This window comes from Corapipo altera, unplaced genomic scaffold (genome assembly GCF_003945725.1).
Source record: "Corapipo altera isolate COAL_440 unplaced genomic scaffold, ASM394572v1 49, whole genome shotgun sequence".
In the NCBI taxonomy this organism is placed as follows: domain Eukaryota; kingdom Metazoa; phylum Chordata; class Aves; order Passeriformes; family Pipridae; genus Corapipo; species Corapipo altera.
Genome location: NW_020884879.1, coordinates 8,547,358 through 8,614,164, shown reverse-complemented (window position 1 = coordinate 8,614,164; position 66,807 = coordinate 8,547,358). Strand labels below are relative to the sequence as shown.

The following is a 66,807-nucleotide window of genomic DNA, read 5'->3' as shown; positions in this document are numbered from 1 at the left end:
ACTGTCAGCTACATCTAAAGACAAATCAACATATTTCCATGGAGAATGTCTCGTGCTTGCAGTTTACAATCGATGAGGAGGACAGAAGTGATAATATATGACACTTTGTACTTACATATTAATTTTGTACCCTAATATACATCTGAGAGAATTTACAAATGGTCAAAAGCAAAAATACTGAAGGAAGACATTTCTTTTCCCATCACAGGCCATGGAGAAAAAAAAGAAGTACCAAATACTAAACAATTTAATATTTGATTGTGTGACTAGATTTTATAGTATGTCAAACATTATATAGATGTGCTCAGTTTGTTATATTTACAAACAACATTTGGTTATAAACTCAGCAGTGACTACAGGCCACTAGAATCTTTCTGTTGCTACAACCTCAGGCTTGTTCCTAACAGAAGAAAAAAACATGAAAGTGCACGCAGGAAATTGGAAAAGTAATCAGAAGGCCAAACAGCTGATCATGAGAGACACATCCTTAGGATCAGTGTCTATGGCCACAGATGGCATTTAATTTCATTGTTCATTTCTTTCACTTATTTGCATCTTTAAGTTAAAATCTGGGTTTCTTTGGTTTTGTTTTTGTTTTTTTCCTAGTATGTGCTTTTAGTGTTTTAAAAACTGAACTGAGGACAGCTTATGTTCTGACAACTAAAATACTAGCTTTGTGCCATGCTTTGTCCACAGGAGCACTCCCAACAACTGATCCAGGGGTGCTGAGAGTTCTAACACCACCCTAGCAGAGGATTTTATGGCAAGAGGAAAAAGCCTCATGCACTCTCCTAACCAGATGTATGCAGGCATATCAGCTTTGGTGATTACAACTTCTATTCCTGCTTACTTGGGGCATCAAAAGATGGTTTTGCTACTATTGTATCACATTTCTTTTAATAAAATTGATAAAAGTCGTGACCGGTTAAATGGGGCATGAGAGGTGGGATGCACAGATTGATTACAGGAATCCCAAATAAATGTATGTAATTCAAACCCTAACAAATTTTATTTGGAGCTGATTTGATGTGCTTCAGAGGAGCACACTGTGACTGCGATATGCACACCTTGTGTAACACTGTTCAGTTACTTAATAAATTCATGTTTGCAAAGACTGTCTTTCAAAATCTACAGCAATGAAAATCTCTAGTCCTAAAAACTCCAAATGCCTTAGTGAGGTTACAGTAACTAACTGCCTCTCTGAAGGGGACTACAGTGGGCTGATCTAAAAGAAAAAGTGGCAAGTAAGTCTTAAAGACCAGCAAGAATACTCCATGAAGTAATCTGGCATATAGACAAAGCCTGTACTAAATGATGATTTACTCCTTTTAAAGATGCTTTTTTCAATCAACTAGCTCTGGAGCTTTTGGAAACATCATTCGGATTCAAAGCTTGATTAGTGTACTACCACTTTTATCTAAGACATCTATGCTGGGTTTGTTTATCCAAATCGCAGATTAACAAGGTTGAAGATGCAGAAACATTATAGCTTGCATATGTAGATCTTACCAGTCTCACAGGTGAAATCCTTCAAGTCTCACCTGTCAAAGCCAATTTTGCACCATGCAAATGTGGCTAAATTACTTCAGCCAGCCCACAAGAGAAAGAAGTGCAGCTGCAGAGCTGCGTAGCCAGTTTCAGAGGTCCACATCAACAGCCTACAGAGCCAGGCTGATGTTTCACTACCCACTGGGACTGGAGGTTACAATCCAACATGTGACTGTGCTGTCAGACTAGTCCTTTACAGCTTAACTACAAGTGGATTCATTCTGTATGTGCAACTGAAAGGACTCAGCTTGGGTTTGGAACTCTGTGAGGCATAATCCAGTTCCCTTCTTACATAAAGCTTTGGAAATGGCATGATGACTGCTGGATACAGACGAGAGCCACAGAAGGCACACTCAAATATCTGGGAGTAAAGAATGTAAAAATAAAACATTTTAAAAATGACAGATATGCCAAACATTAAGGACAAAACAGAAATTTTACCTTAGCTTTATGGATCTGGTTATCTATTTATATTTCCATGGCTTTTTGATTATAACATATTCCACATTTGTTCACCTCTCTTTCAGTGCTTTCTGGACTACATGCAGACACAACCTTACATCCTGCTTTTTTTTTTATTTGATTTCCTGGCCTTCAGAAAGCATCAGTTTAAAAACTCAGGCAGAAGTAACTTCCAGGAAAGAAGATTCTGATTCTTTAGCTCTCAGGGCCACCATCTTCTTATTTTTTCTCAAGCTGACTGAATCTCTATATAAATAGATACTAGTATGACAAATGTGGTTGAAGAAGTCAAGTGACATTCAAAACACGTCTTCAGATGTTTATCAGCAAGGAAAATGAATGGCAAGTAACCCACAGAACAGTAAATATCCATAATTAAAACAGCTACATTAGAATTTGTTTCTGTGCCTTTGCACACAGCGTCTTTTCATTCACCTAAAAAATAAAAGTCAAAGCAAAAAGGGAAAGACAGAATGAAAAACTGCCAGAAAAATCTGGTTTCATTTGCTACAGAAGAAAAGCAGAATCAGAAAATGGTCACTGCTTCAAAATGACAGTGAGTTATGAGATTTAAGCTTTATTAAATTAAGAAAATGGCATATATCTCTAAAAATAAATGTTAAAGAAAAATACTTGTTTCGTACATTTTCTGTAGCATTTGAAAATATTTGAAAATGGTTACTCAATACTATAGAAACTAAAGTTGAAACTGACTCAAATCAAAGCACCCTAAATGCAATAATCTGTAAATGGTTTTCATTAACTAAGGAGATGTGCAAAAAATATAAGCAGTGCAAATGACACATTAGTTGTTAGCTTTATGCTAACAGGATTGCATTCAAGGAATGTAACTTGCGCCACTCTGCTCTTAAGCTACTGCCATTATTAGGAAGGCCAATATGCTGTTTTAGTCTAAAGAGCAATTTTTTGTACATAAATAAGAAATTAAATATACATAACTACTCAATATATATGACATGATCTTTATTTGAAATAGTTTTCATTATAAATTGTTATGCATATCTAATTTTCTGCTCATTAGGGTAACAGGTAAGTCCAAATACTTAACCTTAATGACCTCAATAGCATATTTCAAATTTATCTAAAAATGGCAGTCTTGAGTGCTTTTCTTACTAGACATTTGAATGTTACAACCTTCCCTAGGAGCAGAGAGTGAAGACACACTGGAGTCAGTTCAGACTTTCCTTATTTGAACTATGATGAAAAAATAATAAAGTGTCAGGACAAAATACTGAAAAAGTAAATTATGCTTAAATTTGCAGAGACAATAAAACAACCCAAACTTGCAGAGAGTGATTAAGATTTGGGGGCACTTTAGCCTACATAGCCCATTGTTTTAAGAGGATGAAGGAATGTTCCCTGCGCTTCACTTAAGAGACAGGTTCCATTATTTCATTTCATTCAGTTAAGAAGTGAGAAACATGGGTTTTGAACTTAGTTTATACAGACCTTAGATGGGCCTGTCACATAATACTTAAACTTTTTTTGAGAATATTAACTTATATTCAAATGAAAACAAAGGTTTCCCAAATGATGCACATCTCGAATTTAAAATAATGTGACAATAAGTATTTTTCACATCAAGATGCAGAAGTTACATACTGCATCAGAAAATACATACCTTACTTTTGTTTTGACAATGGATGACAGGAGTTAGAGTAGATTTGGAGAACTGTACATGCTTGAATAGAGTTTTCTGCTACACCTGGATGATGAAGCTTCTTCTCAGTTCTGAAGGGAGATGGCAGAATGATCTGCCTAACTGGATATCCATGTCTACTGTAAATAGAAAAAAAAAAGGTATCAGTTCAAGCATAACATGGTAATTTACAGAGAGAAAAAAAGCTATCTGAAAAATTCTCCTAAAATTGAATGAGGAAAATATGGCCATAAAGTCTGTCCTGAGTAAATATTGATTAAGCACAAATCTTGTCTGACAGGTAATGAGTATGTGTTGGTCAGGCACAAGAATATTTAGGATGTGATGGAAAGAGAAGGAATGAAAAACAGGAAACCCTCATACATACAATACACAGGAAATTATTCACACTTATTATATCTAACTAAGAATTCTTAATAGAAAAAAATTCAATACTCAAGTCAGCAAAAGTTATTCAAGTTTACTATCTGAGGGCAAGGCATATTTCAATGTAGAAATGGAATTTGTTTATTCTTCCCCTACTCCTCTTATTCAAGGGGCCATCAGTAAGAGTGGCAATTTGAAGAACTATTTGATTTCCTTAGTCCAACTAACAAAAGACAATGCTTTCTCAGCCATATCCTTAGAGAAACTCCCCCTTATGTTGCCAGTTATCTCCACCTCTGTTGTTGCCATCTACAACCATTGTGTGCTGCAGGTATTAACTAATTCCCTCCCCAAAAGACAGTAATACTCACTCCTGGTCTCTTACCAGCTATGCTTTAGTGTCCTTCATTCTCAGGACTTTTATTTAGAAATCCTGTTCCAACAGTACTTAAACTTTGGCTAAAGCTCAAAACTTTATGCCTCTCAACTGTATTTCTCAAGACACTCAATGCTTACACCATTCCAGAGTAAATTATTATTATAAATGTCACCAAGTTATCTAAATTACTGTATTAGTTTAACATCCACTCTAGATCTTCAAGTTTTCACATCCAGTAGTCCGAAATCCTTAAACACTACACCTTTTGCCTGATCATTCATTGAATACAAACTTACTGCTCCACAAGTGTGAATATCATCCCCTTTTTGATACTGACCACAGGTGTTTCTCATTCCTTTCCTCCATGAAAACAGATTAGCCAAGCTGCTACAAGTCCTGACACCTGTGCAATTTCTAATTCTTCCAAACATCAGCACAGCCTACTTTCCACCCTGACTCCCCAAATCTCTCATCATTCCTCCAGGCCAAAATCATGAGATGATACCTGAGAAACCTCAGCTGAGACCAGGGCTCAGAATGACCCCAACACTCTTCATCACTTTGGGCTTCTCTAGCCTGTACTAGGGCCCCACACTGCCTCGACTTCCACTTACTCCCCGTCTATTCCACTCCACAGTATTTCTTCCTTTCCCAAATTCATAGAATATCCCAAGTCGGAAGGGACCCACAAGGATCATCAAAGTCCCACCTCCTAGGCCTTCACAGGACCACCTCAAGAATCACACTTTGGCCTTGAGAGCATTATCCAAACACTTCTTGAACTCTGTCAGGCTTGGTGCCGTAATCACTCCCCTGCGGAGCCTGTTCCAGTTCCCAACAAACCTCTAAGTGAAAATCTTTTCCCAAATATCCAACTTAAGCCTTCCGGTGACACAGCTTCATGACATTCCCTTGGGTCCTTGTCAAATACCTCCAAAACCATCGGGAATAACAGAACCCTCTAACACCGTCTTTTCACTGTTAGAAAACAAGACGTTATTTATTTGCACCACTGGGTGTGCATGTGGCCAAGACAAATTTGTGTCCATACAGATACTAACACATTACTCTTTCACCTATTTATACATTCTTAACAAAGAAAGAAGTTACTGTTTATTGTTTCCAAATTACATTAATTAGTATTCTATCCACTACTGGTTATCAATCTCCCGTTGCTTATGCTATTTAGTTAATACTTTTAGTCTTTTTAGTATCTTTTTCCTCCAGTAGAAATTTTCTGCCACAAATACTGAGCCTTTGTTAGTCTTGTTATCTACTGCTTTCTGCGAATGGTCCTTGTTTCCAGATGTCCATCTTCAACAATACATCTTTCTCTCGTGGGCTTTGTTCATTGAAGCATATCAAGGTTAACATTAAGAAAATGTACAATTTTAGTACTTTTCCCAAGCTACGTCTCACAAAAGTTGCTTACGACAATCTTTTGCTATAGGCTGGCTAAAAGTAATTTAAGACCTAACACGCAACCTATGATTAATTAAAACAACTAATTAAAATGTTTAATTGAAAGCATTACAAAATATTAGAAAACTTGTATCATTTCCAACAGAGAGATCAGTGCCTGCCCCTCCACTTCCCATGGGAAGTCGCAGACTGCTGTGAGGTGTCCCCTCGGTCTCCACTTCTGCCAGCTGAACAAACCAAGTGACCTCAGCTAGTCATGTGGCTTCCCGTCTAGACCCTTCACCACCTTTGTAGCGCTCCTTTGGACATTTTCTAACATTCCTAGCAATTCCTCTGAGCTTTTCCTGTGATCTCTTCTGACTTCATGTAGTTTTTCAAACTACCTTTCAGAGCATCGGCAACAACAAAGCCCAAGGCCCTCCCTCTCGGCACGGGGGAGGGAACTTTCCGCCGCCCCCTGCGAGCGGCCCTACAAACTGGACCCTGCAGAGACACCGCATCAGGTCACCCGAGAAAGGCGAGAGCGGAGCTGTTTCGGGCGGGCACTGGGGGCACCTTGCGCACGTTTTTCAATCCGGGCCTCCGGCGCAGCCGCGCGTCCCCTGCCGCCGCTCCGCCCCCCGCGGCTCGGCCCTCCCGCGCGACAGCGCGGTGTTTTCCATCCTGAGCCTCCCATGGGAGATAAGTGGGCGGCGGCGACACGGGATTCGGCGGGGATTTCCAGGGACTTCCAGGGCTGCCCAGCCCGGCGGGGGGTGTCGGGAGGCAGCGCCCGTGCCAGGCCCCGCCGCGCGCGCACGAGGCTCCCCCGCGCCCCCGGGGCGGCCGGTGACGAGCTCCGCGAGCCCTGGCCTCCCATTGGCTGTGGCCGTGGCGCGAACCGGCCAATCAGGGCCCGGGACGGAGCGGCGCAGCTCGCTCTCCCCCGCCTCGCGCGGCGGCCGCGAGCGCGGGGGGCGGGGTCACGTGACGCTCTGTTTACATCCTCTCAGCTGTCGGGCCCCGCCTCCTGTCCCGTCCCTCGCACCGACACCGCGACGGGACCGCGGAGCCCCCGAGCCCCCGGCCCGCGCCCTCCGCTATCCGCCCCCGAGCCGCCGCAGCCCTCTGCCGCCTGCAATCCCCTCCCCAGGCGGGTCCGGCGCTGCCGCCCCGCGCAGGGCCCGCGGCCCGCTGCGGAACGGGTGAGTGTCCCGCAGCGGGGGTGGGCAGAGCTGCGCTCTGCGGCGCCCAGCCCCCCTGGGACGGCCGGGACGGTGGGTTGCGGCGAGGGGGTGGGACCGCGGCCCGCCGGCCCCCTCCGCTCAGCTGGGGTCGGCTCCCCGGGTTCCCCGGGTCCCATTGTCCGCGGGCCCCGCACGCAGGCGCGGGGGAAGGCGGGGGGGGTGGGGGTGTTTGTTTTCGCGCAGCCGGGACAGGGCGAGGGCTCGCCCTGGGGAGGCACGGGACAGGGGCTGTGCGCGTCCGCCCTCAGCAGCCCGTTTCTTCTCGTCCTCCTCCTTTGCCCGACCCCCGCCACCCCCCGCGCCATCCCGCCGCCTCCGTAATAAATAATCCCTGGCCCAAAAAAGGGTTGGGAGGAGGGGAGGTGGTTGATGTAGCTGTCGCGGGCCCAGGGCACCGGTGAGGGGACGAGGACAAGAGAGAAGGTTCCAGCCCTGAGATCCAGGCGGAGTGGGGGGTGGAGGCAAGGTAAGGACATTGCTCGTCTCCCACTGCGGCTCAGCGCCCTGCCTCTTCCCCCATGACGGCAGTGGGTTTGCTTTTTGCCTTTGAGGAAATGCAGTGAGAACAGGAGCTTGCGTTTTGGAGGGTTTTTGTTTGTTTGAGTTTTTTTTGTTGGTTCGTTTTTGTTGTTTGGTTTTTTTTTACCTCTGCCGAGCTTCTATAACCTCAGGGGCTTGTGGGGGCTGGCTGCGTCTTCCAGGCCGAGGCATCTTTAAGGGGTGCGTGAGACAACGCTTTGTTTCCCGCGGGCTGGGGAAAGATATTTCTCCTTTCGGGAGAGGAGTTGGTGTAGCGGCAGTGAGGGGAAAATACTTTATTTACATAAATAAAGTGTGTGAAATGTGCGATAAGTTCGCTTTTCGCCGGTAAGCCGGAGTGAGTCGGTCGGTGAGCCTTCCTGGCAGCCGCCAGGGGAAAGGGAGAGGGGCTGCTCTGCCCCCCGCTTTGCCATAAGCGCACATTTTGCCTCTGTTTACATTGTGGTCTCTGTTTTGGCTGGGAGCAGCGTAAGGGGAGGAGCAGGAACTGGCTCCGGGGCAGCCACCTCCGCCCCTCTGTTTTCTTTGTTGTTATCTGTTCTGGGAGGCGTCCTGGGGTCACGTCTGCCGGTAGCTGAGCCGCGGTCTGCGGTTAATGGGATTCCTCTTGGGCCCGAAACCTGGGCCGCCTTCTGCCGTGCGTGTGCCGATCTTGTCTGTCCCCCGCCGTCGCCCTCCTCCCTCTGCCTCCGCAGTTGTCAGCGGCTCGCAGTGGAGTTGGAGGAAGGGGAAGGGAGGGCAGAGGGGGAAGGAATCTTGGCATTTATTTGATACTCAGTCAGCAGCCTGGGCCAGCTTTGTAGAGCTCTGTCGTGAAAAAAAAACCAAACAAAAAGCACCTCAAACACCACCTATGGTCGAAGGGTGAGGGGTTCGTTCAAAAACATCTTCAGGGTCTGCAGGAAAGAAGAGATGGAAGTACTGAACTGCTACGGTGTGTAGAGAATACATGTGTGTCCTTGCAGTACTTGCCAGGGCCCACATAATTACTGTTGTAGCAGGTATTTTTTCACTCCAGTCAAGTAAAAGTCAAATACAGTTGAATTACACACTTTAGTGAGGAAGTGGGGTTTCTTCTGATAATGAGGAACAAATTTTGATACATACATAAAAAAAAGACACGGTAAGGCTAGTCAGCAATTGAGTGAATTAATGAAGATACCCAATTCCTCTTGACCATGTGACCTTTCTGTTACAGAGAAGGCTTGTTAAGATGCAAGATGCAAAAAATCTAATGCCTAAAATTAATATATTACAAGCGTGTATTGTCTTTGTAACCTTAATCCATTATGCTTGCAAATGAATCATAATGTGTGATACATTTTTTTCCCCAACAGGACCATTACCTTACTCTGGGCAGACCATCTCTGGGAAGAGTCAGGCTTGGATAAATGGAGCTGTCTTCTGCAGAACTCCTGCCTGATTTGTTGGGAAAGTTTGAAAAATGCTTTGGATTTGTAGGTGGAAAAATATGTGAAAGATCTATTGGTATTTTAACTGACTTTGGGTGAATAAATATAATGATAGGAATGTAAGAAGTACATGAGTGAGGTCAGAGAGCCACAATGAGGGCTTTGGAGATGGACACTTAGCCAGATGTTCTTTACAGCAGTCAGTGTCCCTCAGAAAAGCTAGCAAAAACAATTGGATGTTGTTGGGAGGTCTGCAGTGAGGAGAATGTGATGAAATCACAGAAACAGAAAAAAGTATGTAATACTGAACAGTCCTGGGTGGCCAAATCTTATCACTGTGTGTTGTGCAGGATTAGGTTTCTTCCCTGCATAATCTCTGATCTTCCTTCCAGAATTCTTGTAGAAAATTTCCTGCCTCTCTAGTTGGCCTTCTCTCTGGATTTTCTTCATCTAATCTGCCTGCGTCGTGAGTTGCTTTAGATGTTTGACTAGCCAGTTTCAATTTTGCAGTGTTTATAAATTTATGAAGTCTTGCCATTTTTATAATCACAATCTTGGCAGATTGGTGATTTTTATTGTTTAGTCTTCTGTTTGCCTGTCAGTGACTGCCCCAAGCTGCAGCATCTCCTTCTGAAGAGGATTCTACCTAATAGGAGAATAAGAATAGGATCTGACTGCCAGACATGTATTGTAGTTTTCCATGCCTGTGCTGGACCACAGCAGAGCAGTTACTTGTCTGTGTTTCTGTAGTCTTAAAGTGCTTTTGAGATAGTGTATATTCTGAAGCTAAAGGTAGGTTTAGGCATGATACTACTGAAGGTGGAAGTCTTAAAAGAGCATGTTGCCTGTGATTTCTTTTCTTTAATCAAATTTAAAAGACATTAGCACAAAGGTAAAATTTGAAATTCCTACAGCAAGATACAGTTAGTAGTGTAGGGTTTTTTTCCCCCCAAAGCTACTCCCAAAACTAGGCAAGATAATTTTTCCATGAAGTGTTCCAGAAAGATTTATATGAGGAGTTTTAAAACTTCCCCAGAACAAATACTTAAAAAGCAGTTCTGAAATAGTTAGGCATATGGGAATGTTCATCCCAGTCTCAGGTGCATGGTGAGAAACACCTGAGAATACAGTCATTGTTTCTCAGTGAGAGATGTCTTTACGTGTGTCCATTTCCTGCTTTGTTCCCATTTTCAGCAGGAATGTCACAGAGATGTGCTGTTCTACCCTGCTGAACTGAAAGTGATGTTCTGTAGCTGATGATTAATTAGCTCTCTGTATGAGAAAAGTACCTTGAAGTCTACAGCAGTTGGCACTCTTGAATGCAAACATTGTTTAATATTATCTCATTTATTTTACCTACTTAGAATGTAAATTCCTCAAAGCAGAAGTGGGTAGATTATATGTGCAATCATGTTTTGCAAATGAATAATCAGGTATATGACTGCCCTAAGGCACTCCATGAGTCTTCTGGTAGGGTCAGAAGTTGATCTACATGCTTCATCTTCTACAACCAACAAGCGTGAATTTTTTAGATGGAGAATTCTTTTAAAGTATCTGGTTTGGAGAAGTGTGATCACACTGTTTTACTTCATTATTTGTGGAGTTCTAGGGACTACTGTAGTAGTTACGATGAAATATTATGGTTATAATTATATGAAAGCATCAGGAAATAACTACTGTGCTTCAGTTCCTTTGGGACTTATTTGTGTGCACTGGATGTTAATGAGAGCCTTCAGGCCTGCTTCATGCAAGCTCTTAGAGCAGTTGCTGCTGCTGTGTTATTTAAGAAATTTGGACTGGACTTCTGGTCCTTGAAGAAAGGCTAGAATGTGTAGCAGCTTAGGATGATGAAGATAATTTTTGCAGAACTAAAAGATAGTTGGCTAACATTCAGAACAGTGGTCTTGGTTCTCTGTCCTTTTGTCCTGGTACATCATGCCAACTTGATGTTTCAGAGTTAGTGTTGCAACTCCAAAGTTGACAGTGATGTTAACTAATCTCGAGGAGCTTGGAATCCTGATGGAATGTATGTGTGTGAATTATTGCTAAATCTATGTCTGATCAGAAGCTTATTGGAAATGTTGAAAGGAAGAAGTAAAAGTAAACTGAAAACAAAGATGCATTTAAAAATGGCAGTTAGTCCAAAGAAACTTATTCCTGGAAGGAAAAAAGGATTGGAAATGGTATCTGGAAACAACTGTAGGGTCTTTATGACTTGTTTGTTGTGACTACAATTGGTATGTGACTTATTTCTCAGTGAATTTTATCAGTGCTTTAAATTGAAGCACAAAAATATAAATTGCCCTGTATCGTGAGGAGAAAACACTGGTTTAGAGGTCATCACACAGAACAAACAAACAAAAAAAGACAAACCCTCAAACTCCACAGCCCTAAAGTAGTTTAGATGTGACATCAGGAGTCTCTCTGGTTACTCGCAGGCTGCAGATTCTGGTGTATTCTCATGTGGCGAAGTTCTAGAGTGGGGAAGTGACTGTGGAGCAGGATTAAACTGTCTTGTGGCAGAAAAATACTTGGAGCCTTCTGCTTGGAAAATGTGTTTAATGAAGGCTAATTTTGGACTTCTGGCTTTGTTTTGTATAATATTTAGCAAAGAAAGGATATAAAGATCTTGTTTGTTAGAAGTGAAGAATATTGCATTCTACGAGTTGCACACAGGTAGAGATTTCAGATTCTGTGTGTATTGTTAAGGTGACATAAAAGGTGATCTTTGGAATGTCTCTCAAGTAGCGCATTTCACTCATAGTAGTATTTGCTCAGCGCACAGTTGGAAAACAAATGCTGAATTTGGACTTGCAGTGTTCCAAGGGTGTAAAAGACGACAAGTCGAATTAATATTTAAAAACTTGGTTGAGGAAACAATGCAGAATTTGCCAACAGAACTTTAAAATTAGGTTTAAAAGCTAATAGGCTTAGAGCAAGTGGTGTGATAGCGACATGGGACGTTTTGAATCCTGAATGAAAGACATTTATATGGAGATGCTGTGGGGCATCTGAGTTGTAAGCGTGGAGCTGTTGGATATGAGATGGGATTTACTGAAAGCCTACATTCTTTGAAGTTAAGATTTATCCTGTCTGCCATTTTTTTTTTTAAGTAGAGGTAGCTGAGCAGTTAGGGAAGGGAGAGCCTTTGTCTTGGTTGCTGACATACATACTTTACTGGAGATGCTCTGTGTTTGTAGACACAAATGCACAAGGAACACGTGGAGAACCAACCAGTTCTGTGGCAGCGTACAGAGTGAACAGGTCAATGATGCCTTTTATCTAGTTGGTTTTGCAGCCCCAACTGAGTAGTCTTAAATCACACAACAAGAGCAACTTTTCTTCCTTATTTGCAGAGAAGCAAAGACAGGATGTGGGCAGAAGAGTTTTTTGTTTTGTTACTTAGTGCTGTTGCCTAAGTAGTTGGTATGAGCACTTAATATAGCACTGGAGGTCTGGGTTTGAGCACCTGAGTCACATGGCAAGTATCAGAAGCTTGCTGTTATTACAAAAACTTTTCTTTGTGTGATTTCTAAATAGATGCAGCTTATTAAGGCTGTCAGTAATCATAATTATTTCTTCCTTTTTTAACAGTTGGCTTATTGAAGCCTTAAGTGAGGGGTGTGTATTTCTAATGGCAAATTAAACAGTCTTGAAAACTATTTTCAGGAAGAGTAGCGAAAACTTTGTTGTACTGGATAGTGTTCCACCAGGAGGCACCTGTCAATGAGAAGACTTTTTTTTTTTTTCCCCAGCTGATGTCCACAAATGTTTTTATAGAAGTAGCAGTAGTCAAATCAGAGTTTTTCTAGTATAGTAGTTTAAGATGTAATGAAAGGCAGTATGCAGTAGTATAGTGGACACAAAATACATGCACCCCTGAATGTAACCATTGAAAGTATTTGTATTGATATTATCCTTCAAGCAAAACAAATAGAACTTGCTATGAGTTGCATTCCGGGGTGAAAGGGAACGAAATTTCAAAGAGAAGATCTCAGAGATGATACATCTTAATTATTTGTTCATATTTAAAAAGAAAAAAAAGCTGCTTATCCAGAAAGAGATTCCTGCATCAATGCATGGTTTCCATAAGTGAAGTGATAGTGATTAGAATTGGTTATAGTAATAGTCAGCTAGTTAATCATATCCAGCAATTGATATGTCTGTGGCATCTCTGTCCCAAATAAAAGGCTTGGTTCCTATAAATGGTTGTTTTAACATTGAAAGAGGAATTAGGACCATGTGGTTGGGAGAAAATGAGAAGTGTTTACTATTTTGAGAATTTATTATTTCTGTAGCAAATCTTTCTAGCAGATATTCGGGAGTTACTGTGTGGTTTTCTTGAAACATATGAAAAAAAATTATGAAAGAAAGAACCAAGTAATACTTCTCAACCCAGTCAGGATGACTATGCTCTGTAATGGTCTATATATCAAAGTTAAGAGACAGATGATTGTAGGGGCCTCTATCCTCTAATCACTTTCAGCACAAATTTTTTTGCTTGATAGATATGGCTGAACTCTACACAAGTTTTGCTGAAAGAATGAACTGCAAAGTTCTCCAAATGAGATGCTTAATTTTGACAAATGTTTAATATTTCTACAGTACTCATAACTTCAAGTAGTCAAGAATGCTGTGAATATTTCTACTGGGACATCAGTTTGCTATCAGTGGATTTTATTTTGATTTGAAAGTCTTTGCAATGAGACTCATAAAGTTCTTGTTTACTCTTGTACTTCATGTTGGATTCTGGTAGATTGAGTTTTGCTGGCTCTTCTTCTGCTGGGGCATGTGACCCTGCTGTCTATTGCAAAACTGTCCCCTTTACCCTTTTCAGAATGAACTGTGGCTTTCTTTCCATTCAGTGTAGACCAGTTTGTTAAGCTTTGCTGTGTTCTTCTGTCAAGAAACTAAATTTGGCATTATTGAGGTCAGAAGGTCAGTGAAACTGGAAGGACACAGAAAAGTTGAGTTGCTGAGTTTCTTTGACTTCTGCTGAGCTGACAGTTGCAATGTTATAAAATCCCATAGGCCTTAGTCTCTGCTTATTTGCTTCAGTTAATTATGCATTCATTATGACTAAGACTCATTGCTGCCAAGTTTCCTGAGATTCTGTGATGTTTTCTGAAGTAATTCACTTGTCAGAAAACGTCAGTGTACAATTTGCCATTCTGGCATGCTCTGGATAAACTGGAGATGTCTGTGATATAACTACATCAGCTTATGTGATTGTAGCAGCCTCTTGTGTTATATCTGTAAACTACACTTTTGTCAGGTGAAAACCATGCACTTTGTGTGACTACAAAAAACCTGATTGTGAGGCTGACGATTAAGTTAAGCTGTTCAAGTGCACTGCTGCTATATAAACAATGATAGAAGTTTTTCAATCTCTGTGTCTTGCTGAAATATTTTTATGAATGTCTTGAAATGGTCACTGAAGCTTTCACAAATGCTCCAGATCCTCTCCAGACAACATCTACTGCTGTTTGTACTGTAAGTGAATCATAACTTTGGAGCCAGATTTACAGTAGTACTTGATTCATACCTGGAGACAAAGAAAAACAATAATTCAGAAACATTTTCAAGGTAAGAATGTGCTTATGTATGATGGTTTTGGCTTTTAAGGAGGGCCTATAAGGGGTTTTGTTCAAGTCTTTCTAGTTTTTAGTTTAGGTGTACATGGCCCCAGGTCCAGTGAGTAGTGAAGCTAAGCACATATTCTCAGTACCACACAAATACATGTATTCAGCATGTACATACATAAATACATAGTTGGCCACCACACCAGCACAGAAGGCAGCACTGATACAAACACAGACAGCACCAGTGGCCTTATCCTGTTGCCTTTTCTGGATGGCCAAGCTGAATGTCTGCAAACACATGTGCGTATATATGATGACTCTTTCCAGTTACTGGGTTGAGGCACTAGTTCTACCCTGGATTTGGCCTTTTGGTCCATGTATGTCCCATTGCCTCTTACAGACATACACGGACTCAGCTGCCAATCCCAAACCCCACAATTCTCAAGCAGCTCACTTGGACTCCCCCTTGTTCCTTTATCAGCCAACCCCTTCAGTTGCCTCACTCAGTCAGTCTGTCCTATCCCAGGTTCTAAGGCCACTGCCAGTTTGCTGGCTAGCCCAGCTTCATACTCCCTGTGATCACACTCTGACCCACAGAAGTTCACCCTCACCTTTCCTGGCACCAGAGACCCACTAGCACCCCTGTGACCTATGATCTGACTCCACGTCATGCACCTGGGGCACTGAACAGAGATCCAAGAAAAAGAGTTACAAAAAGAAATTAATGGTCAGACAGGACAGGCAGAGCACAACTGGACACACATTCAGACCTGCAGACTGCTCACAGGTGACCTGTCCCTCTTGTTACCATAGCCCTGGCTTTCCATGCTTGTTTCTCCTCTGGACACTGGGATCCCTCCCATTTCCCACCCTTGGTTCCTCCTCTAAACATCCTCTCACAGGACTTCTGCAATCCCCAAGTCCCTTTCCCCTGTACCCCATGGTAACTCTTCTAGTCTTGTAGGAATCACACCTTTCAATCTGAGAAGTGCCTTGGAGAGGCCCAGTGGTGATGGGAGTGTGGGGAGAGCCGATGGATCTTCTGTGATTGCCTGGGTCAGGGTATTCATGTGGGTTTCCCTCAGCCATAGGCTTACCTCTCCTCTCCTTTGTCTGCAGAACAGTTTTCTGTCGCATAACCCAACAGGGTTAACTTTGGTAGGTGCAGGCAAATAATCTGTTTAATCATTTGCAAGCCCTGTGAAAAATTTAAGGTAGAAGTTGCTGGCTGGTCACAGGTGTAAATTAAAGTGATACTGTTGTGAAAGCGGTAGTTTGAAACATTACCTCAAGTAGGGAGAATGATAGAATGTTTGCATGCAGCTTTGTGGAAAAGGCTTTGATAACAGTATTAATGCTGTATCCTTTTTACATTGTAAACTAAAATGTTGATTCCCCCCTCCCCCCGGATGACTAGAGAGGTTTAAAAGATTTTTAAAGTAGACTTAGTTAATACTTGATTTGTATGTTTTGAGTCTTGATAAAACATCACTCTCTTTTGGTAAGAACCATGAAGGGATAGTTGATCTCTGTTTTATATAAAGTAGGCATTGGACATCTTAATAAATATTTTTGGACAAAGTCATTTTAGGTTGTGCTGTTTATGGGTTTATGGAAAGTAAGACAGATAATGATATGGATCCTTAAAGTGTAAAGCTTTTGGAGATATGCAGGATTTGGAGATTAAAAAGAAGAAAGGTTCAATTAGATATCCATTGCATTCTTAGACAAGGTAAAAGTAACTCTTGGTGTGCATGTGTTAGTAAACAAGTTACATTTGAAAAAAATGATGAGTCCAGTGTGATGCTTCTGGAAGATTGCATCAGTGAAAGAATTTTGTGTCATGGTTCTGAGGAAGAGAAGCAGGAAACAGGAGTGGGCCATACTTATTTTTCCCTCTTGAGAATTACAGGCCTAAGTAATAAAGTAACTTCTCAAAACATATTATTGTATTGCACTGGACTATTTTAAGAATCAAACAAAAAGGATTAGGACTTATTTTTTCTTAAGTTGTATTTATTTAGCATCTTGTAAGAAGAGGGTATATAATAAATCAAAGTTGAGATTCTTAGGCTGTGAAAGTAAACAACAAAATACAGTATTTAGAATTGTTTGTGCTGTGATTATTGTATGCTATTTAGATGCTTTTAGATGTATTTCTAAGGATTAGAAACCTAAAAGTTTTCGTGTACTTGGAGCTTGGTAAAGTTGATTGATAATTTTGTTTTTTTAATTGGGCCTGTGGTGTTTTTTTTTTTAGAGACTGAATTAAATGCATAACTCTGTGATGAGGTTTCAAGTGTCAGGAATGCAACTATCTTCTATTTTTACACTTGACCTCATTTCTATTTTCTTTTGCTAAAGGCAACAGGCGTATGTTGTTCTGTTGCTGCTGGAAGTGAGTTATTTAAATAACTTGAAATGTTTATGTGCAATAAGTTTTTGAACTTTAGCAATAGCTGAAATAGTGAATATTTTGTCATGGGCCACATTTCGCCTACTCAAAGTAGTAGTGACTTGATGTGCTTAAGAACTATAACTTTTATGGTAAAAGCTTAGGAAAATATGTTTCAGTTCTTGTACAAAACATGCTTTGTATTTTATTATAAAAGAGTATTCTCCTTCCCCAGTTCCCTGTTGTTACTGGTTACTTTCATCAGATGATATTGAAAGTAAAGGAGCATCATTTTCCTGTGGTTTGTTACGTTCTGGTCACCACAAACTAAATTATTAAGCATTTTCTTTCATGAAGAAAAATGACTTTCATTTTAAAATTGAGTGTTTGGCTTGTTCTTGATATCTATCTATCTGTGTATCTCAAGGTGTCTTAGTTGGCAAGTGTTCACAATAATATTAGAATTTGCAGAAAAGTTTGTGTCACTGTTATGCCTTTTTCCATTTTCAGACTAAACAAGATTAGATATACTAGAACTAGTTCTTTTCACACCTTACTCTACAGCTCTTCTAATTCCTAATGTTTGACAGATAGGGCTTATATGAACCTGCTTGAAATGAATATTCTGTTAAATACCCTTCTACAAAGCTGCGTGTAGTGGCAATGAGTTTTGCAGGCTAGTCACTGTGGCTCACTAATTCCTGTGAAATATGTGCATGGACAGCAGTTTCTCATCTGAAAAACAGGTGCATGATACAGACTTGGTGAATATCAGACACCTGCATGTATTAATCATCATAGATTCATGTCTGTCATATGAAGTCCTGACATTTTAGTCTTGCCAGTGAGCAAACTGCTATTACCTGGTACCTCCTCTTTTTGTGGGTCTGTTAGGCCCTCTCGAGAAGCTTCTCATCTTTCTACTTTCTCCCAACCAGTCCGTGATAAAGCAGTACTTTTCAGCTGGACAGACTAAAAATAGCAGTATCTGGGGAATAGGCAGAGCTGTAGGCACACCTCTCAGGGCCTGAGACCTTTACAACGTGTACTATAAGAGGACTGCCAGGTTCTGTCATGGACACCAGTATCAGAGGAAGGATAGGGGATCTTCTACGTGTTAGACATTGGGTTAAACTGATATCCTTTGCTTATGAGATGTTCTGGTGGAGCTTTGACAAGTCAATAAGTCATCTTAGGCTCCCCAGAGATGAGGGCATTTTAGCCAGTATCTTACAAACAAGCTATAGGAAATATTTTGGACTGGTGTGGGTAGAGAAGCAGTATTAATTGTTTTGAAATCTGCAATTGATGGGATACTGCAGGGTACACAGAATCTGGGCAGAGCTAGTGTTCATTCAGTCATAAAGGTATACATACAGCCTGTTGAGATGTAATCACCATTTTGCCTGTAGCTGAACTCTAATGGGAAGCAACAGACTGGCAATTATTATTTTGTTGATATTTTCCCACTGCATACTGTGAAAAAAAACATGTCATGCTGTTCTGATCAGGTGCTACTACTGGGAACTGTGTAGTTTTACTGCTCAGACCACATCACACACTTGCAATGACTTTGGCTCTTGTCATTGTCAGTCAGGTATTCAGACTTCCATTAGATGTTATCATTGCTCTCTGAAACTACTGCAATAATTTAGAATTTTTTTTTAATCTAGTAGACTGTATCACTGAACTGACACACAGCAAATTTTACCTCTTTGGTGTGTTTTTTTTCTGATGGTGCTAGCCAGCAGCATCTTGCTGCTTTGAAAAATGTTTTTTTGAAGCACTTAAGTGGCTATTTTCTTAACAGCAGTTCTGGTCATCTGCTTCAGATTATGAGGAGGAGCTGGCTCCGGGACTGAACAGCAGCTGGTTATTAATGCTGTCTATCAGTAATGGACAAAGTCTTTATGCCAGACAGACTCATGTCTTCTGCACAGGTGGTAGTGTCACGTACTTGAAGTCTCGTGAAACTTTTGCAAAGACAGGTTAATCAGGAAGTTTCAGAGCTGTTAGTCATCTCATCAGCCTCTCATGCATGGAGGCTTTTTCATTTTAAAAATAATGTTTCTTAAAGTATTTATGGCAGATGCTGGCTAAACTAAAATTTACTGTGAAATTAGATACTAGCAAATCCTTCTAAAAGAAGGAAATGTTTCTGTACTTGGTCCCAATTTAAAACTTTTTGTAACATGAGTGACTACATTTGAAATGTTTGTAGGTATTCACACTCTCATATGCACAGGAGGTGTGTGGGGGAAATAATTCTGTACAGATGACCAGTAGATACTCTTTACTAGCAATTAATGAATCTGTGTTTGAAGAAGAAACTGCTTCTGAAGCCTCAGAGGCTCAGCTTTGCAAAAAATTTTTGGTTGCCCAGATTTTAAGTAGTAAGGAGAACTAAATCAAGATGTGGGTTTAAGCTAAGCATTAGAAGTTCCATCCAGGAAATATATAGGATTGTTTCCTTTGCTTTGTAATAAAAGATAATGAATTTTAAAGTCTTTATCAGCATACCTGAAAAAGGGTGTGGCATATAGAAATGATGTACAGAATATGTTCCTTTTAGCATTCAGTCCTTGCCATTATGTGAAGAGGGTAGGTAGAATTTCAGATGAGAAAAAAAAATTCAGTGCAGGAGAAGGCATAGACCGAGAAAGAAATATAACCCAGTCCAAAGAAGGAGGAAAAAACCCACCAACAAAATTCTGTGTTGTTTTATTATATTTTACTTCAAGTTCCTGTGAACTGTATCAAATTAAAGAAAAAAGTTCAGCAGATAGTCAGCAAAGTTGGTCTAAAATTACGCCCTTGTGTAACTTCCAAGGTTAAAGTCATTTGATCATGTACTGATATGCTTCTCCCTGCTCATACATTTGTGGAGTTCCAAAAGCTTCAGTGCCTCTTTTGAGAGAAATGCCGTACCGTGTGTGCTGTTTGGTGTGTTCAGGTGACTGGAAGTGGAGGAAGAGTGAGAGCAGGCACATACCTGGAATCTTGTATAAACAGCTGTTGAAAGCCTAAACAGGAAGATCAGGGCTTAAGCTTACATCAGACTTGACAAACATTTTCTGCTGAAGTAGGTCAATGCAATTCAGGTTAACTCAGTAGCTGTAGCTGTTTACATTCATTTGACTTAACCTAATCCTGAGGTCTGTTCTTTGTTCCGTTGCTATATTGCAAAGAACTTCAAAGTATGCTTTGTGGAGTGCATTGCATTGGAGAGCTGACTGCAGTTGTTTTTGTACTTGCTTCTCTTTAACTGGAAGTGCTTCTTGAAGCCATCTACTGAACAGTAGGTTAGGAGTGAAAGTAAGATGAGTCTAGAGTATGGACTTGAAAAATGTGCAGTGTTTTCAAAAGAGTTTTCTTTAATGCACCAATAGTATGTTAGTATATCCTGAAAACAATTTTTCTTCTTTCATAACTGTTTGGAGTGACAAAACAAATAGCTGTGGAAGAGAAGGCAGTTCAAATAGTAGCTGATTTTCCAAAGTACTTAGACTATTTGTTACCTTTAGTATCGGTTTAGCAGCAAGGTGTGGGTATAAAAATAATTGAAAGAAACTGTTCGTAAAGACTTCACTCTGAAATACCTGTGTGTACCACATTTAATTCTTATTTTTGTAGTCACCTACTATAGTTACTTCCAGCATGCACTTCATATTTTAGTTTTCTCCAGTCTTTGCCTGGTGAAGTTAATATTGCAATTTTTCTTTTTTCCCTTTCAGATCATAATCAATTATTCTGGTTTTTTTGACAGCTCCCACTGAAATCTTAAACTCAACTCTGCAGTTTGGAGTTGATTTTTTTTGTGTGAGGCACTGTTCCAATACACGGGAGACATAGCAAAGCTAAACTGAAAATGGAGCCCTGTGGTTGTAGGAGTTGCTGGATGAGACGAGGACAGGCAAAACATGATCTTGAGGTCATAACAGCTGCAGGAGTGTCGTGAATGTCACAAATTGGGTTGGAACCAAAATAAGTAGGTCTAACAGTGGATTAGTGGCCTGGAGAACTTTAGGTCTGCTGATCAGAGAAATGTTGCTGATTTTTGCCATGAGTAAACTTAAATTGTGAAGTGGACTGAAGTGTTTCAGGCACTTATGTGCATTCAGGGTTAATTCCCTTCTATTGCCAGTCACAGAACATTCCTTTCTGGGGAAACTTAACAGCTGAATTGTAATAGTACTGTGCAGCTCAGTGGTTTATAGTTGTCTTTTCCCCCCTCACAGGAAAGAGGGAAGATTGACCAAGCAATGTTGTATTCCATTATGAGTTGAAAGTAGTGTCACATTTCATGATTGTGTGGTGTTGCTCCAAGCTGATATCTTAGTGAAGATAGTTCTGAAGAGGAGACTTGAAATACAGCTTATTCCATTTATTATATTTTATCTTGTATTTTTTTATCTTTTGAAATAAAATAAGAATCAAGTAAATAGACTCAAATAACATGTATTTCTAAGGAGTCATCTGTTTGAAGTCAGGATATGTCAGTATTACAAGATACTAAATTTGTAAGATACTTGACACTGTATGGATTTAGCAACGTCAGTGAGATTTTTTTCTCTCAAATTAACTGGATACCTTGCTAGCATGGTATTTAAACTGTATTTAGGAGTGTGTGCAAGTCCTTAGTGACCTAAGGAATTAACTTGAAGTACAAATGTATTTGTAAAAATTCTGAAATGTGCAAAACTTGTGTCCTTTTGGGAGTTAGCAAAAAACCCCTTAGTAAACCTTGCTGCACATGGTTACTGACTTACCAGATAAGAGATCTACCTAGCTTATAAGATGGTGAAGTATTAAAATGCACTCAAATTGCCAGCATTTCTTAGCCACATAGCCAAAAAATAACTGTTCAATTAATGTGAAAATGTTAAAAAAAAAAAAAAAGAAAAATCAACAGAAGAACCCTCAGAAATTACTTATGATAAGGAATTTCAGTGAAATTTGTTACAGATTAGGTCAGAAACAGGTCAGAGGTGCAGTTGTGTGGATTGTTATGTAATAGGAAAGTGTGTTGTCATTTCATTTTTATTGTGAATATAAGAAACTTCAAGATAGTGTTCTGACTTCTGAAAATGAATTCATGAATTGTGTGGAATGAGAAGTGGAGATTGTTTTAGCTGTAGTTGGTTTTAATAAATGAATAAACTTTTTAATCAAGACTATATTGAAATTTTAACTTCTAAACTATGATTTCTGTTGGCTTCTGTATTCCACAGATTCCTAAGCCTGAAGGCAACAGCTGCATTTTGTTAACTTTATGCACCTTCCTATTTCTTGTGAAATTGCTATACTTTGGTGTAATAGGCATCAGAATGTTGCATGTGCTTTTTGTGAACTGCATGTGTTTCACTTTTAGTATCAGTGAGATTACAGGATGTTTTTGGTGAGTTTTGCAGCTGTGTAGAAACTTTTATCATAATATGCTCTGCTGTCTTTATCTTGGTCCTGGGTCAGCTGTCACAAGGGAGATTTAAGTTACTGTTTTTCTTCAGCTATGCTAAAATGGCTTCTGGAGTGTTTTATTTTGTGTGTTTAAAATCTGTCATCTCTGTTAGAAGTAATTTTACTTTCATAAGGCAAAAACTTTCAAATACAAAAGCATTAGAGGAAAGTGAAAAAAAGTACAAGAGGTCACTTTCCATGAAAATATCTATTTCCTTCCTAGAGCATTTTTTTTGTTTTTTGAACAAAAGTACTTTCTGCTACCTATAGCTGTAGAGTCCAGAGTAGAGCACCATAGTTGATTAATGAAAGCAAACCAAAAGCAAGGTATCTGAAAAGCAGACAGTATCGCTGTCGTCTACCTATCGTCGCCTCCTTCAGACCGGAGCAGTGTATCCAGAATAAGATGTAACCTTCAGCTCCACTACCAGACAGCCACTGTTCAGCTGCACAGGCATCCCGTTTGTGAGAGAAGGCTTTCTATTTCTTTTCTCCCTTACTTCCCGCAATGTCATGCTGTCTACCACACCTTTTCTGTTCTTGCCTTTGAGATTCTATGTGATAACCAGAAGGTGAAATGCTTGCAGGGGTGTCATCAATGGAAAGTCCTGTGATACTGCAATACCTTGAGCTGTCATGTAATCCCAAGAATACAGAATTACCAAATACCTGAAAAAAAAATCTGTTTCGGCATTGTGATTGTATTGAAAATTAGAAAATATAATTTACAGGAAATAAATGTTGTGTGAAACTAATGAAGACGCTTGTTGATGGAAATACTAAAGCTTTGCTCTGGAAGAGCAGCATTTTCCCATCCGCGGGCTTTGTGTTTGCCGCTGCAGTGCTGATGGCGAGCGAAGTTCTCCATCTGCTGGTGCGAAGTGGTGGATGCACCCCGCAGGAAGAGCTGGAAGCGACATTGCTGTTTCTCTAACAAGTCGTCAGTAAACTCAGTTCTTACCTTTGCGGTTTTAGTTAAAATTATTTCCAGACATATCTCAAGATAGTCATGAACTTTGTATTATGAAAGAATGGCAAAAACTATTACTTTAGTCACTTTAGGTTATTTAACTGAAGAATCCCTTGATTCATTGAACTTGCAGGTGTGATGCAAGTGCAGACAAGCAAGTAGGGCTGGAATATTTTTACGAACTATACTTAGAAAAAGCCTCCCTCAGGTTTCATATCTTCTGTCTAAATTACCTCCTAGTTTTTTCAGTAGTAGAAAGGAATGTTCCTGCGCAAGTGAACATGCACATGCCTGCATATTCTCGTGTGGAACACTAGGGTGTTGAGAAATGTGGCTTTTCTACTTTAATCAAAGGTTTTCCTTCTGGTTGATAATTGCACCTGGTGACTTTTTATCTCTTCCCAGTTGAGAATGGCACTAAAAATTGCTTCAGAGGGAAGCACACAGGTGAGTGGTGAACAGTCGTGTTTCACTCATGATTTTACCAGGGCTTTAGTAGCCCTGAGCATTCTACCCTCTCCCCAGTAATCTGCCCCCGGTTTGTATGCTGGGCATGACACCTGATGGTGTCATGCCCAGCATACAATATCTCTTTGGCCAGTTCAGGTCAACTGTCCTGGCCGTGCTCCCTTCCAGCTTCTTGTGCACCTGCTCAGTGGTGGAGTGTGGTAGATGGAAAAGTCCTTGGCTTAGGGTAAACACTACTGAGCAACAACTAAACTGAAGAGTGTTATCAACATTATTCTCATACTAACTTCAAAACACTAGCTGTGTACCAGCTTTTAGGAACAAAATGAACTTGATCCTAGCCGAAACCAGGACAGGTTCAAACTCCAAAAGTATTTTTTTGATGTTGCAGTGGCAGGAAAAACCCACCAAATCTAACTATGCTTGTAAGTTTCTGTTCCTGGATGTTTCCATTCAGTATTATGGAAAGGTTTGTTAGTTCTGTTTTGATAGACACCTTTTAAACATGTTCTAAGGAAGTTCTTCATTTAAAGTATTTAACCATAAAACCTGTGTTGCAGTTATCCCCACAACATAAATTTAAGAACCAACTTCATTCTGTTAAGTGACCGTCGACATTTGGGTTGTATTTGTGAATTCCTGACATGAATATGCACAGACAGGCACGTGCAAAATAGATTTGATGAATTAGGTTGGAGTATTCTCAGATAAAAGATTATATTCATATTTTCAAAAAAGAAATATACTTGTTTGAAGCAGAAGGTGGAATCTTTTAAAACATGATACCCAGCAATGCAGTTGAAGAGTCAAGGGTGAATGTGTCACTGATTTGGGATTTGTTTGGGGTTTTTTATTTGTTAACGAAGTTACGTAGAATGTATAGCAAGATTCACGATTGCCTTTCTCCTTTCTTAGCTGTCTGAGCTGACATTCAATTACTGTTAACTACTAGTTCACTGTGTACTGTATTCAATCTGGAAGTGGTGGATTAAACTTTTTTGTTTTCTTTTCTCTTAGTCATGTGTTGCTATTTTACTGATAACTCATGCAACATTAAAAATATTAACATCTGGAATTGATGAGTGTAGTAATTAATAATTTAGTAAATGCAGATAAAATAGAGATCTGAAGGATTTTGATGTTAATATGCTGTGTAGAATTACACTTAGGATCTGACAAGTTGTTGAAAACTTCTAGGTACTTAAGGAATTTGTGTTCCTCTAGTGAATATGGCAGGCATTAGGAGGAGCTCAAATACTTGGAGTAGTTTCCTGTTTTGAATCCAGAACAGCAGTGTGCCATTGTATCTGCTGTAGTATTCTGGTTCAGCTCAAAAGTGAACATCTGAAAAGCATCTCCTGGACATGACCGCTTACTGGGCTTAGTCTCCCACCATGGGGTGATCTTAGAGCATGTGAACCCAGTTCCTTTCAAAATTAACTACGTTGGTACATGCTCCAGCTGTTGCTGGACATTTAGTTCCAAGGATGGGACTAGACCGAGCCCAAAGCCAGTTGCTATCCCATCCATTCCCCCTTCAAATATATAACATGGGTGATAGGTTCTTAGCACAGCAGTGTTTTCAGTGTTTAGCAAGCAATGCAGCGTTCAGGGTTTATTTAATGTAGACAGCCCATGTTGACACATTAAGGCTAAGATATGTTTCTGGCTAAGGTCAGACACACTGGCTTGAGTTAGAATCTGAAGGGCAGAATTTTGATTAAATACTGGCTGTCCTGACTCTTAATAGTTCTGCTTCACGAAGTTATCCAGTATTAACTATTTCATCACCCACTAATAGTTGTTGATTTGTTTCTCTTTTGAAACTCAAGTAATCTAAACATATCTATTTTTCAGGATTCGTTTGTGATGTGCTTCTGAAAGAAGAACTGAGACTCCATTGCATACATATACTTTTGGGAAAACTCTCCTCCTAATGTATTTTGCAAACTAATTGAATTACCATAGAAATTCAGCATGGGAGGAGCTGTGAGTGCTGGAGAAGACAATGATGACTTAATTGATAACTTGAAAGAAGCTCAGTACATTCGCACTGAGAGTGTGGAGCAAGCCTTCAGAGCAATTGATCGTGGTGATTATTATCTGGAAGGATACAGGGACAATGCTTATAAAGACTTGGCGTGGAAGCATGGAAATATACACTTGTCAGCACCTTGCATTTATTCTGAAGTCATGGAAGCACTGAAGCTTCAGCCTGGATTGTCTTTTCTAAATCTGGGTAGTGGAACCGGATACTTGAGTACAATGGTGGGATTAATATTAGGTAACCTGAATGTTTTTGTTTCAATATAGTTTGTTTGCATATTTTTAGAAGATTATGCAAGCCCTGTAAAACTTATTTAAAAATGACAATACTATACTTAAGGCTGGCTCTTTGAGATGTGATGTTGAAATATTATTTGTTATCTATGAGCAGTTCACTGGCACCTGTAGTTCAGTGGTGTTTCATGGGATTTTTTCGGAAGCGGCAATTCTTCCTGCGTTCTGTAGTGTGAAATCGTCATTTGAAAAGAAACAGTCCTTTTGTTGCTTAAAAGGGAAAGGTATAGTGGAAAAATTTTTGAAGACTAGAATTTCAATCTGCATTTGCACCATGTTTATGCCCTCACTCTGGGTTACTGGTTTCATCCTCACTTTATGGAAAGAAAAATCTAATTTGTAAAGGCTTTTCTTGAAGAAACTTAACTGAAAAATAAATCTGTATCAGTATGCAAACATTCCTTTTAAAATATATTTATTGAATAATTTTATTAGTGAGAAAATTTAGGGATGTAGACTGATAAGATGTTTAATCACTGTAGGTCTGTAGGTTTTCAAAACTGCTTTAACCAATTAGCGCTGTGGTTTTTCTTCTGTTTTCAAATAAATTTCCTGTATGAAAAAAGATGTAATTAAATATTGTTTTCTAAATTTAAATTTAGAAACCTGCAGACAAAAGTGCTTTAAATCTTCTTCTATCCCCAGTATTTAGACTACAGAGCATATGCACCAACAAATAATTTTTTTACCAATTAATTTCATTACATAAAACAACTGCAGTTATTTTAATACATAGCTTTCATAGATATAATTTTTTTGACCATATTATATGCAGTTTTACTTTTGTTGCAGAAACCTTGCTGACAAGTAATATACAGATTTTGTTTATTTATATATAGAACAAGAGTTGGTATATACAGTCAAGAGTTGGTTTGTTAATTTTTCAGTTAGTTGCTTTCTGTCATCAGTTCTTATTTATTAAAGAGCAGAAATTATACCTAATAGTGCATAACAAATGTCATTTGTTGGTATCTCTGGCAGTATCTTTTGTTCCAGTTAATAGTAATAAATTCAACAGGTTCCACTGTTTTGTGAAAATAGGAGTTATGTTCATTCACAGGTAAAAATAAAATGTAATAAAGATGTCTATTCTCTTATAGTGTTGCTTTGCTCTGTTTGGAAGTGCTTGAGAGTAGCTATTTTAAATTAGACTGTAATATTTTAAGTTCAGTATTAAACCAATTAGGAAATATTGCTGCATTTTTTTCTCTAAAATGTTTCTTCAGCTTAGTGAGTAATGGTATTAATTTATTTGTCTTGTGGGAAACTTTGTTATTTCATTATTCTTATCTGTTGGAAAAAAATAATGTATATTGCTCTTGCTTATATATATTGCACTTGTATCTGTGTATTTATCTAACCAATTTTGAGTGGCTGTTGTTCGTTGTTGAATCCTCCTGAGTTTGACCTCTCCTTATCAAGCAGAATTCCTGCCTTCAGAATAGTATATGCAGTGTTGAAGAAATTAGGCAGGAAAAGACTTGTCTCTTGCAGAGGGTGAGATTGGCTGACAGCCCCTGAAGAGCACAGTTACCCTGCAGATGTTCCCACAAAGGCAGCTCAGGTGCTGATATTCCGTAGCAGGGCTGAGCAGCCTGAAGCAACAACTGCTCAGCTACTTACAGAAGGAGACTTTCCATGTTTCTGTAGTGCTGTATCCTGTCACTGAAATCTGCTTAGTGTTGCAATGTGTTTTGAGTTCTAGGCTGAGGCATAGAAAGTATAAATGCAATTTATGTGCCTTTATTTTCTTACTCAGCTCCTGATAAAATTAGTTACATGTAATCATTTTACTTCAGTGTGTGTTTTAGGCCAGGGAACAGCTGTTTTAACAAAGAAAAATAAACAGATGTAGTTTCCTGACAAATAAACCATATAGGTATTTTTAATAGCTCACGTTTTTTCAAATGAATTTCAGTGTACACTGCAGCGAGCAACAGAGAACCATGTGGGTTTTGACAGTAGTTGGGTGTCTTTCCATTGGACAATGTAGTGAGTAGTATTTCTGCCACATTGGTGGTGTCAAAATGACTAGGTTAAATTATCAAATACTTTGAAACTGGTAATCACTTCTGTGTATAGGAACATAATAATAAGACATCCACCCCGCCCAATCTATACAGATTAAATTAACTGCTGCTGATACTGTTAAAATGTAAATAAAGTTCAGACCAGGTAGTGGAATTGCCAGCTCATTATGCTGGAAGAGGCCAGTTGATTTCAGAGAATAATAGAAAAGTTACTTTCATGATTTTAGAGTAGCTGCCTCTGCTTAAATGTACAGCTGTGACTTTCCCTGTGGAAGAAGAGAGCATATTTCTCAAATCTTTCTGTTCAAATTATGGATACTGTGATGTATGATGATGGGGTAGTGTTTGGCATTCACAGATTTAATTTTAAGCTTTTGGAACAACTGATGTTTGCAGGATTTTTTAGTTCTTTGTTTTAAAAATTAAGTAATGGAAGGTATGTACACTTGAATTTTTTGGACAGGTGATACTGATGCATCTTTTAAATGATGAGATTGAAGGAATGGCAATTTTTAAGTAAAGAAAACAAATTGAGTGCTGCTGCATGCTATAGAGCTGTTAGAAACATCATTGTCTATTACAGTACAAGAAAACAATAAACAGCTAGGAAGGGATTTCTTATGCCAGTACTTTTTTAATGTGAGCAGTGATGAACTAAATTTACATGGAATGTCATCAGGAGGTGCATGTTTTCACAAGTTCTGAGAACATCTCTTGAATGACACCTACCTCTTGCCTGCAATCAGAGAGATCTTACAAACACTGCCTGTGGTAACCTAGTGGATTGCTGTTATTTCACCCAGTAGAAAATGTTCTAAACTATTTTAAGAATTGCAGTTCTTGATCACCTTAATGGCATATGCAGTATTTTTCTTGCAGTAAAATGAAACCTCTCTTACTAGCTCTAGGTCTGTTTTGTTAATCCGTGTCCTAGAAAAGACAAATTGAATTGTTTCATGGGAGTAACATCATTGAGCTAAATATTTAGGAAAGATTTAGAATGCAGTAGAGGATATAAATATAAGTTTTGTCTAATCTTATTGATGTTTACTTTCCCTTCTTACCCTTTCCTCTCCCTTTTCCAATTCTGTGCTCCAATGACTAAAGTCCCTGGGCTATGAGTGCATGTTAAATTTAGAATCCTCACAGCAAATGTGACTGTCTGATTCGAATTCCTTCCTGATGTGGATAATCCTCATGGTCCTGTCTCATGATTTCTTCTCATTCCCGAAAAATAGCATTAACTTTTGGCACACAAATTTACTTGGAATTATATTTGGATTTGATCACAGGAAAGCAGTGTTGCGATTGTGACCACAGTGTTCTAGGTGGAAATTAATTATTATATGTAAGTAAATCAGAAGCAAACTTCTGATTTTGCAACCTGCAAAGTGGAATAGCAAATGTGGCTAAGGGATAAAATATCTAATCTCTGAATTGTCAAAAATGAAAATTTTACCATAAGAAAGCTTAAAAATTTAAATAACAAAATACAGACTAAATTAAAATTTTTAATTGTTGTATTCCAAGTAAGCAACATGTTGAAAAAGAATTTGTACAGACTGACTTCAGTGTAGTCAATGTTTTTTCATTTTCTGCATGCTTATGAAGAAAATTCATTCCATAAAATTGTTTTACCACAGTTCTGTCCCTGTTCTTTTATTGAACCTTTGGCCTTTTTACCTTCCTCTTAAGCACTGATAATGCAGATGCAAAAAATAACTTTGTCTAGCAGTGTTGGTAGACTTAGGTTTTATGTGTTTTTAGCGTTTTCACAGATGAAAAGTATAGCGCTGTTCCATGCAGGTTTTTTATGCTTAAAGAACAAAAACACAAAAACACTATACTGTTTTTATTTACAGGGCCTTTTGGGATAAATCATGGAATAGAGCTTCATTCAGATGTGGTAGAATATGCCAAGGAAAAATTGGAGAGCTTCATAAAATATAGTGATAGCTTCGATAAGTAAGTATCTAATATGAGCAGCTCACTTTGCAACAACATTTTTGTTTTTAAACTCAGTGCGTCATCGCTTATGAGTTTAGGGAGGGGAGAAGAATGGCTCCACATGACCAAAATAAAACTTCCAGTTTGTGACTCCGTGAGGTAAGTTGAGGCTTAAGAAAGCATTCTTCAGAAGTATGGTAGTATTTCTGTTGTACAGTACTTAGCAAAGTGGATTTCTGTGTTTTGGCGATGTGTAAACGTACACAGGCACACGTATGTACGTGCACATATATGCATACGTTCTTAGCAGAGTGGTGTGATGTCCAGATGTCTTTGCATGTATAGAGTAATTTTTATCCATGAAATGAATATTTATTGTATAATTATGCATCATCTCTCTGTGCAGTATTAACTTTTTTCTAATCTACCACTGTTGCTCTGGACGTGAATGAGTAAATTTTTCTGTCGTCATGTTTACTCCCCAAAGAGATGGACTTAAGAGGATTCATCTATGCTCATAACAGTACTCATTTTTACTTCTGGTTATAATTCTGGGTTAAAGGGCTTTGAACCTTATTGCTTCTACCTACTTAACAATTTTTTATTGTTTTAAGTTGGCTCATAAGAATCTGGTTCTTGGGCACTTCTGCCTCTGTAGAAGGGAGAACAAGGTTCTGATTAGGGCTGTTCTTTGTAAAGACTTCTTTCCTTGTGGGCAATAAATTCTCCAACAGTGATTACAAGCTGCTGGAAATGCAGAAAAGCTTTTGAATTGTAGGAGTAGCCTAAGAATTGCACGTCCTCCTCTTCTTCTCGCTATCCTTTTTCCTGTGTGATGTGCTTTTTAATTGCACGCTCTTGGTTGTGTTGGCTGGACCTCAGTCTCCTTTTTTCCCTACTGCAAACTTCAGGAGCTTGAGTCTGACCACTTTATGGTCCTAAGTAACAGAAGAGTATCCATCCCAGTGTTACCTGCTTCTGAAGTCAGTTCTGTAATTCTGATATTGGCTAGATTATTTTAGTACTATGTCACCCCAGCAGAATAAATAAAATTATGTAGGAGAAAATACATATGTTTCATTACTATTGTCTTAATACAAGCATTTATGTTGGCTGAACGTAATGTATAATGTCAGCCAGAATTTACATGTCTTAAAAAAATGTGTGTGAAATATGGTCACTTGTGATCATTATGAATACTGCATTAATGACTGTATTAAGTTGGATGTACCTGCTAGCTAGTCAATTCCTGCACATATATACCTGTATTTTTGCATTTCTATAGGTGTCTGTACTGAGACCTACGAAAACTGGTTTTGATTGGAATGTCTTTCCAATCAGGTGATATGTTTATGTAAAGAAACAAAGGGAAATTGAGTGAAGGGGTAGCAATGAAGTTTTATTATTGTAAATTTGATCGGGATCTTTTTGTAAATGAATAGCAGAACCCTGGTGGGGGTTACACTTTAAAAAATGCAAGAACTGGAGAAAACCAAAATTGCTAAAATTGATACAGGTGAACATCAGTGTTGTATATGTATAGTGTTTCAAAGAAATAAGACTCTCACAAACCTAACAAAAATTATACTTTTGTGAAAGGACTTTGTGATACAAGTGTACTTGGTAGTAGCTGCACTGCAGCTGACATAATAATAGTTGGCTTGTTGGATTTTATGTTGGGGGGGGTTAATTCTTTGCATAGCTGATTCTGGCTAACTACTTTCTTTGTAAATACTCTGTATTTTAATGTAGTTAATGAAGATGGTGTGTGTTTTTTCTGTTACAGGATTCTTCTGTATTCTTTTTTTCTATAAGCATTAAGATCATGTCTTGAATTTTAATCTGACTCTCAAAGTAATGTGTTCTGACTCAGAAAGTCTGGATCTGGTTCTTGTTTCAGTATTTTCCAGTATCTTCATTTACAAATGAAAGATACTTACTCAAAGTTGTGGGCTGTGGCATCTGAACTTAACTACTGCTTTGATCAACTTAGTATTTGGACAAAATACCAGGCAAGGAAGACAAGTGCAATATCTGTCTGCTGTTGAATGCTGGTATATCTCTAGGGGGCACCCTTACTGTTTGAAAACAGGTTATGTGACAGACTGCTATGAATGAAGGTAATTGTCTGAGTGAATGTGTGTGTGTGTGTGTGTGTGTGTGTGAAAAATACCCTGCACTTGGACAGCAGCCTCTAACAAGGCACCTAGGGGACATAATGAGCACGGAGACCATGATCTGTTTTCCTGGCTGTAATAGAGATATGTGGGTGAGGAATTCAGTAAAGCTTTGCTTTGCTACTTCTTTGCGTTCTCTCTTTAGCCTGTAATGTTCTACAGCCTGGTCTGAACGTTTTAAGCATTCTGCTTTGAAACATAAACCAGGGGTTTGACCTTATCGGTAGGTACTTGGAGAGCTTCATCTTGGATCCTGAATAAACACTTGGGAACTAACTCTGATGTTCCTTTGCGTGGACCAACAGGCCATTGGTTTTGCATCTGACTTTTTCATGGAGCTGGGTCATGATGATTTAGGTGGGTTTTTGCCTGATAAAGCAAGATGAAATATTGCGTTTATGCCATTTTTGTGGGGAAATGATCCAGTGTTGTGTCGTATAATATAACTTTTTCTCTTGATTCCTTATAAGAATGTTGTTGAACTGTATTTAAAAAATTACTTTTCTATGATTTGAGTAAAGTGCTTGACCAGAGACTTGAAGTGATGTAAACTTAGCATATCCAGAAGGATTTGAGACACTCTCTTGACCTAAAGTGAGGGTTGTCTACCTCTGGTAGTTGATTATATCTCAGTTTTGGCCTCTTGAACTGTTCATGAGAAGAAAAGCTTTTCAGATATCTGTTTCAGAAAGGCAAATAATTCCAGAAATCGTTTGTATCTGTATCCATATCCCACCAATCTATAAAAATAATTTTCCTCTAAGTGGAGGTGGAGTTGTGTATTCTGAGAGATGAAATGCTGCCTTGGTTTACTTGTTGACGTATGTTTGCCAGTAGAATCAAAGGAAAACTTCCATCTTGAAAGCATCTGAAAGGGTCATGATGGTTGAGGTGTCAGGACTTTAGGTACAGACTGAAGAAAATCCTTTGAGTCTAAGTACACGTAAGGCCCTCTTTCATTCTTGAAACCTTCAGAGAGTGCATGCCAATAAGGGGAAAAAAGCATTTCTTAAAGAAGGGTCTATATAAAACACGTATGTTCAGGCCCCGCTTCACCTGTTTATTGAAGGGGAATGTGTTGTCTTTTCTGCTCCCATTCAACTTCTAGACCTAGAATATCCAGCTTGGAGAGAGAGCCACAGGGCAAGGCTAGGTTGCCCATCTTCTAGCACCCTATCAAAAACCCAACCTGGGTAAGCTGGTGAAGTCCCTGCTGTGAGAGAAAATCAGCAACCCTTCTCAGGATCAAAAGAATCCACTTCAATGGTAAGTGACAAGAAACCTAGTACTAATTATGGGAGATAACTGTTATGGGTGAAACTTCTTTCTGAAGTCCTGTGGTAGACTGTCTTGGCATTAAAGGAATAGTAAGCTTAATCTTCCATCAGAATATTTGTCTTCATTGAAATTTAAGGCTCATGGTAAGACTCTGAAGGCTCACCTTTTTAATTAAAGTAGATTTGAAAGGCAAAGTTCATAGTATACACACAGAAAAGTAAAGCTTCCTACCGCTCAGCTGGCTACTGATTGCAGTAAAATCTAAGTGGGAAAAGCAAACTGTCTCCAAAACTCACAGCTTTCTTGGCTCAAATCATACTGATAACTTAGTTTCAAATAGTGTAAATAATGCTTTAATGTAAATTCTTGTTCAGGTTTAATCTTGCTGGGGCAACATGGACTACAAGAAGCCTCTAAAAATCCCGATTGCATCTGTCCTTACCTAAGGAGGAACTAAAAGTTCTTGCCCTCTCAGAACCACACATAAAATGTATTTTCAAAATAAATCCCATGGTGGACACTGCCTTTTTTTGGAAGTCTCTCATTGCTACAGGTTTTGATAGTATTTAGAATTTTTGGTACGTTAAAACAAGTTATGACAACACTTGATGCATGGTTCCTATAAAAGCTGTTGCTTCACAAAACCCCACAGTGTAAAATATGAGTATTTCAACCTGTAAAACCATTTTTCTGCTTCAGTAAAAAAAAAAAAAAAGGAAATATCTTCTGGTTTTTGTAAACAGACAAATCATTTTCCAGGTTTTTATCGATGGATGTACTAGGACCTTGACAATAAACTGAAGTGACAGAAATTTTTTTTCTTGCTTCCCTGTTCCTGTTAACTGTTCTTAAAATTATCTGTGGAATTGATAAAAAGTGTTCTTTCAATATAATTTTTAATTATACCACCAAGGTTTAGATACAATATCTAATGACATTTAAATTTTGTAAACCAGTGTTGAAGGGAGAATGACATTAATCAAGCATTTATAGGAACCAGTGTTTGACTTTTTCTTCAGAACTAATTGAATAATGAGTTTTGGTCTACTCAGTGAAACTGATGAGAAGATCAGAAATTTTAAACAAGATGGCTCAGAAGAACCAAGACAATTTTATTCAGAGATGGAAATGACAAATACAAGAGATACCAATTTCTCACTGTCCCTACAGCATTGCTTGGAAGCTGAAAAAAATGTTTAAGGAAAAAATTATTGAATAAATATTTTAACAACATTACTTTTGGCTATTACTGTAATGATTAAAATTACTATTGCAATTGGATGCAAGGGGCTTAAAGTCTATAATGACAGCTTTCCAATTAATACTTGGGTTTAATTTTTGTAGTGTACATGCAAAAGGTGTCAACAATAGTAGGTGAAATGTGGGTAACTTTCCAACAAAACATGCTAGAAATAGATAAACATGTGTTTATACATGAACCAAAGACTAATTTACAGAACTTGAAAAAATATTTAACTGAGATGAACAATGAAGAAAGAAAAATAGAGAAAATGTAGAAAGAGCTTACCATCTTGCCCTGCTATTGCCTCACTTCATAGGAAAAGAATTAACAGTCTTTAAAAATTTTTTTCTATTAGCTGGTGCAGGTTTTAAGTTTCGTAGCTCGTGATTTAATCTTAAATAGACATCACTGAGGGGATATATCATGGAAAGTATTTATGGGGAAACACATGGAAAAACCTTTTCCTGCAATATGTAAGAAGCACCTTTAAATCTGATTCATTTTAGCTCTAAAGCACTCTTGCAGTCAAGTAAAATAAGAAAGGCTAATGAGCCATAGGAATCTGAGAGTATTCCATGCTGTTGCATGTTCTTGTGGCATGTTATATCACACAAAGCCATGTGAATATTGCCCTTCATCTGTTGTTTTCAAAAAATTTGTTTTAAAACCTGAAAAATTGACTAAATTATCTGAAAACTTCTTCAAAGCTTCTTGCAGTTGAATGCGTTAGTGTTTAAACAGGTTCTAGGAATACCTGGAGTAAGATTACTGATTTATGGAATTATTGTTTGTTATAAGAGAAGCTCTGAGAATGTCTTTTTAATGCAAGTGGACAAAGAAGCCACACCTTTCTAGATTAAATGGTACAGCTTTACAGTCTGTGTCTTCGAATAACCAGAAGAACTTACTTTGTAACTGCTGTAGCTCTATAGACCAGATTTTGGTTTTGTTTCTTATTCTTTTCACCGACAAATCTGCCAGAACTGGTGGTTTTTATTTCCTTCTTTACTCCCATCTTCCAGCATCCTGAAGAGTATGTTTTTGGAAAGTACAGACAGCAGTATATTAGAATTAGGACAACAGTGTGTTAGTATAGGACAAAAGTAAATGTTACTTCCTCGTCATAGAAACAAAAATTGTTTAATGTTTTATCACATATTTTCAGACTCTACGTATTGTGCACATTAATTGCAATGTCTGGTTATTATTGTATTTGATGGTTTAAGGGGAGTTTGATATAAAGTTAATTCCATGAGTTCTTATGCTGGATTTACTATTCTGGTTTGGAATATGTATTAAAATACGTTATGGTTTGGTTTTTTTTTTCCACAAAGAGTTATGTGTGAAATTCTTTGTTCTAATATGGTGTCACTGTAGTTCAAATGACAAATGTTAACAACTTACCAGCCTTTTCTTATACATCATTAAAGCTGAACAGTAGTCCTTTGTGCACTAAATTTAAATAAATTTAAATAAATTTCCTATTAGAAGGGAATTACTTGAAGCAACTTGATGGTACTGAATGAGATGTCAGGATTTTTAGAGGGTTTGAGTTGACCAGCTAAAGGAAATGAGTGTGGATGGGAAAGGAGCATACTAAATTCATACTGAAATGGATTTTCTTTCTGTAAGGGCTGTGAGCAGCAAGCTGAGAGAGATGAGTGTGTTTAGTTAATGTAGGAATAGGCAGAAGTGTACTGATGGCCTGATATGAGTGTAGTAGTTGAGAGGTGTAAAATGTACCAAGAATGGTGCTGGTTTTAACAAGTAATTTAGTTCTTCTCTTAGCAAAGGACAGGTATAAGTAGTTTTAATGGTTCCACAGTATTGCTTTTTTAAGCATCTTGTAATGTTTTATTGTTTTCTTCAGATACAAATCTGTGAATGCTGACAGTTTGGTTTTTTTTTTCTGTTCTAATTACTTAATATTTTTCTCCCCAACTTTATTGAACTTGTTCCTTTTTAAAGAATCAAGTATATTTACCACTTAAAAGCAAAAAAGGAGACAATTCGTGTGTACTTGCACCCAGTTTCATCTTCAAGAGACATCAGGATAACGTCCTGTATTCATGAAGGTTGTATAAGTAGAAGAACTTAGCCCAAGAAGCATCCTGTACATATTCAGAGCTGGAAGTAATTAAAGGTAGTGAGTGGGTGTCGTAGTAGGACCAACCAGTTAATCCCCTTGTAAGGAAATTCCTGCTATTAGGGTAGGTTACTGTACTGTACTGGTTTTTTAATTAATATTTTACTATGACACAGATACTAGATTGGTGGATATGGATACAAGAGCAACAAACTCAATTCTTTGCTGTGTTTTTAATGGTTATTAATGTTATTACAGTAATAATACTTTATTGTGTTGATAGCTATAGGGAATTAAATCATGGACAGTTACAATCTATTACTTGATCATTTTCTTAAGTTTCTGCAGCAAAGGCACAAATTCACTTTAAATTCTACAGATTTATTTTTACATTTATCTGGAAGAAAAGTACTTTGGCTGTGTTGACTGTGAACTCAAGATGCCCATCCAGTGGAAAAAAAGGAAAGGTGGAAGCAGATGGTCAGCAGATGTTTTAAACGCTTGAAACTGCTTGGTTATCTTGGGCCATTGCTACGTGTGATCTGTGTGCTTAATTTTTTTCTATGGCAAGTGCTCATTTGAACAGATTTTCTATTGCTATATTATCTCTAATGGGAACTTAATTTCTGTTCTGTTGGCTGTTGGTTCACTTGTAATCAAGATACCATATTCAACTGAAGAACCTGATGTCACTAAAACTTCTCCAGGTTGTTCCAGCACTTTTTTTTCCCTTTCTTTTGGTATCTGATGCATGAAATTAGAGGGGTTTTTTTGTGTTATCAGTATAATGCTTGTGTAAAGCCACCCTTTGGTAGAGGTGAACAAATGGTAAAGACCACTTGGCATTTCTTAGTTTCATTTCAGCTTGGAAACAAACAAAAGATTTAAGTGAGATATTACCTCATCTTGATAGGTATCTTATCTGTTTATCAATACTACATGTTAAAGCATTAAGAATTTTGTTTTTGTCAATACCATTAATACAATATAACCCTGTGTAACACAGAACGTAATGTAATCTGTAATAGTTTTACATAATTTCCTGATCAATTAATGGGGTCTTTTATACTTGAGTAGAACCAAACTAAACTTAACTTTTTAAAAAAAATTATTTGGGCAAGTTAGTAGAAACAATTTTGAAAATTATACTTCAGTCTGTGTTTGAAGGTCATCACAAATCACTGGATTAGGGAAATATGAGAAGATGGTACATGCCTTTACCAGGTCTTTATGATTCAGAGGTGCATGTATATTTGTCAAATCGGAATTGTCTTAAGATTCAGGGCACTGGGATAGAGTCTTGCTGCATCACTAGATTTACGTTACATGGAAGTAGTAATATTCACTGTTGTATGACATGAGTAGGTTTGACAAATCCATGATACTCTAGTAACTAGGAACTCAGTATGCTTTTATTTCTGGTATTTTGTTACTTCTCATGCCATAACACATGAAGCAGTTGGTTCTGTGAGAAGCATAAATGAAGAGGGGTTGTTTTTTGAACAATCACTTTGCTATTACCAGAGACAATTTATAAGTTTTTCCTCCCATTTTTTCTACCTACTTTTAGCTTTTTGGGTAACCTGAACTGCCTATGCTAGTATGCAGGCTAGCTGGGTGTGAGCATTGCATGGCCAGGGGAGCTGAGTAGACCTCTTTGTTCATCTGACATGGTTTGAAGAGGTGTCTTCAGGAATTACATGTAACTTAGTCCACACAGTGTTTAGGTTTGCTGTGGGAAATGAGTCTGTCAGGAACCACCAACTGTGACAAACGAGGTCGAAACTAGCTGAAAAACGTAGATAGAGGAAGAAGGTCTTTTTTGAAGTAAATGAACTAATAAATAAATGGCTGTTTTGGTCATGAGCTTTTCGTCTCCACAAAGTTGTGCTAAGAACATGGAGGGAACACAGTCCAGCCACTTCAAAGTGCATGTAGATAGTCAATCTGTAGTACTTAACCCACTTCATTCCTATAAGTGTGTATTAGGAAGTTGCTTCTGTGTCTTTATTTGTACTTTGTGCCCTTCTGGTTGTAAGGCATGGAACTAAATGAGAAATTCTCCTTGGCTTTTATTACATTTGTAAAGACAACTGTGGATTTTAATCCACAACTCACAGAATATTTTGTGTCTGGGGAACGTTTTGGGGAGCTTTGTTTTTTCTTGTATTATGATTCCTTGGAGAGTTTTTGTTCTTCCTTGTTTTAAGAGGGTCTAACCACTGGCTTCATGAGCTTTTAGGGTGGTGTCATGGTTTGAGAGCTCAAAAATCCAATTCTCTAGTCCAGGTCCCCTTCCCACATCTCAACCCAGTATGAGATGGGTTTTCCAGACACCACACGAGACTCAAAATGGGGGGAAGGGATTATATATTACAATGACTGCACAAATAAATACTACAATACATTATATACAATCTCTACCATGAGATAAGTATTTACAATGGATCAAATCTCTTCTCCCCTCCAAATAAAAGTCCAGGAGGGAAGAAGGAAAAGATCCCTTTCCACTCTCAGAACAGCAGTCTCTCTCTCTAGGGCAGCAGCTTATCTTCTTCTCATGCAGGAGCTGTAGCTGGATCTCTGCCAGTACACACGAGGGGGTATCCAAGCCCCCTTGGCCACTCGTCTCCAAGCCAGGGTCTTCTTCCCTGGGCTACGTTCACCCAGACAAGGTCGTCTCACCACGGTCATATCACAAAGCTCAGGGGTCTTTGTGATGGTCTGTATCTTCGGGGGATTCAAGTCCCTTTGCAGAGCTCTGTGCTCTATCTCAAGCAGTGGGGGCAGGGGGCAAGGTCACCCTCCGCATTCTTCTCGGAGCTTTTTCAGCTCCTCTCTGTAGTGCATGTTGCATCTTAGGACTTCCATCCAGTAGGAGTCCACCACCCCAACTTAAGAGGGGTCTCAAAAGGGTTTTGGGCGGTCTGGTTCAGTTCTTACCCCCAAAACTCTGTGTAGAGCTTAGTCCTGCTCTCTCTCTCTCTCTCTCTCTTCATTAGACATTGCTGTGTCTTCTTGCCTGGCTGCAAGCGGCCTCTGCTGCTTTCTTATCTCTTCTGGCTCTCTGCCACTGTTTCTTCGGTCAGTGCAGTTCTGCTGCTGCTGCTCACAGTGAACAAACATCCCCCAACTCTTAGCTACAGATACTTAGCCCAGTCTAACACTGTTCCAAGTCTCTGTAGCCCCCCTGCCAGGGGCTGGGGGGGCCCAGAGGCCCCAAGGGGCTCCAAGCCCCTTCCTTGTGGCTTTCACAACATGGCTACCTCTTCAACAACAAAACTACAACTACCTTCTCTTCCGTTCTGCTTGTGATGTGTTTGTGTTTTGGAGAAGGGCTCATTGGGTAAAACCTCAAAACTTCAAGGGTCACCACCCCCTGGGGTTTTACCATTTTATAACTGCAGGGGGAAAACTGTTTCCCCCCACCACAGGTGGTGTCTAGTAGAGAAAATAGTTTGTGGTTATCTGGTAATAAACTTGGTGGTTTTTAGGGGAGCATTCTGATATCAGAAGTTGTGAAAGCTGTGGGGTTAGGCAGGCAGGCTGTCTTATTTTTCTAAAACTGTCTTGAGATTTAAAACTGCATTTTAGAAGAGTACCATATTCATTTTCTCCCTGCCCCCTCACCCCTTTCCTGTTTTACTTTTGAAGCCTACAGGGGTAATTTGCTCAAACCTTCAAATTAATTGATGTGGTGATGCTTGATTTAAACTGTAGGCAACCTGAAATGAAAGCTATATCAGGAACTGCCTGATTGACCTGTAGGTAGAATGTAGAAAATATAGGAAAACACATGGTAGTCCCAAGTGCTTAAAAAATGACATTGCTTCTTCAGCAAAGTAATCAATGCCTTGGATTTCTTTTTCTTCCCAGCATTTAAGTTTACCTAATGTATTTCTGCATCTTTGTGTTAATCTGAAATCACTTCAACCATAGTTCAGGCTGGGCTAGCATTCCAGTTGTGTGCAATAAGGCAGTTTATCTCCACTCCCCTCCCTCTCCCTTTTTTCTTTTTAATCTACTTGTGTTGTCTGCAACTTTCTTTTTTTTCTCTGGATTTGGAAAAGTAAATAACGTTATGGACAGTTGACTGTAAGCAGTACATGTGAGAGAGAGCTATGCAATAATTGGTAAAGGATTCTGGGATCTATCTGTGCCTAGTCAAAGAAGGAAGCGTTGCATTAGTTTCAAGGTCAAGCATCCCATCTTGGGGGGAAAAACACACTAGCAGCAAAAACTTAAACTTCCTGATTTGTTAATGGTAACGTTCTAGATCAGAAAGTCAGCCAAGCCTCACAGGGTTCATCCTTAAGCAGTGAAAGCTGCCAACTTTCACTGTAACTGAAGAAATATTGATTTGAATGTTGTCAGGTGTTGTACTGGGATTTGCTAATGCTAGCCAAGCCAAAAAAAAATTATTTTCCATTGACAGTCAGCTATAAAGTTCATAAAATGGCTATGTGTATTGCATGTTTTTAGAAAAATTCGTTCCTTCGGGATGATGTTTGAGATGCATTGGACTTTAGTGCTGCCAGATGAAGTTTATGAACTTCTTCATGTAACAACAAGAGTATTAGGTTTTATGTAATCTTTTTTTTCAAAGAAAACCGTAAATCCTTTCTATGAGCTACTTTGTAACCTCTCAAATGTGCTTGGGGAAGACATAAAGTTATTAATTGAAGGAATTTTTTTACAAAGTAGTAAGTTTTATTATGGTGTTAACAGCTGAAGCAGTAACATGCTGCAGAGATTTAAAAAAAATCAGAAAATAAGTGTTGTGGAAAATATATGCAGCTTTAGCTATGGAGTACTGTCCTGTACGTTTTTCCTTTGGTATTTTATACAGTGACAAAAGAGTTAGGTGTACTAAAAAGGAGTTATACAGCTTTCATTTGCTAATGAAAATGAGAACAGATGCTTCTGAGATAATGAATCTCTTTCTGCTTTGCCTGTGGTCAAAAAATGTCAGATTTTTCCATTAAATTCCTTTTTGGGGTAAAGTGGATTTGGGCTCAAGGTGAAAAATTTGGAGGTAGAGGAAAATGAGTTTTTAAAAAGCCTAACTTATAAAAAATGGAGGTGAGATAATAGGAAATGAAACTTTTCAATGTTTATTCAACAGCCTGGATATCTCACATTGTTGATAATTACTATTTTAATGGCACTTTTACCATATGACTTAAGATTTCTGTGGACAAAGCTATTTCCTTGTAGTTAGGAAGGTGATGCTTTGAGACCTTTCCTGTGTTGCATAATACGTAATTATATAACTGCTTAAGAACTTTTTTTTGGTGGTCTCTGATGTGGCAGGAAAAACCAGATTGTTTTCAAATTAGTACTGTCTTAATGCAGAATTTTCAAGTATGTATTTTAATCTTTCTTTATGATACAAGGGAAGATATGAAAAGTATTTTTCTGTCTTTATCTGGAGTGACTTTTCTTAAAAATCCTGATTTGAAATGTGTCCCCTCTTTGTTTTTTTTCTTCTTCCTCTTAGATTTGAGTTCTGTGAACCTGCCTTTGTGGTTGGTAATTGTTTGGAAATAGCCTCAGACAGTCATCAGTATGACCGGATTTACTGTGGAGCTGGAGTCCAGAAAGACCATGAAAACTACATGAAAATTTTATTGAAAGTTGGAGGCATTTTAGTAATGCCTATAGAAGATCAGGTGACTTAGTGACAATTTACCCTTTTAATCTTCTAGTATGAGAACTATATATTTAAGGAATATATAATTTAAGGAATGCTTTTAAATGTATATTTGACTAAGTTAATGTTCAACTAATAATACCTTGATTCAGTGTATTGTTGCAGTTAAGCAGATATTAATCTTTTTAATGAAGTCTTGAACTTTTCTGTTAAATGTGTAGGAAAGCATCAATATCCTGCTTCTAACAAAGTCTGTTTCATACTATTTCCTGTATATTACATCAGTCTCAGAACTGCTTTGAAATCTCTCTGCCACACAGACATTTTTAGTCAGTACTTCAAAACAAAGAAACCACCCTCTAAACCAGGAGAATTCATTTCAGAGAAATACACAGTAACTATGATAAGTGGGAGATTGTAAGGGGAGGAAAAAAAAAAAGAAGAAAAAAATATTACTTTATTTCCATTAGTTTTCAGTGTTGCTTTTCCATGTTAGATATAACGATTTTCAGACAGGTGTATTATTTAATAATGCTTCGCACTTTTATCACTTTTCATCCTTAGACCTCAAAAGGCTTTACAAAGGTAAGTATTATTCTCCCTGTTTTACTAGTAGGAAATTGAGAAAGGACAGATCATGTGACTTGATAGCCTCCTAAATGCAGATAATTACTAAAATGCTTGTTGATAAACATGCTAGTTACTTTACTTTCCAGAAGGAGTTACCACATTATCTATCTGCTTACTTAAAATACCAAAGGGATTTAAGCATAGCCTGCATGATTCAGTTCCATAAATACTTTATTTCATTATTCATTTGACTAAGATACTGTCAAGTGAAATTGATGGAATCCAACTTAAAAGTAGTCACAATCTATTTAAAAAAAAAATTGAGTGTGTGACTACTTCTACCTTACCTACAAATGGATAGGGACTTAGAGCATGTAAAGTGTGAGGAGCAGTTGAAAGACCTGGGTTAACCTAGCCTGCAGAGACACAGCTAAGTGAATTTTTAATTCCTGATTTGGCTTCCTGAAGGGGTGGAGAATTTGCCTGGTAGGCAGAAGTCCAGTTCTCCTCACAGGTGCAGAGCATACTGGAAGGCTGTTACAAATGGCAGCAAAGGAGCTTTCTGTCTGCAGGAAAGGAAAACAGCTTTTCATAACGACAGTGGTTGAACACTACAGCAGGTTGCCTAGACAGGTTAGGGAATCTCAGTACTAGATCTGTTTTAACTTAGTTGGAAAAGCTGCTGATTTAACTTTAAAGTTGGCTTTGTTCAAGGAGTAGGTAGGACTCCAGAGGCTGCTTACAATCTAAAGTATTAAAGTATTCTTTGATCTTTTGGAAAAATGAGAGAAAGCAAAACTTACCTTGGGCCTTAGTTTTCCAACTGCGTCTCTTTCCATTATCAAAGAGCCTTATTCATTACTCTAGTAACCAGGTAATATTTCAAGGAGTATCAGAGTCCTTTCTGTTAATGAAACAGCCCTAATAATTTAATTTTTAACCAAAACAAAACAGCAGTGTGTTTGAACACCAATCTGAATAGTATTGAATATGCCAAAACTGTAACCACTGATTTATTTTGGTTTTGTTTTTATGCAGCTAACACAAATCTTAAGAACAGGACAGAACACCTGGGAAAGTAAAAATATCCTTGCTGTTTCATTTGCTCCACTAGTGCAACCAAACAGAAATGACAACGGCAAACATGACACTGTGGGACTGCGTAAGTGTCTTCTGTGCTCACTCCCTTTGGCTTGAATGGTTGTTACAGTGCCTGATGGTGGAAGTCTGGAAGTTGAGATACTATGCTATAGAGACATACAGTTTAGGAAACCAGTAGCTCACTGATATGTTTTCGTGCTCCCAGTGCATGTTCTGCGTTCCCAGTTCTGTGTTGCTAAATGACTAATATCCTGATCCAATAAATGATACAATGGTCCCAGTTTGTTTCTGTGACCTTCTTTTCCTTTTAGGTTCAGCTTCTCTATTATAGCAAGGTATAGATAAAATAGTAAGCTAATATTAGGCCTGTCATAGTCCTAACTTTCTCAGGGTCTACCAGAAAAAAAAAACATTTTCTCTTCTCCCTGAAATGGAAGGAAGAGGTCTAAACTACAGCTGTGTATGATAGAATACTAATAACCTGAGTGTGTTTGTGTCTGTCTGCAACAGATATAGTTGTGCCTGTATCTGTATGTCATTAGTCATGGGAGTTGGCTTTCTAGCTGCAATGCTTTGAGTAGAGGTAATAAAGATATTTAGAAAGTCTCTGAAAGTATACGAGTTGCCAAGGTGGTAAGATGGGATGATAAGGGGAAGGGGAAAACCATGGTAGAGAAAGGTGTAAAGTTGAAATTTTCTATCTGAGTAGTCAGGGCTAGGAGTAGAATAATAATGCTGAGCATGTGGGGACTTAAATAAACCTGACAAAGAGCCTAGGAGATGACATCTTTACTCTCCTGTTTTGTCCTGTTAACAAATAACCAAAGGGAACTGTCCCCTTTGCATGTTTCTTGCCTCCTGTGCATATGTTTTAACTGTATAAGCCCTTCAGGAGTCCAGGTTGTCCTATCAGGTTGCATTGCCTGTAACTGCTGATCTGGCTATTAATTTTGAGACTGTGTGTGAGCTTGCCTAAGGATAGTTCCTTATTACAGTTACCTTTACTTTTTTTTGCACAAAGTATAGAAGATCTTCTCCTTTATGTAATCTGTTCCTTTGCAGGAATAATTAATTTTGGTTGTTTTAACACTTGTTTTTTTGAGACCTCAAAAGTAATTTTCTGACATAACCTTGTTAATACAAGATTATTTTTTTCCTCTGTTCCATCCATAGTAGATAGGCTGTATCATGTCTTACAGCAAAATACAGAGGTGGGTAGTCAAACACTGGTCTTACTATGATTTTATACATATAATATGTGTAATAATATATACGTATAACTCCCTAGAACAGAAGAGAGTTTCTGCCACCATTACTAAATTTTCAGAATGAAACTACTGAAGACCATGAGATTTCAGAGCTGAACAGTAGTACAATATTATGTTATAATTTCAAACAAAAGTGAGTTGTATTTCTTGATCAGTTTGGCTTAAATGCTTGAATATCTGTGGAACTTAATTCTGTTATTTGAGTCTTCCCTAGGTACTCTCCTGAGTACTTCTGTATTCAGATTTTCTATTACCCTGAATAGGAAAATTTTATGACTGCCTCACTGAAGGACTTCTTAACTGTCCTTCCTTCCCCTTGAGCCTTTTTTTTTTTTTTAATACAGCAAGTCTTAAGCTTTCTAGAAGTTAATTTTTTTTATGCTACCTCTGTGTGTCTCTGGGACTTCTGAACAGAAGGGCAGGAGCTTTAGGCTTTGACTTAATTTATGAAATATGAATTGCTGGTAGTTACTGATTATAGGTTATGATCTTGAATGTGACTGTGAGGAGCTTAGTTTGTCTTTAAACCTTTTTAGATGCTGTTGTCTTCAGAATAAAATAGAATATAGTCATGCATAACTAGCACTAAAAATAATCTGGTTGTTTTATGTTACTTTACAGGATAAGAAAGCTGAGTGCATACTGCTTTTACACCTTTTTCAGAATGCAGTGCTTCAAAATTTTATTCCATCCTCTTTTGAAGGAAATATTTTTTTCCTTCTGATTTTATGAAGTCTCTCTTAACACAATTCTGTATTTCGGCCGAATGCCTTCTGGTCCATTTCTTCAACTTTACATACCTTCTGCTTGCATTTATTATAATTGGCTTACAGTCTGCAACCCCTGAACTTATAAATGTGATCTGAATGGTTAGTTAGATAGGGTTTTGTTCTTGAATTTTGGGATTCTTGAATTTCTTTTATATGAAAGAGATGGGGCTTGTTTGGTAGTTTGGTTTTTTTGTTTGTTTGGGATCTTTTGTTTGATGTGTTTTTTGGTTGGTTTGTTTTCTTTTGGCATTACCTGACGTCAATATTACCAGTCCTAAATGTTCTTTCTGTCTCAGCTAAAACGATCAGCCTGCAATTGAAGTCAGTGTATGAAACAATAGGTTTTGTTTGAACTACATCAGAACTTTTTTTTTTAAGCTGAATGGAATATTTGGAAGTGTAATTTTCAAAATGATTTCTTCACTGACTTTTAGTCTCCATTAATTTTATGCTAATTTGTACAGGAAGAGATGTGACAAGCAAGAAAGTTGAACAGGCTGCAGCTTTGGTTGATGTGCTTTTTGGGGTTTACTTTCCTTGGAATTAGCCATCCGTAGCTCATCTAGAGCAGGCATCCACTAGCCCAGCAACACTTTGTCATCACCTGCCTGTCTGTCATTGGAAAACACTAGGCTTTGGGCTTTTTTCTTACTTGTTTCTTTTTTTTGTTGTTTTGTTTTTCTTCTTCAGGAATTCAGTAATTCTGATTCCTTTTCTGCTGCAAAGATACAGGTGACTTATGTGGTTGGTCAGCTGTGGAGTACTCATGTCCCTCCCTCATCAGTTAGATTCAGTAGGAAGGGGGAAAAGCATAGTGAGTGGAAGGAGGAGACAGAAGAAATGCACTTGCCTAAACAAGTGTGACACAGGGGTAGAAATTGTTTTCCTACTGCAGGATCTTAACAGTAGGAAAGTAGGTGCCAAGACTTGCCAGGTGCTAAAAGGTGACAGTATTTGTTGTTTGATGTCTTAAATTTATTTTAATAATCTGTTCATGCTTTCTACTTCTCTTACACATCTGTCAAAAGACTTCTTTGTTTCTTGGACTGTGACGCAGGGTTTGTCAAGGTGGCTCTATCCACCCTTGTTTTATTTGCATTTTGTATCACGTACTAAAATTGCAGTTGTTTTTGAGTGTTAGTCTTACTGCCTTGCAACTAATGTTTTGGGTTTTTTTTTTTTTGCTAGAGGGAGATTTCACGTAGTATAACTTACTTTTCTTTCATTTTAGCTCCGTGTGCTGTTAGAAACCTCCAGGACCTAGCTCGAATATATATCAGACGCACTCTTAGAAACTTCATAAACGAGGAGATGAAAGCCAAGGGTATTGCTCAGAAGGCTCCTCCAAAACGCAAACGCAGGAGATGTCGTAGACGCAGGATTAACACCTATGTGTTTGTTGGTAATCAGCTAATTCCTCAGCCTGTAGACAGTGAAGAAGATGAAAGAATGGAAGATGATAGCAAAGAGGAGGAGGATAAAGATCACAGTGAGGCCTTGAAGCCAGAAGAGCCTCCTCGAAATCTATTGAGAGAAAAAATTATGAGTCTACCATTACCTGAATCTTTAAAAGCATACTTGACCTATTACAGAGAAAAATAACTTGTTTTAAGTAGAAATAATGCCTACTGATAGTTCCTTTATTCTTGAAAATGTAGCATTTATTAAGAAGTAGGTGGACAAATTATTATTAGTTTTTCATCAAGACTGAAGTACAGCGATAAGTGGTAACTTGTCTCTATCTTGTCTTTGCTACAAGGAAGACTTGCATTCAACAGTAGAATCCCTTTTTAAAAATCTATTTTCTTTAAATTTTGAAAATGCTGTTTTAACTCTGATAGAAATATATATTCCATTATGCAACACTAATCAATATTTTGCATGGTAAGTCTTTTTTGATCCCTAACAGATTTGTATTGATAAAAGGATGAGTGAAATTTTATATATGCTAGATAATTGGTTAAAAATGTGCATCTGACTTGATGAACAATTTGTCTGTATTTATTATTATTAGGGAAATTTAAACATGCAGACACTTACCCTCTAATGTCCAAATCAGACCCTTTTGAAGTTTATTTTACTATGGCTTTGTTGCAATCATTATTACTATGTTGGTATAGATGTATTCCAACAACACAAGTGCAATAAATGTATACAGACACTGAATGAGCTGGCTTTAGTGAAATATGAAAATACAAGTTCTGCCATGTCAGATGACCCTGCTACTTCTGCATTAATCTTTTGCCAAAAGATCTTGAGACAATTAACAGCTTCTCTCAGAGCCTTAAAGAAACACCGTATTGAATAAGAAGCAAAGCAATGCTTACTTCAGCTCTGCTTACACTTCACTCCATTCTACACTGTCAGTATTTCTAACTAGAGGCAATTCCTCATTTGTGGGAAGTTTAGGACAGTAAAGTTTGTTTATTTCTACAGCTCACAGTATTGAGTCAAAAAGTTTGGTAATACGAGATTGTAATTTAGATTTCAGTCATCTATATTTACTGCTTTTAAATAGAGATAGAATTTCGACAAAGTTTAGTTTGTATTGCTTATTTGGGATAGCTATAATAGTAGAAGTTAGAATTTGTTCAGCAAATGCACTTTAGTAAGTGAATTTTATACTTAACATGCATCTCCAAGAAGGTAGACTTGTGCTAGCCTATATTTTGTTTCTGAGCATGGCTCTTAGCACAAAAATATTTATAAAATCATATGCATCTTTTGGAAACCTAAGAGTAGCAGTGCAACTGTGGGGACCCACAATAGTGCTGATTTAAATCTTTCTATGATCTTTCCTCTTCTAGTTGTGAAGTTACTTGCAGTTTTCATTTTTAACTTTGCTTTTACCATTTTAATTTCTTCATTCTGTTGTAATATAACCACGAGGGTAAACAGTTTATTAAGAACTTGGCATGATATGCATTAAAAGCCACAATCATTGGAAATGTATACCTGTTGGACCCAATGAAAAACATTCCTATTGAAATATCCCGTATGATACATTTTATAATACTGGTGACTTTTTTTTTTGTGTGTGTAAAAAAATGAACAGAATAATCACATCTTTCTAAAGCAGTAAATATTCTTAATCCAAGTATTTATAACCAACCAGTATTCATATGGTCTAGCAGTCCAATATTGACTTCCAAGTACATTAGCATTTTCTTGCATCTGAGAAGGAAGATAAGACACAATCCCATGACACTGACTCTTTATGGTGCATTTCATGCTGTAGTCCCTGTTTTTTAAGGTACATCATAGTAATGTTTAAATGGAATTTCATGGAGGCCTGTTGTACCAGCATGTGGAGTTAACTTTCCGCAATATATTTACTGTATAAGTAAACAAAGGTATTTGAAATAAATATTCTGACTTTATTTTAAAAGCAGGAAAATCTTATAAGAAATAGTTTTCCGAAATAATGATACTAATAAAGTAATTGTGATGCTTCAGCTATAAGAATTGAACATAATATTGTTTTAAATGGGTTATTTTAGATGGAGGTTAAATAATCTAAAGTTTGAGATGTTTGTCTCTCCTTTTCTTGGAATCTACATCCATAAGCTCAAGAGTATGAGATTACTAAATATTACTTAAGTACTTTAAGGACTTTATACAGGATGCTTTTTGAAAATAAATTTCTGCATTCTTTCACGCCTGTATACTTGGAAAAATGGACAGTGGATGACTTGTCATGATTCTTCAGTATGTAAGGTTTTTTTTTTTTGGATTCACTGAAAGAGAATGTTTCTTCTGTGTTTTATATGTGGATTTATTTTACACTCTTGAATTTATATTTACATAAATAAAAAGGTAGAAACACAAAATTAATTAAAACTTAATTTTTGCCATCTCACTTGATGATGGGGACATTGTTGCAATAAAATGTTTTTTTGTGGTTTCTGCTTGCTTGAATTTCTGTCTTTCTGTGGAAGTATTTTGAGTTATTTGGAAATTCAGGTAACAGTTTGTTCATAAGTAGGTCAATTACCTTTTAATAAAGGCTATTCTTGAATTTCAGAAATACACCTTCTTGCTAAATTTTGAATTTTTGCAAAGGTTGAAAGATGAGATGTTACTCATGACACAGGAAAGCTATTTTGGGCCCATCACTACTTTTGAAGTACTTATATGGAGAGTTTCCGCTGGAGAGCCCAGAAGCAAAAATTGAGCTATATACTAAAGAACAGTTTCGTGGCTTGTTTTTTGTTTTTTTTTCCAAACATTGGTGTTTTTTCATCCTCAGCTGAGCAGCTCTCTGGGTCAAAATAAATAAGGAAAACTTGGAGGTAAAAGCTACAAGGGTGGTGAGCAACTAGCGAGTCTCACTTCCTTCTGAAACTCCCTCTTGTTGCAGTCTTATTTTATGACGAGTTAGAGGAAAGGTACCAGGTGGGTAGGCTGGGCTGACGAGCAGTGCTGTAATTGTGGTCACTGCAAGGAAATATGGGATGAATTGCAACTTCCAGGGGATTTTATCTTCTTTGGTCTGGAGGAGCACCCAAGATCAGTGCAGTCTTTTCAGACGACCTGAATTTTTGATCCCGTGTCATTCAGGAAAATCTCAGCAGGTGCCTCCCGAAAAGCTCGAAAGCAGTTTTCATTGAAATGAACCTGAACAGCTCTGTTCAGCTGAGCACTGTCTGTTGCTTGTTCAGATGCTGGCAACTTAGTCTCTTTGTTTGGGGTTTTTTTATCCTCTAATTTTTTTTCTCTAAACTACTTTAAGTGCATCATTACCTGTCAGCTTGAAAACAAATAGGGAGTGTTATCAAATATGCTGTGTTCTGATTAAAGCTGTTTTAACTCATTAAATATTAATCTGTATCTCCTCAAGAGCTTCTCCTTCCGTCATTCATGTAATTGAGTAAAACTGAAGGCTTTGTGTGATTTACTAATCAATTATAAAAGATAAAGGACCTGTGTGCTGTGTTCTTCTTAGAGGTGTATACTGAATTTCACTTTAATGAGCTGCTACTTATTTTGACAACACTTGAATCATGTATGAGATGTTTTCCATGAACTTGTTCTGAGAAGGTCACTGGAGTGTAACTGGAACAGTGAGGCTTTACAGATGTGTGTTTCTTGAGATCTTTTAGCAAAATTAACTTCAGTAAAATCTGGATGGCTGACTTGACAAATGCCTGCCTCTTTGTGCTTCTGTAGCTTCGCAGTGTTCAACTTGTTGAGTTACTCTGTTCAAGTAAAGCTGGCTTGTTTAGCCCCAGGCTTGCACCGTGTTTATGGTCAATATGAAAGCAAGAATCTAATGCTGATTTATCAGTGCTTTTCAGCGTGATGGTAACATTTTCTTTCTGGAGTCTTCTGATTGTCATCCTTTGTATTCTGTGATGCTTTAAAGAGAATTTTCAGGGGACCTAAGGAAAGTTACATGTCCCTATTAAATCTGTATTCTCTGCTGTGAGCTAGGAGTCTGTGTAATACTTTGCCAGAATATTTTGCAAAATATTTCCATGCCGGAGAGAAGCAGAAGCACTGCAGAAAGCACTGCATTGTTTTCTCTCACTTTTTTTCCATGCATTGGAGACCAGCCATAATAATCATAGGGTGAAGAGTGAACAGAGAGCAAAGCTGTGTGTCTCAGTACATGCTAAATGCTGGCTTTATTTCTTTCTGAGCATTTCCTTGCCAATTTGGTAGCCTTTTAGTCCTGACTGAAAAATAATGTATTGGCGTTTCCTACTGTGCTATCATGGATGATCTCCTTGCAGAGAAATGTTCCTTGCAGCCAGATAAACATACGGAGTTGAATTACAGTTCTTTATTACAGTAATACAATTAAAATTGTAGCAGATACACTTAATTTCTAATCCTTCTCTTGGAGATATGCTCAACCTCCCTTTGTTTCCCGTGAGTGTTAAAACCACAGCTTGCAACTGCTAGGTAACACAGAGTTCTGTGCCTCTGCTGTCTGTGGGTGGAATATTTTGTTGATGTTGCCGGTTCCTTCTCACCCTCCTGAGATCACTTTGGGAATCATTTCTGTGTTGGATAATGTGCTCTTTGCATCTTCCTTCATTGTTCTGCAGCTCCAGTTTGTATTCAGGTTATCTCTATGTGATAAACTGCATATGTTAGATACTATATTTTGTCATCCCTAAAACCAGTTCCATCAGTCTTCAGGTCTGCATTTTTGGCATTTCTGGCTATTCTGGATCTGTGCACAGCTGTGGGATCTCCAGTACAAAGCATGGCCCACATCTTCTTACCTGTCCTGTCTCCTGTGTCCCCGCTTCTCAGGGCCTCTGCTCTCAGACCAGAGCAGCATTTTCTGCACTACAGCATTACGTGAAAATGATAAATACCTTGTTCTGCCAACAGTAATGACATATTACTGTTACCTGTATAAAACTAGGCTTGTACCACACAAAGGTAAACGTGAGTGATAGGTTAACTATCAGGTCAGCTACGGAGGTGGTGAAGTGTTTGTCCTGCCAGGGGCAGTGTCAGTACCATATGTGACAGGGCTACACAAGGATGAAAACAAGCTTTCATATCTCTCTTTCTGACTCAGTAATCAAAAAGCATTTTTTTCAGTGTTGAGACAGGAGCAGGGATAAGGGGAGATGAATAATTTTTACAGGGGAAGTGACTGGTAACTAACCAGTAGTGACAGGTTGGTTTATATAACAAAAAAAATTAGCCACAAAATCTTTCATTTCTGCCACTTCCCAGGTCCGTACAGTTCACAGACTTTGTAAATGTTAGCTTGAAGGGAGATGGTGCTCTGTGTTTTAACCACTTTAAATACTTGATTTTAATCTTTCTAAGTGTATTGTCTTGGCCTTCAGTTTTTCTCTTTACTAACTGGCACAGTGAAGTAGTCAGTAAAGGAAACCCTATAATGCACTGGTTTTGTACTCTTTGCTCCATATCTAACACATTCTCTAACGTTGGCTTTCAGTAATCTGTTAACAGTAGCACCCTTTTTAGATCAGCAGCGTACAAAATTAAGTCTTTTATTTGTGGCACTTTGTATGTTTTAGCTTGTGTTTCTCAAAACTTGACATGTCTGTTTTCTACAAAATAAAAAGGAGTAGATCCTTAAAGGATGCCTTTTTACCTTGCTGAAGAATTTTATCTAAACTGGTGTGTGTGTAATCACGGACACCAAAAGAGGGCAGCATTGCTGTTTGGGAGACTTACAGGCTGGGTGCAGGCAACTGTTAGTAAAGAAATAAAACATCTACATTGCTGTTTTCATAGTGAAATATTTCTCTGAGTAACTTGCTTAGATACATATATATATTTGGAAAATGTCAGAAGAGTCTTTATGATTATTCCAAATAATTTTCTGAATTTTCTGTTTTAGGTGTATAGTATAATAGGGGTTTTTTTCTGGGATGTGCTTCCATGTAATCCGAGACCATTCCAGAACTGATGATGTGGATAAAGCCCTTCATTCATAAACATTCAAGGTACCACGCTGTAAAAGGGTCTGTAAGGGTTTGACTAGCGGTGTAATTGGTCATTAGATGCTTTCAGCTGCCAGAATTGTTTTGGACTTCCTTCTAATGCTTGCTTGAGACCATATGTTGAGAACTGGACACTTGGGAATGTGAGGAAGGAACGGTTGTGCAGTGAACTGCCATGTGTGACAGGCTCCATACCTGTGCATCACCTACAGCCCTGTGTAATGCAGTAGTCAGCTGCTGCTGTTTCTGCAGTACAGTGCAACTGCTAATCTCCTGCTTGGAGCAGAGGCATGGGCTGGAAGTTGTGATACAAATATGCATTAAATGTTATGAAGCATGTGGCATTAAAACCTGGCCCCAGCAGGATCACATTTCCCAGAGAAAGAGGGGTAACCTGAGGGAAAGCACTTCAGAGCAGTGCTTGCTGTTTTGCTGCTCAGGGCCCCAGTGAGAGTTTTGTCCATTCCAGATGCTCTGGCTATACCACAAACAGATCCAGTCCTACCTACATTGTTTGCAGCATCAGCCAGTCTGGCTGTCTAGCAAACGGGCAGTTTTTCAGTCCTGAGAGTATAAATTCTCTTGTTGCTGATTTACTTTCTGAAAATTGGGCAAAATATGAAATGGTGGCTAAAAAAGCAAGTGTCGTATTTAAGGTACAAGACAGATCCATCATGCTGTTTCCACAGCTTGATCTCAGGTTTGCTAATGATGCCAGTGCTGAGATAAGCATTGGCAACAATCTTGCTTGGATGCAGTTTCAACTTTTCTTGGGAAAAAAAACAAACAGCACATTTCTAAACTATTGTAATAGAGAGAGGACACAAACACTGAATGTTCAAAGGCTGGAGTGAGGATTTGCATGAATGCAAAGGCTGGCAGGCTTATTAGCCCAAATAGCACCAAGTGACACTAAGCAACATGCTGAGATGTGGGAAATGGGTAATGAACTATCTCCTTATGAAAACCACTAGTGCTTCACTCCAAAGCTCCTTTTTTCTGCTCTCAGGCGTTCCACAAAGTAGAGATTGTGTGAATATGTTGTAGAAAGCTGTTATAGGATCATCATTTTAAGTACCTGCACTAAGTGACTTCTCCATATGCAGAAACCAGGATTTTAGGTTTTGTTTAATCCCTTCTTAATCTTAAATCTTTTTTAAAAAATGACATGCAACTCCATGACCTTATCTCACTTCAGGAAATTTGGTTTAAAAATTAGGCAGACTATTTATTTTCCCTTTGAGCACAGAAATATATTTCATTTTTTTTTTGTGTATCTGGAGAATGTGTGTGATAATGGTATGATAGTAACTTCAGATTTAATAATAAATTCTAACATGGCTATTTCTCTGTAAACACACTATCCTTTTACTGCTGTTAAAATCATCACAACAATGTCCTTTTCTCTGCAGTGGTGGTAGCAACTGTGCTGAGATAGATCTAGTTCTGTCACAGTAACCTTGCTGATTTTACTCATTACTGATCTTTCATTGTGTATCTAATCCATGGGCTTCAGCAGTCACTAATTGTAAACTACTGCCTGTATAAAATGCAGATAAAACATTGAATTCCAGTGCATAATGAAATTATGAGATCTTTTTCAGGCAAATAAAAATTAAAAACAACCAACAAAGATCTTGCAAATCATAAGGTCCACCATGGAGTTCAAGTGTCCAGCTGCCTCTTGAGGCACCTCAACTAAAAGTTTGTATATCCATAGGTTCTTAACTGGTATGCTCCTGCTGAGTTCGTTGGAGTCACCTGTGTAGGGATAGGTGCAATTGCACAAGAATTTGTAACAGAAAGCTAGAACATGTTTCGCTCAGGAAAACTGCAAAATGCCTTCTCAGATGGGTTAGATTTTTTTTCTTCTTTCTGCATTTCAGAGAAAGTTGTAAGGAGAAGCTATGTGCGAGCTCGCTCTCTCCCTGGTATGCACAGAGATAACATGTTTGCAGGCCAGAAGGGGAAGGGGAGGAGAGAGAGAAGGTAGAAAAAGCCTTGGAGAAGGCAGGGTATTGCCTTTTTATACTGGGACTTGGTGTGCACAGCATTATTAAGAAGTGGTTCTTGCATGTGAAATAAACCTTTTTTTAATCCTTCCGCTGCCTTGGCATTCTTGGGAAGAATACCTGCATATGTTTTACCTTGCACCTTGGAGAAGGTGTTCGAAACTATCACAAGCAGCCCGAGATACTGGTGCAAGTGCTCTCACAAAACCAAGAAGACAAAGGTTTTCTATATAAGTTCCTCTGTGACAGGTGAGAAATCTAAAGTCCACATTGGGAGAATTTATGGAAGTGAACAACTCTGTTTTCTTCTCTTAGGCTTCAATATGTGGGCCTGGTTTTATTAGTTCCCAAGTCATCATGCTGACTGTTGTGAGTCCCATGCTGTTCCCCACAAGTTATCACAGATGTGTGGGGGACAGGTAGCAGGACACCAGGTCTCACTTTGTCTATGTAACACTTCTGGGAAAAAGAAGCCCCACTGTGGTCTTAGCATCACAGGGCAAAACGTATATTTGCTTGCATGTGTTTTATGTTAGGTTCTAATCTTTTTTTTTTCTTCAGAGATGATAGCTTTTGTAAGTCAATTGGCTTCAATGCTGCAGCCTTGCTTTGCTGTTAAACTGCTTGAGATTTCAGGATCAATATTAAAAAAGAGAGCTTGAAAAGGCTATTGAAAGTGTTTGGTCATGAACAAGAATGACAAAAACACCAACTATGCTGCTTTGACAATTTTTAAAGCTCCATGTCAAAACAGTTTCCTAATTAGAGCTTGGGTATATGGCTAAGAACAGGTGATAAAATCTTTAATGAAAATAGCTGAGCAGTAAGGTTCTTACTCTACTTTTCTCTGACATCCTAAAAATAAGTACTTTAGAAACTTTCCCTCTTAGAATAGAAATTTCTGAGTTGGATTTTACTATAACATCAGTGTGCTAGCGTTTGCAAATGTGACTAATTTATTTTGACAAAAAGCAGTAGTCTATTCAGGAGTAACTGAAAAAGATGAAATCCTGATTAGATTCAAGTCAATTGGGACTCTTCTATTGCCTCCTGACTGCAAACAGATAAAAGATAGCAGATATATAGAGACTGGGGAAGAGGAGGGCAGGGGGATGAGGAAGGGCTGTGGAGGCCCCCAAAAAGGGATTGGGACAAACTCACTGACAGTTGCTTAGTGCTGATTTGGGTGCCAGTTCCTGATTCATGCAGAGTCTGGCCAGCCCTTCCACAGCCGGGGCTCACCATGACCACCCCATCTCCCACTAGTACGGCATATTTCCTTCAGGGAGCAGAGAAGATATTAGAAAACTTTTCCTGTAGTAATTCAACTACTGAGGAAAGAAAGTGCTGACATTTGCACGTTTTTTATGAGAAAGGAACAGTACAAGCCTCTATCAGGTGAATGCTCAGCCCTTTCAGTGTCAATGAAGATAAATGATGGAACAAAATGAAATACCCTGTTCCTAAAACTGTAAGATTTCAGACTTACCTTCCAGTCCCAACTTTTCTTCAGCACTTATTTTAGCTCAATACTCTCCCTAGCCCTTGCAGTTCCCCCATCATGTGGCCCCAGCCTGGACTTTGGGAGACACAGAGGGAGGGAAAAGTTTCATGCATATGCCATGCCTAACCTTAAATTTGCAGTTAAGGGGCTAACTGGAGGCAGGGAAAGGGCAGATGTGGGATAGCTCTTTGGTATGGGGCACAATAGGGGTATAGGTGCTCTACACTGTGATGCAAGGAAACAATATTAATTTCCTCTAAAGGTGCCAGTCTATTTCCAGGAAAATGCAAAATTGAAAACAAAGAGCTTGTGTCTGAAGTTTTCTTCAAACTTTTAAATGTTGCCTGCAATAGGAGCATTTTCATTTGTAGGCAACATGTCTAAAAGTTAGGGAATACTATGCAATGCTAATGCTAAAACTGTGAGATCTAAGCTGTTTAGTAAATTTTGAATTCTGCCGGGAGGTTTGAGAAAACAGCCTATCTTAGCAAGAGGGATGCAGGAAATCTGTGGGGATTTGAAGATTCCTTCCCTGGTCTGTTGGTGACCATACAGGTCGTTAGCCTATGTCTCAGTTTCCCCATTGCGAAAAAAATACTTTGTGTCACTGAATCCCTTTGGCAAATGCTTTTACCAAGAGGACTTCTTCACTGTAAGAGGCATCATATTATTTAAATGAGACCTTATGCAGCTGGCCCTAGATCCTGGTGCAGGACACTTGTGTACTGGTACAAGTCAGCAAGCTGCTTTCCTCCTGGTTTCTTCTTATTGGGAAAGAACAGGGAAAGGCAGCAGTGGAACACAGAATAAGCAAGAGCAAGAGAGAGGGGATGACCTGCCCATGCTGCAGAGAATGTGATGTAGCTTTTGCGCTCTGAATCTAGATAGTTTCTTCCTGGTCACAGCCTGAGATTGATACTATCTCTGAGGAATTTTGAAAGCAGATGGTGTTTGGCAGCTCTCCTCTTTCAGTACAGTTTGGCATCAGTAACATTTCCCCCTTTCCCTGTAGGCATGTGCACAGCTGACTTGTCCAGCCTGGATTTCATTACTTTCCAGGTGAAGAGAAGCTCTTCCTCTGCCTTCTCTTTCCCTTTGAGAAGTCTCTGTGCCTGCTGGCATGCAGGCACCTTCCTTGTACATAACCACAGGCCACAGGTCAAGGTCCTTGCTCTGGTGGGTTTCGGAAGAGCTCTGGGTAAGGGTCAGACCACAGGTGATTGCCTGGGTTAGAAGAGTTTGAGTGACAAGAGGAAATGGTGTTGGGGGCAGGGAGAAGGGCGAAATTCTCCCCGTGCATGAGCAGAACAATGAAATACTTGAATTTCTGGAAATATCAAAGGTGAAAGTGCAGCAGGTCCAAAGAACCTAGTGCTGGCAGGACCTCTGAGCAGAATAAAAAGCAGCAGCAGCAGGGCAGAAAATTCTTTGCTTAAATGAGAAGTGTTTGTTTCCTGCAGCATGAGGCTGCATCACCCAATGTTCAGGTGCCCTGTCTGAATAAAAAAGCTGCTGGATACTGTAGTAATATACATAGTAGGAAATGTCTTCATGCACAAGGAAGCTGAAGCATATTGGATGGAAAGCTTTAGGCCACAGCATACAGTTTCTGGTGCAGGAGGCTGATGTGCATATTTGAAGGTTTGGGATTTGCTGGCTCTCCTTGCCAGGATAACTTTTTCTCTGCTCACAAGATAAGCCTCCCACACTGTAGTTTTTAAAGCAACTTCACTGCACAGCCAGTCATGGCAGATGGTTTTCAGCTTGATTACTTCTACTGTCATTTAGTTAAGGTTTCCACATGTAATTTTTGCTGTCCTTATGTTTGTACATCAGAAAGGGATGCTTGGGAATGCTTGTTTTGCCAGAGTGTAATATGAACAAGGAACAGTGGATAATTACTATGGCAACATGGGATTAATTAATTACTATTATTTCAGAATATGTAAGTAATTAGACTTTTGAACCTGTCACTTCCTTGTGAACTGTTCAAAATCAGAATTGATTTGATTGTAACTGATTAAAACTATTGTGCACAAACATGCTCTGTTTGCCTGTCCAACTTCGTGCATGTGGATTGGATGATCCAAGTCAGGAGTTGTGCTATTTTGCCTTCCAGAAAGAGATACAGCATCTCTGAGAACTTCTTAATCATTGTTTTTGTCTTCATAGCCTTGATAGAGATCTGCATGATGCTTTCTTGGAGCCTGGCTAGCAAGCAGTAGTTTTTTAAAAGGTGGACAATGGAAGGCAGCAAATTACAGGGGAATGAAAGGAGTTTGAGTTGGATTTGATCACAATGGAATTAATCTTCTCAAATACAGTATACTACCTGAAGCTGTTAAGCAGTAAGTTTTATAACTACAACCCTGTGTGATGTTCATTCAAATTCTTTTTCCTAAAGCTCAGATCAGTGAAAATTTCACCCTATCACACCCAGTTATTTCTCACGAAAAAAAAAAAAGAGCAATTTACAGTCACAGCACCTACCTACAGCTGAGTGCTGGAGGCCTTAGTTAAGAAGTTAAATACTCTGAGGATTATATTGGCATTAACTGATGAGTTACAATAAGGTTATCAAACACATTGCTATGGCTGTACTGTTTGAGTCACCAATCATTCATGTAGGACCCACATGTCAAGCTCATTGCACAGACTGTGCACCAGTTTACACTTTCAAGTCAGACCCTGCCTATCACTCATCCTCGAAGGAGCCTCTTCTGTGGAAGGCTGTGAGGTCCTGTGGAAATTCTGCCTGTGTCCTGAGCAGCATGACTTGCCCAGTCAGAGCCTGGTGAGATGTCACCTGCAGCTGAAAGAAGTGTGGAAGTGTGTAGTAGAGGGGGTGGGGTAGCCCTGCGAAATTACATATGCAGTATGGAAGAGAACGGACAAAAAGTTTTAGTGAAAGTCACTGAAACATCACTTTTCCCCAATGGATACCTTTGAGGGTTTTTTGGTCAAAAGTTTTGTCATCTGGGAGGGCACCAGCCCCCTCCAGACTGCTGCACATGAGGAATCTACCACCTACTGTAATAATCATCACTGTTACATACTTTCCACAAGAAGGAGTGTGGTTTTATCTTCATAGTTTTCTTTATAATTGGTGCTGTACAATTAATCTGTTTTTTGCACAGCATTAATACAGGATCTTAAAACATAATTAAGACTGTGTACCCTGTAAAAGGTGGAATATACTTAGAAAACAGAAACCTCTGGGAGCAGAGAGATTTATTTTAAAGTATTTAAAATAATATAATGGTAACAAAGGTTTGCAATGTATTATAAGAAATGCCTTGAACTCCCACAGTGTACCATTTTTCAGACGTGACCTGAAAAAAAAAAAGATACAAGTGATAAAAGCTCTGCTCTGGAACAGATCTGCTTGCCATAAGAAAAAAAATCACCCAGCCTTGCAAACACCCACAAGCACACTAGGGAAGGGTTTGTATGCATTTAATTGGCCCTGTTTACTTTCTTTATTAATTTAAGCTGTAACCTTATTCTGTCAGAGTGTACAAAACTAGGGCTGTTCAAGCATAAGCAAAATAAGCTAAATGCAAAACTACCTCTGCTTGAAATTTTATCCTCTATCTTCAGTATTAACTTGGTTGTACGTGCACATTACATACCAATAGAGTCCCTCAAAGAGCATGAACGCCCTTATTAACCTAAAAGATGTCTAAATCTTATACTTTTCACAAAGTATCAGCACGCTGGAAGATTTAAAAAATCCTGATAATAAACATAGGTGTTTTAGGTGCAAACTAGCTGCTCATTAACAGAGTCTAACATTGTCCCAGCTCTTTCAGCTGAGTGCTCTGCATCGTTGCAATATGTCATGCAAATCTCTGGTGAATTGTATGGGTACATATATAGAAGATAAATAGCAACTAAAGAAAAAGTCAAATAAATAAGTGCAATACTTGGTTGTCATTTGAATATAGGCAGTGTTTTCTCAGACATAAATTTTAAATACCCATTTAAAAGCTGGGAATTTTTTCTGGTTTAGGATTCCTTTCATGTGTTATAGGATGCATTTCTCTCGCTTGGATTGTGTCAAATCCATATTTGATATTTTTAAGTCATGTTTTGCTTGGTGTAGAAGTGAAGAGTTTACCTATTCCAGTGAAACAATGAAACAAATTGTAAAAAGAATAAGGATGGTCAAAAAGATACTTTTCTATTTTGCTTCTCCAAAGACAAAAGAGAATTTTGGTTGAGATTTGACAGTTTTCATTCCACCTATTAATCTATGTGTTTTATTGAATCAAAAAAGTTAATTTTCCCTTAGTGGGAATGGCATCAAATACAGCTTTGTTTTTCATCTCTTGGATGCTGTACCTAAAGTTGTGATCAAGTGTGTTTGGGGTTTCTCTCTTTTATTGTTGTTACTCTTTGAGCTGGAAACCCTTTCAGTACGGACAAAAATATGTATATATTTTTCATGAAATGAAAGCACTCAGAGGAATGTCATTGGGCTTGGACCCAGTTTGATCTCTGGTTTCTGGCATAGAGTCTGCATTCTTCACCCATCCCTCTTCACCTGATGTCTTGTCAAACCTGCCGCTCTCCAATAGCCATTCAAGAATGTTTTGGGGTTTTTTAGTGTATTATATAAAGATCTAATTAAAAGTCTCCCAGTAGCTGAGCAATCTCTTGTCACAAACTTATCTGAACTGAATTTAGAAAACAAAGGAAAGGTAGACTGAAGTTTTTGCTTTGCAGTTTGTAGTTTGTTATTAGCATTCGTGGTGTCTTACCTCTCTAAAATTGAAAGAAAGAAGCAAAGAAGATAAGAACCTTATAGTAGGGGTGCCAGAGGCTCAGGTTTGAGGTCTATTAGAAAGATCAAGTGATGTTTGTATTCCAATAATTTTTTCAATGGAGCATGCCAACCAAAGTGTCGTGCTCTTGTTCTTTAAATGTGAATTTTGTTTTATAGTGTCATGTGGCTGCACAAATTTGCTTTGGTACTGTCCGTGTCCTGGATTGTGGGAGAGCCTGTCAGACTTATCTCTGCTTTGGCAAATGCAGGCAGAAACCAGTCATGTTTATGCTTAAAAGTTCTGCATATGCCTGTTCATATCTCATTCTGTAGTTCTTAGCAGTATGATTTGGCAGAGGGGAAGTTTTCTCTCCTTCTAACACCCTATGTGAATTCTAAGACTTTCTGAAAATATTCATGACTTCAGGTTTAAACTTGACAATTTTGTTTTAGAGAACTAATAGAATTTTGTAAAACACTCCCCTGTACCTTTTAAAAAATTTAATTTTCCAGTTTTAAGGGTTTATTTGGTTTGGTTTGGTTGTTGTTTTGTAAGGAATATCCTAATCTTTAGTGTAAGGAGAACTAATCTTCAGAATGGTTCTGTGTAAACAAGGCTTAAGAGGCTCCTTCTCTCATCTTTCCCCATCTATACCTGCAAAATATTGGGGTGGATAAAAGACTTTAATCTACAGGTTCAATTTCCATTCATGAAAATCTGGTCATACAGCAAACCATTAGAGGAAGTTGAGCTACTAGTAGTAACAAGCCCACTGCATACAAGTCAAATTCAAAGTGTGTAATATGAATACGTGTGAGGAAACTTGAAGTATACTTCCTGCAAGCAAAGCATCTACGTGTACCATTTACAGGTACTGTGTGCTTCTGAGCACATGTTAGGTTTCCCTGAAAATCTCCACAAATTATAGGCCAAAGCATCAAGGAAAAATTGAGATTTGTTTCAGAGCAATTTCCAGCAAACAATTTCCCACTCTTCATTTAGCCCTGTTTAGAAAAGTTTCTTGTAAACGTCTCGATGTTTCTTAGAAATTAATTTTTCATTCTTCTTTTCCTGGGCTGACAACTTGTTTTCCTAAAAAAAAAAAAAAAAAAAGCTGAAAGAGTCATCTTTTCCTTCATCAGTGAAAGCTGGCTCCTTATTGCTGCCTTTGAAGAGCCCTGTAGAACTGTCATCTGGTTTGCTGCAGTTGTAGCACTGATGAACCTCGCACAGCTGATGCCTGGGATGTGCAGCCTGTCGATCATGAAGAGCCCAGAAAATACTTCTGACACACTCAGCAATGTCACTTTGAAAAGCATTTAATGACACATTTCCCTTTGCAATATATAGCCAGAAAAGTTTCATGAAAATATGCAGGGAGAGTTCGATAGCAGAGGAATCTCAGAACTTTGCAAGAGAGTTCTTTCAGTGGGAAGAGAAAAATATTTTAGCAAAACTTTTCAATTTAACTATGCTTGTAGGACAATATACTTCATTTTTACACTCTGTTTCCTTTATGTATATTTGTGTTCCACAAAATTAAACTGAGAACAGATTTTATTGTATAGAATAGGGAGAAGCGTAGTTTATTTTACTTTTTATACAGTTCACTGGAAATTATTTAAAGAATATTATTTCACAGCATCATTCAAAAACTGTCAGTTACAGTGATAGCTGGTAATGATCTATAAAATTATAAACTTCTCAAGTTTTTTGGTACCAATCTCAGGTTGTTATGAGTTCAGTATTTACTAACTTCCTTTGTCAGGACTTTTCTTTATACTTATGTTGTTCTTGGGTGGAAGTGAAGACAGGTTCATGGAGTATATAAATGAAAGAAATGTCCTTGGAATGATTTCAGGCTGGCTGCTCTTTTTGGTATAAGAAAACTTTTTGTCGGGCTGCTATCCAGTTTCTGAAAATTGATAGATGGGTTATCACATCTGTCTTTTTATAATATTGGTTCAGTTGTGGAAAAATCCTGTACTGATTGCACTGTCAGTCTGATCCTATGGGTCTTCTCATTTTGTGATTCTGAGCTACCTTCTAACCTTAACTGATGGCTGGGCAGTCATCACCCACTACAGCTGATGGTGAATGACTGTATGTGCACAAAAGTCACATACAGGATAGTAGTGTGAATGGGTATTATTCTTAAAGGTTTTTTAACGTAATACAATTTTTTTGCATTTAAAGGTAAGATTTCTGTGCATATGAAACACGTATTGGTAGAGTTTTCATAACCGATTACAAGGACTAGTGTTAATAAGTTCACTGTCAATTAATAAAAAAAAAAGGACTATAAAACTATTAGAAAGGTGTACTTTCAAATTTCTAATTGGTTCACTACCTTGTAAAATATTTCCAATATTTTTTGTTCTATTGAATAATAATGAAAAAAAAAATCACATACAAATTTTCTTTATGTTCTCATCTTTCACTTAATGGGAGATGATCAAAACAGATTCAGTGTAAGTACTGATCTCATTAATGTGCACTGCTGTAATGGTGTTAATGCCTGATAATTCATTTTAGCTTTGAGTAACAGTGCAGCTTACAGCCTGAGATAATAACTAGCATACTTACAGATCACAGTCAAGTTTGTGTAGGGTTTGTGGCATTTGCCTCCAAATTAATTTTTTTTTTGTAGAAAATGTGATAATTTTTAAGGCAGTTACTCCTGATAGGATGGAATTTCTAATGATTGTCATACTTACTGTTTTGTATTTGTTCAGACCTACAAACTTCTGTATTTGTCCAGCCTTACTTAACCCATATGGGTAAATAAGTCTGGAAGGAAATTCTTGATTCTGAATGGAGTTCATTTGGTGAAAAGTGGGACTGGTACAGAGAAAAAGCAAAGGAAGGACACATAGAGACACTGCTGGTTCTCTTTCCTTTGATTTCTGAAAAGGCTTAAGCTCCAAGGCCTACAATGTTGGGGCTGATCTGCGCAAAGTTGCCTTGTATTTCAGAGCTTTTTTATTTAAAATACGTGACCTCATTTCATTGGAAGTGGGAAATCTCTCCTTACTGACAATGCTTCTATTGGTTTTCAGCAAGGCCAAATGTAACATGCCTTTGTTGTTCTTCTTTTTTATTTACTCCTGGGGACCTTCTTAATGATCTTTTTAGAGTCCAATTCAGATTTTGGGAGAGTAAATATGATGTCAGACTCCTAAAATCTGCATACCAAAGAGCAAATTACTGCTTTGCATACACACACAGCACAAAGGGCCACATCTATCCATCTGCAACTGAAATTAACTTTATCAGTCTTCAAAGGTTCATGTTCTTAAAACAAATTCCACCATCAGTTTTCTAGGAGAGGAGTGTAGAAACAAAATAAGATAGATGCTGAAATTTACTGTGGAGAACTTTACTTAAAGATCTCTTGGACTGAAGTCTGTATTTTCAGTAGCCCTGAGTGTATATTGTAATTTGTGTGCTTGGACTAACAATGGGAAATATGTAATGATAGCACATAAAAAGAGAAAGTTAATTTTCTTGAATGCCCCTTTATAGGAAAATGATGTCTTAATAAGCAATACTAAATGAATTTAGTTCATTAAGTTTTGGAAAGAAAATATTTAGATATATATTAAAAAAGTAAAAGAGAAGAAAATCTTTCAGTCATTTGGATTGAAGAGAAAAAAGTCTAAGGCTGTGGGTCTGCATGAAAGTAGCACTGCCACAATATTTGCCTTCATCGCTAATAGCATCATGGAGAAGGTGAATTACTGGACTGAATCATGAATATGTACAGGGAGTCAAAAAGTAGATTTGCAAGGCATCAGCATGGACTGTTTTCTTGAATTATTTAGCAAGACCTTGCACATAACACAACCCTAACAACAAATATCTCCCTTTACTTTTGGCAAGAGAGATATTTCAGAGCTATGACAGAAAATTTGGCTTCTATGATACAATAAATTATTCCTTTTCACATCCATTTTTAACAAAAAGTTCTAATTTAGTGTAGGGCGAAGAGCTGCTTTACCTTTCAACTTTATTTTTTCTTTTAAAACATTGTTAAAACTCTGATTTAGCAGCTACTTTGGTTAATCAGTTTTGTTACGTAAGTTTATGCAAGAGTTACAGTCTCCTAAGGTGTTTAAAACTTATTCCCTTTTATTATTATCCCAAAAGGAAAAAGTAAAAGGGAAAAAAAAACCACTAATGAGACATGGATTTGTTCTGTTGGGCCAAATGGAAACTGTCAGTGACTAGCAGAAGTCATACTGGATCCCAAATAGAAATATATAGGTAACTTTTACCTCTTCTACATAAAGCCACTTAAGTAACAATTATATTTATATTTAAATAAATATTACTTAAAAATAAAACATTTGCAATCCCTGAGGAACCCTTACGTCTTTATTTACTCTGTTGACAGCAGCCATGATTAACATGTCACATTCTACTAAAATGTAAGGTCCAGAAGAGAAAAGTGCTGTGTGTGCCACAGCAGCAAACACTGTCTCCAGAGGTTTGGCCAGCAAAGGTCCAGGTCCCTCACAAATAACACCTGATCAATTGAGCTATGGCAGCTTGAACTGAACGAAGTGGACATCTCTACGCCCCAGGCTGACCCGCTGGTGGGCCAGCAAAACTCCTTTTTCACTGTTCGCCCTAAATGCCAGTCTAGGAATTGGGGTAGCTGAGGTGTAGCTGGTCACCTCTGGCACAAGCCACTCAGGTATCTGAAGAAG

At 38.3% G+C, this 66,807-nt stretch overlaps 1 protein-coding gene across 4 annotated transcripts; it reads left to right on the top strand.

Annotated features, from left to right (window-relative positions):
- Positions 1-6,950: 6,950 nt before the first annotated feature.
- On the top strand, positions 6,951-50,289 carry PCMTD1 (protein-L-isoaspartate (D-aspartate) O-methyltransferase domain containing 1). 4 transcript variants are annotated; one of them, XM_027638726.1, is made up of 6 exons: positions 6,951-7,042; positions 25,766-26,192; positions 30,141-30,243; positions 42,510-42,681; positions 44,271-44,394; positions 47,603-50,277. In XM_027638726.1, exons 2-6 carry the CDS (start codon positions 25,886-25,888, stop codon positions 47,971-47,973), a joined length of 1,077 nt encoding a protein of 358 aa, XP_027494527.1. In that variant the 5' UTR covers positions 6,951-7,042; positions 25,766-25,885; the 3' UTR covers positions 47,974-50,277. The 4 variants fall into 4 exon arrangements, with proteins under 4 accessions (XP_027494527.1, XP_027494529.1, XP_027494528.1 ...); XM_027638728.1 differs by lacking the exon at positions 6,951-7,042 and adding an exon at positions 7,434-7,550 and having other exon boundaries at positions 47,603-50,289; XM_027638727.1 differs by lacking the exon at positions 6,951-7,042 and adding an exon at positions 8,962-9,081 and having other exon boundaries at positions 47,603-50,289.
- Positions 50,290-66,807: the final 16,518 nt, after the last annotated feature.

What these genes read in the sequence shown, in the direction of transcription:
- PCMTD1 (XM_027638728.1), top strand. Translation starts at nt 25,886, where the DNA reads ATGGGAGGAGCTGTGAGTGCTGGAGAAGACAATGATGACTTAATTGAT. An exon ending in AATGGTGGGATTAATATTAG is followed by an intron (nt 26,193 to 30,140) that starts GTAACCTGAATG and finishes TTTTATTTACAG; the next exon opens with GGCCTTTTGGGATAAATCAT. An exon ending in TAATGCCTATAGAAGATCAG is followed by an intron (nt 42,682 to 44,270) that starts GTGACTTAGTGA and finishes GTTTTTATGCAG; the next exon opens with CTAACACAAATCTTAAGAAC.